Here is a 68972-nt window from a genome sequence, read left to right on the forward strand (position 1 = left end):
TCAGTTGCAATTTCCTTCTCCAGGGAATCTTTCTGACCCAGAGATCAAACTAAGGTCTCTGGCATTCCAGGTGGATTCCAGAGCCACCAGGAAATCTAGGAATAACAAAGCCAATCTTAAAGATAATAAAGAAGTACAGAAGTTGAAAGACTTAAACTAATATTAGTAAGACATATTAAAGGTACAATCATTAAAGCAGTTAGTATTGGCAAACTTGTAGACAAATAGACCAATGGAACACAATGAAGAGTTTAGAAACAGATCCACACCTATATAGTCCGATGGTATAATGTGGTAACCAATAAATTTAATTAGGAAATTTTTACCCCTGTGGGAAAAAATTAACTTTGACTCCCACCTCACTAATATATAAATTAATCCTAGATAGATCATTAATCCAAATGTAAAGGACAATGGAAATATGCCTTCAAAATTCTAAAGGAAAGTCATTTGCCACCTAGCATTCTATACCCTGCAAAATTATCAGTCAAGTATGAGGATAAATTAAACATATTTTCAATATTCAAACTTTCAGAAATTATATCCATTTTGCCCACCTTTTCAAGAACTTATTGAAAGATATGCTCCAAGAAACAAGAGAATAAAACAAGAAAGAGGAATTCAAGGGCTTTGGGAAATGAGGGAATTAGATGTAGGAAAGAAGCAAAGTGTTCTGACAAAATGTGGTCCCTGGAGAGGGAATGGCAAATCACTTCAGCATGCTTGCCTTGAGAACCCCATGAACAGGATGAAAAAGCAAAAAGATATAAAAACACTGAAAGATGAACCCTCCAGGTCAGTAGGTGGCCAATACACAACTGAGGAAGAGTGGAGAAATAGCCAGAAGGATTGAAGAGGCTGAGCCAAAGCAGAAACAATGCCCAGCTGTGGATGTATCTGGTGGTGAAAGTAAAGTGTGATACTGTAAAGAGCAATATTGCATAGGAACCTGGAATGTTAGGTCCCTGAATCAAAGTAAATTGAAAGTACTCAAACAGGAGATGGCAAGAGTAAGCATCAACATTTTAGGAGTCAGTGAACTAAAATGGACAGGAAGGGGCAAATTTAATTCAGATGACCATTATATCCACTACTGTGGGCAAAAATCCCTTAGAAGAAATGCAGTAGCCCTCATAGTCAACAACAAAGTCTGAAATGCAGTACTTGGGTGCAGTCTCAAAAATTACAAAATGATCTCTGTTTGTTTTCAAGGCAAACCATTCAGTATCACAGTCATCCAAGTCCATGCCCCAACCACTAAGGCCAAAGAAGCTGAACAGCTCTATGAAGACCTACAAGACCTTCTAGAACTAACACCCCAAAACGATGTCCTTTTCATCACAGGCGACTGGAATGCAAAAGTAAGAAGTCAAGAGATACCTGGAGTCACAGGCAAGTTTGGCCTTGGAGTACAAAATGAAGCAGAACAACGGCTAACAGAGTTTTGCCAAGAGAACGCGCTGGTCGTAGCAAACACCCTCTTCCACCAGCACAAGAGATGCCTCTACACAGGGACATCACCAGGTGATCAGTACCAGAATCAGATTGATTGTATTCTTTGCAGCCTAAGATGGAGAAGCTCTATATAGCAAAAAAAAAAGACCGGCAGCTGACTGTGGCTCAGATTATGAACTCCTTATTGCAAAATTCAGACTTAAATTGAAGTACTTAGGAAAAACAACTAGGCCATTCAGGTATGACCTAAATCAAATCCCTTATGATTATACAGTAGAAGTGCAAATAGATTCAAGGGATTAGATTTGATAGACAAGAGTGCCTGAAGAACTATGGATGGAACTTCTTAACATTGTACAGGAGGCAGTGATCAAAAGCATCCCCAAGAAAAACAAATCCAAAAAGTAAAATGGTTGTTTGAGGAGGACTTACAAAGAGCTGAGAAAAGAAGAGAAGCAAAAGACAAAGGAGAAAAAGAAATAATATCCATCTGAACACAGAGTTCCAGAGAATAGCAAAGAGAGGTAAGAAAAGCTTCTTAAGTGAACAATGCAAAAAAATAGAGGAAAACAATAGAATGGGGAAGAGTAGAGATTTCTTCCAGAAAATTTGAGATATCAAGGGAATATTTCATTCAATAGGGCACAATAAAGGACAGAAATGGTAAGGATCTAATAGAAGCAGAAGTGATTAAGAAGTGGCAAGAATACACTGAAGAAATATATAAGAAAGGTCTTAATGACTGGATAACCACTGGTCACTCACGCAGAGCCAGACATTCTGGAGTGTTAAGTCAAGTAGGTCTTAGGAAGCATCACTACAAACAAAGCTAGTGGAAGTGATGGAATTCCAGCTGAGCTATTTCAAATCTTGAAAGATGATGCTGTTAACGTGCTGCACTCAATATGCCAGCAATTTTGGAAAACTCATCAGTGGCCACAGGACTGGAACAGGTCAGTTTTCACTCCAATCACAAAGAAGAGCAATGCTAAAGAATGTTCAAACTACCACACAATTGCACTTATTTCACATGCCAGCAAAGTAATACTCAAAATGCTTCAAGCTAGGCTTCAACAGTATGTGAACTGAGAACTTCTAGATGTACAAACTGGATTTAGAAAAGGCAGAGGAATCAGCGATCAAATTGCCAACATCCATTGGATCATAGAAAAAGCAAGAGAATTCCAGAAAAACACCTACTTCTGCTTCATTGACTATGCTAAAGCCTTTTACTGTATAGATCCCAACAAACTGTGGAAAATTCTGAAAGAGATGGGAATACCAGACCACCTTACCTGCCTCCTGAGAAATCTGTATGCAAGTCAAGAAGCAACAGTTAGAACCAGACATGGAACAATGGACTGATTCAAAATTGGGAAAGGGGTTCATTAAGGCTATATATCATCACCCTGCTTATTTAACTTATATGCAGAATACATCATGTGAAATGCCAGGATGAATGAAGCACAAGCTGGAATCTAGCTTGCCAGAAGAAATATCAATAACCTCAGATATACAGATGACACCACCCTTATGGCAGAAAGCGAAGAGGAAATAAAGAGCCTCTTGATGAAGGTGAAAGAGGAGGGTGAAAAAGCTGGCTTAAAACTCAACATTCAAAAAACTAAGATCATGGCATCCGGTCCCATCACTTTATCGCAAATAGATGGGGAAACAATGGAAACACCGACAGACTTTCTTTTCTTGGGCTCCAAAGTCGCTGTGGATGGTGAAATTAAAAGACACTTGCTCCTTGGAAGAAAAGCTATGACAAACCTAGACAGTGTATTAAAAGCAGAGACATCACTTTGCCAACAAAGGACCATATAATCAAAGCTATGGTTTTTCCAATAGTCATGTGTGGATGTGAGAGTTGGACAATAAAAAAGGCCACACACTGAAAAACTGATGCCTTCGAACTGTGGTGCTGGAGAAGACTCCTGAGAGTCCCTTGGACATCAAACCAGCCAATTCTAAAGGAAAACAATCCTGAATAGTCATTGGAAGGAAGGACTGATGCTGAAACTGAAGCTCCAATACTTTGGCCACCTGATGCAAAGAGTTGACTCATTGGAAAAGATCCTGAGGCTGGGAAAGATTGAAGGCAGGAGGAGAAGGGGACAACAGAGGATGAGATGGTTGGATGGCATCACTGACTTAATGGACACGAGTTTGAGCAAGCTCTGGAAGTTTGTGAAGGACAGGGAACCCTGCAGTCCATGGGGTCACAAAGAGTCAGACACGACTAAGCGACTGAATGACGATAAAGGTGGATGGTGAAAAGCGATTCCAGAGTAAGAGCTGTTCACTGGGGCTAGAACACAATTACTCAGGGTTAGGGTAAGTGAAAGGTCTGCAGAAGAGATTGCGTCAAGAAGCAGAAACTGACATAATATCTGATGTGCCTGATTGTCTTGACAGGGAATTTGGACAATGGGTTGAAATAGTGATCGTTACCTAGAAAAGTAAATGAGCCTCAGCAACAACAGAATAAGATTAACTCCAGGAGAACAAAAAGAAAAGACCATAGCACATTACACACCTCAGACACCAATAACAGGTGCATAATCAAAATAGGGTAAACACTGAGCTGAAATTAACATTTAACCTACTGAGGGATTAGTGGGACTGAAAGTGTGACAGAATGACAGAGCTGAGGAGTTGAAAAGAATTAAATCCTCATCTTCCATATGAGGAAGTCAAAAGAGAATACCCAAAACTGAAAAATCAAGAACTGGCAACAAAATTTGTTATTTAGAGATACGGAGAATCTCTCAAAAATATCAGCTGATTGAGTTGAAAATCATTGGCTCTGGGGTGCAGGAAATTAAGTATGAGAGATACAGGACTGCTGCTTTTCTTTACACTCCTTGTAAATTTTTTGCCTCTTAAATCATGTACATAGACATCTTTGTTAAAAGTTAAAACTGCATCTAAAAAACTCTATGTGAACAGCAAAAGAAAAAGAAATCTTCTAGAAGAAAGCAATGGAGAATAACAAAAGAAAATAAGTTTGTGACCTTGAAATTAGGCAAAGAATTTTTATTTTATTTGCGTTTTTGGTTGTGCCGGATCTTTATTGCTGCACAGGCTTTCTCTACTTGTGGCAAGCAGGGGCTACTCTTCCTTGTGGTGCACAGGCTTCTCTGTACAGTGGCTTCTCTTGTTGCAGAGCACAGGCTCCAGGTGCACAGGCTCAGTAGTTGCGGCTCATGGGCTCCAGAGCATGGGCTCGGTGATTGTGACAGGCTTAGTGGCTCCACTGCGTGTCAGATCTTCCTGTCCAGGGATCAAACCAATGTCCTCTGCATTGGCAGGCGATTCCTATCCACAGTACCACCGGGGAAGTCCCGGGGCAAAGAGTTCTTAAACAACACACTCACATAACTAGCCATAGGAAACGATTAATAAATTGTACTTCAGTAAAATTAAAGACTTTACTTATCGAAAGATAGCACTGAGTGAAAAGGAAAGCCACAGAGGGAAAAATATCTTCAATGCATGTACCTGACTGAGGTCTTATATCCAGAATATACTAAAATTATCCTACAAAATAAGAGAAAAAGACAATCCAATTTTTAAAATATGTATAAACACTTCCCATGCTTTTCATAAAAGAAAATATACAAATATAAAATAAGTGCATGAAAAAAAGTATTCAACATAGTTAGAGAAATTTAAATGAATACCACAATGATATAACACTACACATTCACCAGAATGACTAAAATTAAAAAGACTGACAATACTAACTGTTGACAATGATGTGGCCACTGGAACTCTCATACTGTAAATTTGTACAATCACTTACTATTAAAGCTAAACATATGCACTCACTATAATCTATCTAACTTGAGTTCCACTCTTGAGTACATATTCAGCAGAAGTGTACATCTATATGCATCGAAAGCGCATTGTAAGAGCTCCCACTTGCAGAATCTGGACTATTTGAGCACCAAAATAGATAATGATCTTAATATTGATTATAAAGAAAGAAAATCAAAGTTTTTCCATCGAGTAGAATGACAAAAGGAATGATAGAATTAGTTCATCAACATTTGGCAACTGTCATAATACGAGATATTTCATCCAAGCAATATTGATGGATGCTGAAATTCATAGGCCCAAGTTGCATGAAGGATAGGACTTTACACTGTACTTTACAAAGTACCTTCCATCAAAAACATTAATTACAATGGGAAAAGAAGTACCTTTACAGTAGATAAATGTGGTAGACACTATCTTAACTAAAAGATCAAAATTAACAAAATCGGTAATGGGACAAATCAAAATTGTGCATTACCTGGTAAGATACAGTGAGAATATAGCATCTCGTCTGTAATTTTCCTGTCCAAAATGCATACCTTGAATTTAATCGTGAGGAAACATCAGACAAACCCAAATTGAGAGATACTCTACAAAATCACTGGCCCATACACTTCAAAATTTACAAAGTCAAGATCGCCAAGGAAGGACTATTTTCAATATGGTCTCCTTCCAAATTGAACGAGACTAATGAGGCATGGCAACACTTGACACTAAACCGGGCTTTTTTGCTACAACTAACTTTATTAGAACAAATGATGAAACATGAATAAATTATAGTAATACATCTGCAATTTTTATGGTGCCTTTGTGATTTCAAGATCTTTCTGTGTTGTTGGGTGTTGTCATTATAGACATGCCTGAACCGGCCAAGTCTGCTCCTGCCCCTAAAAAGGGCTCTAAAAAAGCTGTGACCAAGGCCCAGAAGAAGGACGGCAAGAAGCGCAAGCGCAGCCGCAAGGAGAGCTACTCCGTGTACATGTACAAGGAGCTGAAGCAAGTCCATCTGGACACCGGCCTCTCGTCCAAAGCCATGGGAATCATGAACTCTTTCATCAATGACATTTTCGAGCGCATCGGTGGCGAGGCATCGCGCCTGGCGCATTACAACAAGTGCTCGACTATCACCTCCAGGGAGATCCAGACTGCCCTGCGCTTGCTGCTACCTGGGGAGCTGGCCAAGCACGCCGTGTCCGAGGGCACTAAGGCTGTCACCAAGTATACCAGCTCCAAGTAAATATAATATGCCTAGCTGCTGTTAACGGAGAAGGCAATGGCACCCCACTCCAGTACTCTTGCCTGGAAAATCCCATGGACGGAGGACCTGGTGGGCTGTAGTGCATGGGGTCGCTGAGAGTCAGACACGACTGAGCGACTTCACTTTCACTTTGTGATTATTTAGGAGAATGTCATTGTAGGATTTAAACTAAAGTTTTCATGGATGGTGGGGACATCGTGTCAGCAATTTACCCTCAAATGCTTCAGGAAAAGAAAATTTCTTTGCACTGTTCTTGGAACTTTTCCATAAATTTGAAATAATTTCCAAATAAGAAGAAAAAACAGTGACAAAAAGCTTATCAATATTATGTGTATGGAAAGAGTATGTGTGTGTCTATACGCTACTAGCTAAGGGGTGGAATTTTTGGACATCCATTGTTTCTGCCTTGCCTAGCATTCATTCCTCCTCCCTTCAGAAACAGCATCCAGATTTTATTTTCGGGAACTGCCCCTTCCCAACTCTTGGTTTATGTCTCACTGGTGTGGGCATGTGCCCAGGTCAACAAGCACATTTCATCTTCTTGGCCACAGTCATTGCTTTAGGGAAAGACTCAAGTTAGTTTAATATGGGTCAACACTGTGATTTTTTTTTTTCTGAAACTATTGTGAAAGAGGTTCTGTTTTTCTCTTGGGGTTGCTTAGCTTTTAGAAAATAAACCTGGAACTGCCTGAGACTCCACTACATGGAGCCAGACTGTCCAGAGGGGGGAGAATCCATTTCAAAGAAAAGCAAAAGTAAGAGACAGAGAAACTGAGTCTTTTTAATAACATTTTAGCCCACAGATTCAGCTGTACTTTGGCTTTTTGGTTAAATAACCCAAATATATTTAATTTTCTGCATAAGCCACTTTGAGTTTGGTTGTTGGCACTTGCAACTGAAAGATTCATGACTAATGTTAGGAAATTCCTAATTCAGCTGGATGGGAGTTTGTGGGGGCGGGGCGGGGAGGGGAAGAGAGTTGTAGCTGATAGTCAGACATGGCAGGGCCTCTGGGTGTCAGGATTCAGTAGGAATCTTGGTGCCCTCAGGGAAACTTGAAGATACTTTTGGAAAAGTGGCGCGAGCAGGTGGCATGGACACAATGACCAAGCGGTAGTCACTAGGCTTATCCCCAATCAACCCCACCTCATAAAAGCTTGCTCCCCACTCAGAGCCCAGTAGTCACACCCTTGGCACAGCCCTAACCAGAAACATCTGCAGGCCCAGAAATGCCTGTATCCCCACCTCCGATGCCATGGTCACTGCACCTTGCATTTCTTCACACTGCCTCTGTTTATAAAGCACCCTGCCTCCAGTTTGTGCAACTGAGTATCAGGACAACTCTATGAGGTAGGCAGGACTGAGATTATTCCCATTTCACAGATATGGAAAGTAAGGCTCAGAAAGGGAAAGCAACCCTCCCAAAGTCACACTATTCAGTGGTAGAGCCACTAGGGGACAGGGTTCCTCTCTCCAGGTCCAGATCTCTCTGAGCTCTGAAATTTCTGAGAAGGGCCTAAGGGATTGGAGGGTGTGGTGGAAGACAGAATCTCTCCCTTTGGATTTTGGGACTGCCCTTGAGTGAATGAGGAGGTGGTCTGGCTTTCAGGGGCACATGAGCGCTCAGGAGAGGAGAGTGGGATGGGAAGTCTGTCAGGGGTCAGGATGCTGGTTGGGACAGGGTAGGGGGGCTTTACAGAGAACACTCAATCCCCAGGGAAGATCCAAAGACAGCCTGATGTCATGCTTTGGATGGGGCTCCAGGGACTCAGGAATAGAGGGCCCCTCCCACACATAAGGAGTTTGCTGTTGAGTGGAAGAGCCTTACAAAGGAAACAGTAGACTAACAACATGAATACAGTTAATAGTAATCACATGAATACCTAATATTCCTTATTCCAGGGACAGCTTTAAAGTCTCACGAAAAAATCTGTCATTAGCCCCATTTTAGAACTGAGGGAACTGAAGCACAGAGAAGGAAAGTAAGTTGCCCAGGGTCACCCAGCTGGGAAAAGGAGCCGTTAGGATTTGAACTGGAAGTCGGAGCCCAGAGCCCAAACTCTCAAGAGCTCCTCTTACTTGTAGCATATTCACTGAGCACTCATTCTGGGCCAGGCCCTGTGCTGGGAGCCAGGACCAAGATGACAGGCCAAGGCGCCCTTGCAGGGTGCAATGGGAGAGTACGACCAGCCGGGCTGGACTTGGGCTCCGGTAGGGGAAGTGTGGGTCCCCTGATGGGGGAACTCGAGGTTCCCAAGGTGAGTCTTGTCAGGATGAGGAATCCTGACACAAAAGGGAAGAGTAGACGGAAAATGGTGGAGAGGAGGATGCTCTAGACAGAAGAGGGGCGCTGGCACCAAGACCTCTAAGTGCCTCAGCGCCCCCAAAGCCCTGTAATGGCAGCAGGGTGACGGAGGCTCCAGTAGGGGTTGGGGAGGGGGGCGACTTGGAGGGCGGTGGGCGCTGGTTTCAGAAATGTGCTCGAGAGAAAGGGGGCCTGGGGTCCGGCAGGGAAAGTCCGGGATTGTAGAGGTTCCGAGGAAAATCAGCCTGTGGAAGTGACAGAGGACAGTGACCGGCCGGGCAAGTGGCAGAGGTGTGTGTGTCTGAGCGACTGGGGACATCCTCTCAGGACGGTCACACTCCGGAAGAGTTGGGGGCGGGGGTGGGAGCTGGGGCGGGGCTGGCTGGGCTGGATTCGGGCGAAGCCCCACCCACCGGCCTGGGTCCCAGGAAGGCGGCTTGGGGCTCGGGTCCTGCCCAGGCGAGGGGGCACTGCGCCGGAGGCAAAGCCAGGTGAAAGGCGCCGACACGGTGTGGAAGGCCACTCTGGCCTCTAGGGGAAGCAGTTGGACGTGGCAGGGAGAAGAGTAGGGAGGGAGGCTCTGCAGAGCTGGCGAGGCAGGCGAAGAGAGAGCAGCTCCGATGCGGGCTGTGGACAGAGATTTTAGGGCGGGGAGAACTCCGAGCCCAATGCGTTGGCAGTTTGCAATGGGGGTTAAAAGCCCCGGGGCTGTCGGATTTTAGTTTGAAGCCGATGTTGCCACTTCCTAGCAATGCATCAGAAGGCAAGTTACTGCAGCTCTCCCAAACTCAGTTTTCTCATCTGTACAGTGGAGTTAATACATGTCATATGGTGTGTTTCACCTGGCCCCTGTGAAGGTTGAGGCAATGTGAGAGTAGGGGCCTGGTATTCACTAAGTTCCGAGTAAACTGTAGCCATTATTATTCTGTAGTGTAGGTTATTTGGCAGACATTTAATTGTTCGGGAAAGAGCCTTTCTGGGGACATAAAAAGACTTGGGTTCTGGTCCCAGACCCTCCCTCACAAGCTGGCGGCTTTGGAGAGAAATTCCCTGGGCTTCTAGATCCTGTCCCTACACTGGGAACACGAATACCTCCCACACCGGACTTAGGACTTAGCGTGGAGCAGACAGAACAGAGTGTGAGCAGGAGCTTGTGACCCACTGGGAGAGGCTGTGCTGGAGGGTCAGTTTAGCTGGCACATGGGCCTGCACTGGGCAGGCAGGGCTGCCAGATCTTAGCCTCCCGCCCCCCACCATGGATTCCCTTTAGGGATTTCTTTATCTGCTGTGGAATGCAGCCATGTTAGGCAGTAGGGAAAAATGTTTCTCACACTCTTAGTATCAGCAATCCCTTAATGGGTGTGGAGCTCATACACCAACCACCAAGTTTAAGCAAATGTTAAAAGTACACTGAATTTCTAAAGTAATAAAAAAATGTAACTTTGCAAAAGTAACGTGAAGGATAGATGTTTCATATCAGTGAGACATGACACTGTCCGAAACGTCCACCAGTGTGTCTATGCTCTGTGTGACAATAAGGACTCGTGAGTTTTCACATCCTGTCAGTTTCCTTTCTTACTCCTCATTTGTACTAAATTAGAAAATCCTAAACCACAATTATAGGTCATTAGAAATGGCAGCAAATGTTTGGTGGATGTCAGATGGTTGTGGATTCAGACCAAACAAAAATCCAGAAATCACAGAGCTGTTTCTTTCTGAAGAAGAAAGCAGGTCAAGCTTCCAAACATTAGAAGACTGTTTCACCTTGAAAAAGAGAGAGATTGACAAATGGAGCCATGATCCTCTCTTTGGTTGAATTTGACTCTGGAAAGAATTCTTTAAGTTCTGATGTAATATTTAGATGTGGTTTTTAAATAACCTTAATAATATGTCACCAATTCTTTTCTCCTGCTCAGAAACAAAAATCACTGTGTTCAGAAAGAGTTAAACTCTCATAATGGAGCAGTCACACTGCAGTTTGGCTTTAAAAAATTGTTAACTTGATACTCATCAGTAAATATAATAATTTGGTGATGTCTGGGCAGTACAGAGATTGAACATAGTGCCATCTGAGCAGAATACTTAAGATCGTAGTAGTAGTCTTGAGTGGCATTATCAGTGATGTAAAAAATGGTTTTATCTCATCATTCTTTTCAAAACTCCTCCTGGGAACTTTTTCCTTCCACAGCTAGACTATATCAGGGTGGTAGAAAAGTAGGCTCTTGAACTTGCAATCCTTGTGTTTGCATAGGATGCTGAGAAGTATTCTCAGTGAGTGAGACTGGATCATAGCCACAGTTTTCAGTATTTCCCTCAACTCTATATTGGGTAGAACAGAGACCCAGAATAATAGTAACTCCAACAAGACAGCAATTTCTTTCTTTTCCATCTAAAAGTCCAGAGACAAGTGGTCCAGTGCTAGGAAGGTGGTTCTTCTGCATTTGCTTGTCCAGAAACCCAGGCTCTTTCTGTCTTGCCATTCTGCCACACTTAAGTCTTGCCCTCATTCACATGCTCGAAGCTGGCTCACCAGGATGTGAGATTCCAGACAGTAGTTGGAGGAAAGTGGGTGGAAAGGCAAGTCCCTATAAGGACCTGAAAGTCATACTTCAGCTCATACCCTTTTGGCTAGAACATTGTGAAATGACCACATCTAGCTGAAAGGTAGGATGGGAAATGCAGTTTTTATTCTGCATGGTCATGAATCCAGCTAAAATTTGGGAATACAGTTACTATGAGAGAGAAGGGGGAAGCAATACTGGGGGGCAATAGCTGGCATTGCCAAAATGCTGGCGAAAGTTCAGGAAATAGATAGGACTTGGCTTTCAGGCACAACTTCTTTCATCCTTGGAGGAGTGCCCTTCCTGGTGCTCCCTCAGCAGTAATTGCCAAGCAGTGCTGTCAGAGTTTATCATGATTCACAGGACAATCACTTAAGCAAGGAATCTTTTTTCCTGAAGTGTGGGTGTTAAGTGATAAAATTAAAAGTTATCAAATGTTTTTCTCTGATACATCAATATGAACTACACATATGCTAAATGTGCTTGGACTCTGCACATCATTGATTTTTATTAACTTCACACACTAGTCATAGCTCTTTTGAAAAGAGAGATGAAATATAACAGTTTCTTCAAGTCATTTGATTATGCTACTTGAGACCAGTTCTGAGACCTCAAACAGCTTGCTGAGATGCCAAAATGTTCACTACCTGTGATAGTTCAAACCTAAACTTAGAAGAGCAAAAATTTACAATTTTAATGAAGAGTATAACATAGCGGGATTTATTCAAACCAAACTATTTTCTCATAATGCGTGCCATTGATACTGTGTGATGCCCAACACTGCTATTTGTTGGAGGAAGTTTGTCAAAAGCTGGTTCTGCAGTGCTGTCTGAGAAAAATGTGGCATTAATAACACAGCTGTTTTACAAGCTTCTTGATAGTGTTACTTGTATCTGTGTTTTACTAAAAGGAATGCAATTTTAAATGCTGCCTACGTAGTTTTGTTTTTCTTCCTGCCTTTAGTGGGGGGAAAAAGCTATCAATTTTGTCCTGGAAAGCTTATTTTACACTTGTTCTGGAAAAAAAAGAAGAAGAAAACGGCTCTAATGGTTTACCAGAAAGGTCACTGTGCTTTGTTTGAAAATGATGTGAAAGCCTTGATGGCTTTATGCCACTATTTGACAAAGTTTCATAACACACAACACGCTGGGGATTAGGATGGGACACGTAGCCAATCCAGTGAAGTCCAGTGTCAGTATTCAACATCATACTCACTATTTACACTTTTCTTTCTTAGCTGCTTATGCAAAATCATCATACATGTCCAAGTTCTTACAGATTTACATTTTTTTTTGAACCAGAATTTGGTTCACTATTTACTTTTATAACACTGTTCTCAGTTGTAGTATTCGGGTAACTATTTTCATCACTGTTCTTCAGCTTTAATAAGCCACTTTTGAACCATTGACTTCTCTTTTTTTCCCCTTTCCTTTTTATTTTTTAAATTATGAAAGTATGATAACACATTTTTAAAAGACTTGGAAAATAGTGAACAAAGTTACCTGTAGTTCCACTGAACCATTGACTTCTTATTTGAGTTGAGGACACTATACATCACAAATTCATAACCAAAAACCCATAAAGGATCCTAAAAATATATCACCTGAGACAAACTGCCAAGATTGATCAAGCAAATTCAAACCTTATATCATGCACAATGCTGAAGAATGTGACAGTTAAGAACATAATGGGATTGCAGTGAAAAATCTTAATCAATTTTGCATTTCAAATTTATGAGTAAAATAATTCCATCCTTTCTTCCTTGGGAACCTCCAACACCTATGAACAACTGATAAAGAAAACCCAGGTTATATCCTCAGGGAACCCCAATCTTGAGGGAGAAACATGGTCCCTGTCCTCAGGGAGCCGTAAGTCCGAACAAGGAGATATACATCAGAGACACTCTGATGGGAGGGACAGCTTTCTGCCCCAGGATGAAGGGGAGGCAGGTCTCCTCTCTGACATGCAGATATGATATCGAGACTGGTCTTTGGACAGTGGACAGGAAGAGCCTGGGAGGAAGGCTTGAGGAGAAGACTACTGTGGTCTTTTTCAGAGAGAAGGCCAGTAGGAAGAGTCCTGGGACAGAGCTGATGGGTCCCCCAGAAGTGGGCCCAGCTGAGACATAGATGTCCACTCTGATGGTGGGTGCCCAAGTCCCCCATCCATTGTCTCCACAGTGCCTGAGAGCAGCTGACAAGCAGTGAAGGGAGAGGGAGAGACAGGAGACAGAAGGATAGAGAGAGACAGATATGGAGAAAATCAGCCAGAGATGCCAGGAGAAGATCTGAGCTAGAGAGTACAGAATAGATAGAAGCAGAAGACCAAAGTGGAGCAGAAACAGAGCAGTGTCCCTACCCTCAGCCCTGCCCCCCACACTCAACCCAGCCTCTGCCCCCACACCGGTTCTGGCCTACTCCATTGGCATCTCCCTACCTCTGAGCTCCCATCCAGGCTTTGGCACCACCTCAGTATTTTTCCTCACAAGATGTCAGATGCAAACCAGAACCAAGATCCACATGTCCTAGCTCACTGGGGAGGGTGCTCTCTGGGAAGAAAGGTGAGTGAGAGTGGACATAGCCCCTATCTACCACATAGCACTGAACAGGGGCAGGCAGGGGGTGATAAAAAAAAAAAGCCTGATTCAGCTGTTGGAGCACTTGGGTTCCCTCTCAGCTCTAGGAGGGGGTTTGGGGCGATGCCTTGATCCTTCTGGGTCTCAGCTCTCCCATCTGTAAAACAGAGATATTAAGATTGACCTCCCAGAGCTGCCTTGAGGATTAGATTGGATGACCCCTGCAGTGCGGTCACCGCTCAACAGTTCCCCCCAGAGGGAGGGAGATGGCACTGATAGGGTACATTCCAGCTGTGATGGTCCAGTGGTCCACTTCCAGCCATGGGATGCTATGATCTTTAGTCTACATGTACACAGATGGAGTGTGTGTGTTTGTGAAAAAAAAAAACTCTTCACACTGGGGAGAGTACCCCTTGGCATCCACTATGGGTCTCTTGGACCTGTGGAGAATAGTGGTTAAGTTTGTGAGCTCTGGAGCCAGGCTGCCTGAGTCTGAATCCCAGCTCAGCCACTTTCAAGCTTTGTGGCTTCAGGCAACTGACTCAGCCTCTCTGTGCTTCTCTTTCTTCTTCTGAAATTGGAGGCAATAATTGTACCCACCTGGGAGGGTTTTATGAGGAGAATGCTAGTTCAAATATGTGCTTATGGCATGGCCTGGTACAGAGTAGGGCTGGGTCTGAGGGGTGTGCTCTGCCTCACAATTCCCACGCCTCTTCTGGCCAACAGATAGCTCATCCCCTGGAACAGCCCTTTCTGAGCTCTGACCAGTCTCCCTCAGGCAGGAGTTCCTAGAAGGGTGCAGCCTGGGGCAACCGGGCCAGTGCAAGCTGCAAAAATAATCACCCTTCCAGGGACACTCCAGGATGGACAGACGCTTTTGAAAGTGAATGTTAATAAAGCTCAGCTGGGGACGGGGTTGGGGTGGGGAGGGGAAGGAGCCACTCTCTGCTTCGCTCCTCCTCTAACCGCCCCCCCATCCTCCTTTCCACAGAACCTCAGAACACTCAGAACAGCCGAGGGACCTGAGAGGTGGTGAGAGTGCTCTTTGGCAGGGTCGGAGGTCTGAGGTTCAACTCTCACATCCCACTGCTCCTTCTTGCCCTTGCCCTGCCAATGACCTCAGGAGCAGAGAATGTAAAGGGGTGGGAAGGCGGGGGCAGTGTGATGGGAGTGAGGGAAGAAAGTGGCTGTCCTAGAAGATGCAGGGGTCTGCAGCACCCAAGTGAATAGGGGGCCAGGCTCGTGCAGAAGGGAGAATGCCTGAGTTGTGAGTGGGTGTGTGTGAGAGAGAGAATGTGAGTCAGGGGTACAGGTGAGTGCGTGTATCAGTGCCTGAGTGACTGGGAAGAGAGAGAATCAGAGACCAACTTCACCAGCAGGGACTTTTCTGGTCCAGACTCCTATTTTACAAATTGGGAAACTGAGGCTCAGGAGTGGAAAGCGGGGGGCGGGGAATGGCCCTGAGTCACTAGGCAAGTCAGGCCCTAGACCCTGGTCTCCTGACAACGAATCCAGTGCTGACAGTGGGATGAGGGAAGGTGGGGGCAACAGAGTGGTTGGAGAGGAGGGAACTGCAACTTATCTAACGCCAGCCCTTCCCCACTGCCCCGCCCCCGCCCCCCCCCCCACCCCAGCTCCTCTCCATCCCCAGGCTGGAGAGGAAGAGGTGGCAGGACAGGGCTGCGCAGAAGGAGGAGAAGAGGAGGGGCCAGAGGCAGCCTCTCAGGGTGCAGGGGCGCTGTGGGAGGGGTCCAGGCACCAGCCTCCTCCTTTCCTGCAGACGTGGACTCCCCAGCTCATTTGAGACGTGTCATCCTTGCAGCAGCGGTCTCTCTCTCCGCTCTCTGGCCAGACCCAGCCTCGAATGCGGGGAGGGCCCTTCAGAAAGAGGCATGGGCGGGTTCCCAGCTTGGCAAAGCTGAGCCCAGAAACGGAGGAGGGGAGCAGCCTAAGCCCAACGAAGTGCAGTCCTTCCCCTACCTGACCCTCCCCAGCTTCCCCACCTGGGAAACAAGAGAAAGGACAAAGACATTCTATCTGTCATGTGTGAGGTGGGGTCTGGGGGAGTCATTTAAGCCCCTCCTCACAGCACTAGGGGTTCAGGGCCTCACTCCCCCTCCTCCAGAGCCCCTGGCCTGGGAGGGGCTCCCTCTGCCCTTCATTTGGGGGAGGAGGGGAAAGAGGGTCGACAGCCCGGAGGAAACGACAGCCAGGGCAGACATTCCCGATGATGACTCACAGGCCCGGAACGCCTTGAGGAGAGGCGGCAGTAGTGGGACAGGCTCCTGTTCAGCTGGGGCAGCCAGAGAGGACCCAGGACCCAGGAGGGCAGGGAGGCCAGGGGAAGACAGAAGGTCAAGAGGCAGAGCCCAGGGACTTTCCCGGTGGTCCAGTGGTTAAGACTCCGCACTTCCAATGCAAGGGTATGGGTTCCATCTCTGGTCAGGGAACTAAGATCCCACATGCTACGTGGCAAGGCCAAAGTATTTAAAAAAAACAAACTTATTTAAAAAGGAGAAACTTGAAAAAAGAAAATGCAGAACCCAAGGGAAGCTGCAGCCTGGAGCCAGGATCGAAGAAAAGGTCACTGAGAGGGGCCTGAGGGAGGGGAGACAATGTGCCATCCCACTGCCCACAAGCAGGAGCGAGGAAGGCTGCATAGAACAGAGCACAATGCCCACCACCCCCGGCCTTCAGGAAACTCCTCTTCCTTGAGAAGAGGGAGACGTCCTACTCTGTCCTGTCCTGGGATCTGAGGATGACACCTCCTGTCCTAAGGAAGCCCGGGGATGGCTTCAGTGACATCCCTTGGTTCTTGCCCACTCCAACTCGCTTCTCTGTCGTGCTCCCCTCCATTTACTGGCCGCATGTTTGGGGAGGGGAAACTGAGGCCCAGAGTGGTCTGGGGCACATGGAATACAACAGCTCCCCCAATTCTGCCTGACCTGGCAGAGTTCCAGGCTTTCGTATCCCTTCTGCTGTGTCCTGCTTTTTCTCTCCCCAGAAGAAGAGGCAGCTAAAGCCTTCAGTCTACGTGGCAGGCAGAGGGGGGGCCTGCAAGGGGGGGGAGCTGGGAATGAGGTCAGCGGGTTGGATGGGCCAGGCCGTAGCTGTGAAGGCATCTGGGCTGCAGCAGTCTGGAAGGTAGGGGCCTCTGGGCCGGGCCACTCCCAGCCCAACCCGCCATCTACCCGCCCACCATGGCCTCTTTCCCGTCTCCTGCTCCTCCCCTCTCTGCAGCCCACACTCCGCCCAGGCCAGATGGTTCACATCAAACTTCTTCCATGTGGCAGTTCCACCCTGCCCACCAGGCTCCCTTCCCCCTCTGGCCACACGACTCAGTGGAGAGTTGGGGAGCAACTCTCATACCCTGCACCCCCAGATCTGGGCAGGTATTATGCAGGATCCCTGTAACATGTTGACCCTCCCTCAACCCCAGTTGCTTCTCTGGCCCCTCCAGCTCCTTAGCATCCCTCCACCCCCACCAAGTATCTTGAAGTACAACAGAGATCCTTCCTCTAATCCTGAATCTCAGCTGTGTGACTTTAAGCAGGTCACTTCTCTTCTCTAGGTCTTGGTTTTCTCCTCTGTGCAAAAAAGGAGGACAGGGCAGAAGTTATCTTCCAGCTGAACGTCTATTGTTCTGTGGTATTTCCACATTGAAACAAGATTCTGAATCTAGTAGAAGTTGAACACCAACTTTGGAGGGGTCATCTGGTCTACCTCTTTGCCTGCCCCCAAGCCCTATTTTCCTGTTGACCCAAGATCCACAGATCCCACCAACTTACTTTGCACCTCTTCCTCCTTTCAAGGGTGCCAGTCTTCTAACCTGAGTTTTCCTACTATCAAGGTATAAGTTCTCTGGACAAGTCTTTGGCAAAAGGCTTATCAACATACCTTACTCAAGAGCAGTCACTGGCTCTCTGTGGCCACCAAATTGACTATGAATCTCTCTCCTTGAATTCCAAGGCTCTAGAAGTTGGCCCCAGCCTATCTTTCCAGCCTTTTCTTTCACATTTCCTCTGCCCAAGGCACTCTCTCTCTCTGTGTATGTGTGTGTGTGTTTGTGTGTGTGTGTGTGTGTGTGTGAGGTTTCCCAGGTTTAGCGATGCCTTTCCTCCCATTCCTCAAAATCACACAGCCAATGCTGCCTTGGGTAAGAAACATTTTGGGGATTTATTTTGTTCCCCTTCCTGACCCTGCATTCTCTGAAGGCAGATGTCATTGCCTCCAGAACTCTCTCCAATGCAAGGCTGGCACCAGGAGGTCTGTAGTAACCATCCACTGAATGGAATTGACTAGAGTGTCTGCAGTAAGCACTGATCTCAGAATCTTCGTCCCTAAACTTGGTCCCTGCCCAGCCTCCTCTCTTCCAGGGTACCATACCATTTGGTCTCTCTGGTCATCCCTGTTCTTCACCACCACACTCCCTCATCCAATCCAATCCCAATTTCTCTAAATTCTGCCTCCCAAAGTCCTCTTGAATCCATTCCCTTCTCTGTCTCCATCCACTTCCACCTGATCCAGACTCTCATCAGCTCTCACTTAGGCACCTCCAGCAGCCACTTTCTACCACAATCATCCTTCATGTTCCCTTGAGTAACCATGGTGATCTTTGACAAATGTAGACCTAATTGTGACCTTTGTTGTTTCAGACCCTCTCCTGGGGTCCAAAGCTGTAAGAACAAGACTGAAACTGCTGACGTGGCTTCTTTGGCCTGCTTCTATTTCCTGTGCTCCAGACACACTGCCCTTCACTGGATTCTGTTAGCATCTAGAACTTGCCATGCTCCCTCCTGCCTGGGATTCCTGCCACTCAGAGCTCTGTGTTCATTTCCTTCCTAACGTTTACAGTTGTAACTACAAGCTGATTTATGTGATTTCATTCATGTCTGTCTCTACCAGATGTAAGCTCCATGAGGACAGGCACTGAGTGCCCAGTGCCCAGCAAAGTGCCTGGCATAGAAGGATGTTGAATGAATGATTCTAGATCCTTCCTGTGTCCACACCAGACTCTAACAAAGGGTTGCTCTGCCCACTGATGACACAGTCGAGCAGACTACCCCTGCTCGCTGGAACTCCAGAATTCACCCCCTGCTCACTTTCCCACCCAGGGAACTCCAGAATTACAAGTGTGCCAGGAAGAAGAACTGGTGGTTGATGTCACAAAGAAAGACACCAGTTATCTGTGGCTGAGGATTTCTTGTGGGAAGATGACAGTGGGGGTGACAGAAAGAAATCAGGATCTGGACAGGTGCTCTTGGCTCACACAGGCTGCCCCTTCACTCTTCCCCCCACTCTTCCCACAAATCCCAGCTTCAAAGAAACCTTTGCATCCAACCTCTAAACACTTCAACTAGACATCTGGTTGTGATGCAAGTCTTAACCTCCCTTGATCCTCTCTCTCCTAGACTGCTGAAGCTCTCTCCTTTGGTGGAGTACACGCATGCGGGAGACAGCCACCACCCCCTCAGGAAGGGGTGGAGCACCAGAGATGCTGGAAGAGAATATGAGAGAAAAAGAGAGAGAGAAGGAATGTGTGGATGGAGGGGTGGGCCAGTGGGATGGAAGCAGAGGAGAGAAAGAAAAGGAAAGAAAAGAACTAAGAAAAGGAAAACAAATACATGAAAAGGGAAAAGGTTAAGGGTAGGGGAAGATAAAAGAATAGAAAATGGAAAAGAAGTGAGGATAAAACAAGGGCAGAATTGAACCAAGCCAGGAAGGAGGAACTAGCAATTCATTTGATTGACTCACTCAACCCTTAACAAGAATTAACTCTGCCTTCAGATGCTGCGAATGGGGCCAGTGATCTGATGATGACCTTGACAGGCCCCTGCCTGGGGAGCTTACACTTCAGGAGGAAAGGTGGGCTTTGGCCCCTCAGTTGTAATCACCAGAGTGGACACTAGGAGTGTGGCCCTTAATCCTGACAACATCCCCATCTAGGACATTATTCTCAATTGGGACCTGGCCAGCACCTGGTAGGGCTGGAGTGGGTCTGTGGAGTCCTGCTGCTGCTGCTTCTGCTGCTAAGTCGCTTCAGTCGTGTCCAACTCTGTGAGACCCCATGGACGGCAGCCTACCAGGCTCCTCCATCCATGGGATTTTCCAGGCAAGAGTACTGGAGTGGGGTGCCATTGCCTTCTCCGCTGGGGAGTCCTAAAGTCATCTAAAGGACCATGCCCCAGCCCTTCTCTCCCAGCTTGTCCCAGCTCCTTCCCTGGTTCCTGCCCCAAAGTCCCCTTCTTTGACTGGGGTTGGGGGTTCCCAGAGAATGTGACAGGATCTGCAGGACTAGAAACCAAGCCTTCTCTTTAAGATTGTGGACCAAGGGCTCGCTCTAGAAGAAAGTGAAATGAAGGCAAGAACTGGACGTGGATATTTGAGAAGAGGACGATCGAAAAAGTCACCCTGAAAAAGAGCGCCAGAGAAGGAAGGACAGAGAAAGAAGCAGAGTTCCACAAGAAAGAAGGGGAAGGCTGGGGACAAAAAGATAGACAGGAGTGGGGTGGAGGTGTAAGAAAAAGAAAAAGAGAAGGAGGGTAGGTGGGAGGATGAAGCATTTACATGCTCTCCTCCCCTTAAGAGCTAGACTCCTCCTCTGAGTTGTCTGCACTCTGACCCCATTTCCTGGCCTCCCACTCACTCCTCAGCCCACTCCAGTCTGGCTTCTTCACCCATCACTCCACCCAAACAGCTCACACTTTGGGCACCAATCACTGCTATGCTGCTTAATCCAGTGACCATTTTACTCCCTATCATACTAATTCTCTCTGCAACATATAACTCTCCTAGAACAATCTTCCCCCTGCATACATGACACCCTTGATCTTCCTTCTCGCCCTCTTACTTCTCCTACTTCTGTTGTGTCTCCCGTGCATGCCCCTCCTCCCCTTCCCGACCCTTAACCCTGAGAATCTTCAAGGCTCCATCCAAGCCCTTCATCTCTCCTCCTTCCATACTTTCTCTGGAAACAACTCCTTCCACATCATCACCCAGTGGAGGCGGGAGTCCCACATTTGTCTCTCCTCTGGATTCCAGACTCAGATACTGAAGTTCCCTCCATGCAGCTGACTGAATGTCTCATAGGTACCTAACACTCAACATGAACAAACGTAATCCATCATCTTCCCTCTAAACCTAGAAAAGATGAAGAGATGAAAGGAAATCTCGGACCAAGGCACTTGGGTTGAGGCTGAGGCATGGAAAGAGCGGAGCTGTGCCTGGTTGCTAAGGACCAAAGGAACCAGACAGTATGATGCTGAAGAAAGGGAGGAAGAGAGACTCCTCCACTCCTGGGATCTGTTCCCAGACTCTGACTGCAGGGATCCTCAACAGGAACCCTGCTGGGAACATGATGGGAATCCATGGTGGGAACACACAGAGCCCAGGGTCTTCCCTGCAGCCTCACTCTAAGACCTCTTCCCTTCCTCTATCCTCAACCCCTTCGCCAGGGACCCTCTCTTCATCACCAGTCTGGGGCAGAAGAGCATTCTGGAAGGTCAGATCAGGGGGAGGAGGGCAACAAAACCTCAGCAGGGCACCAGGTAGCTGGAAAGGGCTGACCAACCTGCCCACCAGGTGCGCCAGCACCCGGGCTGCTTTTGCTCTTTTACCCCCACCAGCAGTGCAGAGCAGGGCTTGAGGGGCTCCTCGGGAGGAGGGGGTGTGGGGAGCGCAAGCACAGTGAGGAAGGGCACTTGAGGAAATTTGGAAAGGGAGCGAACTCAGAGCTCAGCACTTTCTTCCTTCTGTTTTTCTTCTTGAGGAATTTTTTTCCCTGACTGCTGATGACTTTACCATTTCTAAGGGGTCGGGGGGAGGAGATTTTGGCTTTTGCTCCCCCCCCAACTCCAAATGCCAGACAAAGTCTTACATTCCACAAGAAGCCAGAGCTTCAGAGTTTCCTAAAGATGAGGTGGCGTCTCCTCCCCTCTCCGGCCTCAGCTCCCTCCCTCTTTCCTCCCCCACCAAGTCTCAAGCCCTCAGTTCTGGCCAAGGAGGCCCAGGCAGGCTGGGAGGAGACCCCAAGCACATTCTTCCTCTCATTGTCATGCTGCAGAAATTAGAGACACATCTTCGGGTTGGGCGTCCGCCAAGCGTTTCAAGTTGAAAAGTGGCAGAGGAGGCCCTGGGCCTCAGCGCTCTGCCACGTGTAAAGGATGCTTGGGAAACTTCTGCCTGCAGCCCCTGGGATGGAGCAGAGGCTGTCACACGCCATACTCACAAAACCCACCCCTCAATCCCAAGGTTCCCTAAATATTCTTCAGAACTCCAGGCTCATGATGTAGCAACTCCCAACCCACATCTCTGAGTCTTAATCTCTCCTGTAAGGTGGTCGAGGGCCAGCCTAAACAGGGACCAAGTGGGGAGGGAACTGTAGGTAGGAGTCCTTCTGGCTGCAAAAACTCAGCAAGCAGGGAGGTGGAAGGTCACAGCAACCCTCACTTCTAGCCTGTAACTCTCCGCCCCAAACAACCACTCCAGAGGGGTGACTACTCTGAGGGGCAGGATTCCTTGTTTCTCCTGTTAGGGAGGGGGTGCTCCTTGTCCCTGAGCCATGCTGGAGGGGGCAGGAACTGCCATCTCAGCACCTCAGCCCCCAGCCCTGCCCTGCAGTAGCTGGCACGATGGGGGCAGATCCTGGGCCACAAGTTGCTGCCACATGGTGGGGATAATTGATGAAGGCCCATCCCTCCATTGCTGTCTCCAGCCCTGCCTCTCTGGAAACTCTATATTTTCCCTTTAATTATAGCCCCTGCAGTCTCCCTCTGCTGCCCCACCCGCACCGCTCATCCTGGCTGCCCACGGCCAGCCGGCCAGCCGACGTGGCTCCCTCCCCTTCTGTTCTCTTGGTCTTTTTTTTCCTTTGCCTTCGTTGCACAAAACCAGCTGGGGGAGGGCGTGGAGAGGGGCGGGGAGGGGGGAGGCAATGGAATCTTGGATGGTTTGGGGGAGGCGGGACTCCCCGCTTCCACGTTTGCAGCTCTGGAGTGATGGGGGTGGGGAGCTGCACGGGAGGGATTGGAGTTGACGGGCACTGCAAAGCGACCCTCTTTGACTTCTCTTGGACCCACAGATTTCGGCAGGATCAGGAACCTGGATAGATTGGGGTTGGGGTGGAGTACTGGTGGGAGGTTGGGACATAGAGAAGGCAGGACGCTAGCTTCTGGAGTCATCTCCTAATATAGCCTGTTGTTCTTGGGGTCTCCATCGCTTTTCAGAGTGTAGATGATTCTCTCCTGGTTCCAGGGACAAAGAGTGATGCCCTGGGTTTCCAGGAAAGAGGTGAGGCAGAGAGAAACGTCCTCTAAAATAATGTCACTCACCTGTAATTCCACCTCAGACCTCCAAGGCAAGTCTTCCCCCAGACACCCCAATTCTCTCATATGTCCCCAACGCTGATTCCAGGTACAGACAGAGACAGAGCTTTATGCAGCCTCCAGAAGGAACACCCTCTCTCTTGTCAAGTGCTCTTCAATACAGTTCTCTCCAGTTTGACTGTGCTGGGTAGAAGGGTGTCTAAACAGGCCATGACCATGGCCACGACAGACCCTAACACAAGACCCTTTTCTAAATCACCAGTGACCACGGCCCTTCCGTGCAAACTTACTGCCCCTAGGGAGGCAGTTTTCCACCACCACCCTGCTGCCCCATCACTCAACACCAAAGCTTCCTTCTGGCGAGACCGCATACTCAAATTTTTCACTCAGTGCCTCAGCACCCCTCATCACCCCATCTTTTTCAATCATGCTAGGGTTTAGGGGAGAGTATTTGAGTCTATCCTGGAGCCTCAGGCATGGCAGAATTGACATCCTCAAAACAAAAACCCACCCTAAGGATCTGATTCTTAACGTCTATAAATGAATCTATCTTGTTCCCCAAATATTCCTAAGTTCCATACCCCAGCCACACCAGAAGACACCCCTAAACAGGCACATCTTTTTAAATTCTCTGGTTCTCCTGCTTTAAAGTGGTCCCCAGCTGCCTCTCCATACCCATCCCTGAGCTCTTGCTCTGGATGTCAGGAGGGTGAACAAGCAGGGCGAGCAGGACCCTTTCCCAATCACTCAAAGAGTCCTTCCATCTTTGAAAGCTTCCCTAACCAGCTCCCCAATTCCAGTCCCCTCCCTGAGACTGGGGGTCCAAGAAAGAAAGCCGAAGAGGCGCCCCTACCCACTATTTAGCCGACAGTATGTTGAGGACCTAGCTGCACCCCAGCGGCAGCATCTCTGGCCCAGACTAAACTGGGGGGCTGGGGAGGCAGAGTTGCGAAGGGGGGAGATGTGCGGTGGACTCCCTTTCCTTCCCTCCTCCTCCCCCTCTCGGTTCCGACTCCCAAATTGGGGGCCGGGCCAGGCAACTCTGATTGGCTGGGGGACGGGCAGCCGGCTCCCCCTCTCCCGGGGGCAGGGTTCCTCCCCGCTCTCCATCAGGATGGTATAAAAGGGGCCCGGGCCGGTGGTCGGAGCAGACGGGAGTTTCTCCTCGGGGTCGGAGCAGGAGGCACGCGGAGTGTGAGGCCACGCATGAGCGGACGCTAACCCCCACCCCAGCCGCAAAGAGTCTACATGTCTAGGGTCTAGACATGTTCAGCTTTGTGGACCTCCGGCTCCTGCTCCTCTTAGCGGCCACCGCCCTCCTGACGCACGGCCAAGAGGAGGGCCAGGAAGAAGGCCAAGAAGAAGACAGTAAGTCCCAAACTCTTGGGAGTCTAGGGCTGCTTGCTCTCCTGCCCTGCGCTCGGTCCCGGGGGTCTGCGACTTAAACTGAGACTCGGGATGCTCCGGAGGCTCAGGGATGGAAGGAAGATGGTGAGGGCTCTTCCTCGGTGCCCTCTCTGCGACGGGGTGTTGATGAAGGCCCCCCAGGAGTAAGAGGGGAGGATGCTGCACGGCACGAATTGGCGCAGGAGGAGTTCTGAGCGCGCACTGTGAAGTACAGAGGGAGAAATAGGGTCTGGGCACCGGTTTGGGGGAAAGTACGTCGAAGATGGGATGGAGGCGCTGAGTTGGGAAATTGGAGTCCAAGATGTAACAGTGATCAGGAAGGCTATGGGATGATTCATCAGGAAAGACTGTTTGCCCTCTCTGCGGGCTAGCAGTGTTCCTGGGGCCGCGGAGGTCTTGGACTGAGGGGGGAGGGGGCGCAGAGAGTGGGCGGGTTGAATGATGAGAAACTTTGGCGCGGACTTGGCCACGCAGGGTCTTTGCGCCCTCTGCTGATCTACACTGGGCAGTGCGCGTCCTTATCCAGCGCTTCCCCGCGCAGGAGTTGGAGCGGGAAGACCGGGATTGTTGCTGGGTGTGGACCCCACCTCTAGATCTGGAAAATAAAGCTGGAGATGAGATAGCCCCTGTCTCTAAAAGAAATAGCTAGTTTGGGGAAATTGCTTAGTGTTGCTCTGCCACCTAGTGGCCGTCTGGGTAGAAGATTATGCGGTGGGCGTGGTTAACTAACCACTTACTGTTGCGGACTTTCTGGTTCTTTGACTAAGAAGTGACCCGGAGCACTGGCTGGCTTTGAGAAACGGGGGTTGCCCCTGAGCGGGGCCTTTTGAGATGTCTGGGCGCCGGAGGTTAGGGCGTACCCTATTTTTACCGTACATTTCAGGTCTCTGGGCGGGATCCCACGCCAATCAGCCCCACCCCATCCTCTTAGCCCCGCCCACGCCGTCCCACCTGCCCCGGGAATGGGGCGGAATCTGGGTTGAACCTCCCATCTCTCCTCCCATTTTCCTCTGAGGTCTTCAACCAAGGTCACGCCCCACAAGCCTGCCCTCGGGATGGGGCTCCTCTCTTACCACTCCTCCATCCCCCAGCCCCACCCCCACCCAATGGCTTTTTATTTCACTTGGCTTCAGCGCCAATGGGCTGAGGTTACAGTTGGAAGCGACCCTGGCCTAAAGCTTTGTTTAAATTCCTGAGAACTGGAAAGAGTTATAGCTGTCCTGGCCAGGCGCCTCGGCCCTGTCACTGGCTCTGATGAGGAGCAGATGAGCGTTTAAGGATTTGGGGGAAGGAAAAACAAAAGGACAAAAAATGGAAAGGCGGGAAATGGAAAATCTAAATGTGCCTCTAAGACCGAAGGGAAGGGACGATGGGGTTGGTATGCCTGGAGACCCGAGGTGGGGGACTCGCGCGCCGCTGACAGCCCCCCATCTCCCCGTCTTGCCCCAGTCCCACCAGTCACCTGCGTACAGAACGGCCTCAGGTACCATGACCGAGACGTGTGGAAACCCGTGCCCTGCCAGATCTGTGTCTGCGACAACGGCAACGTGCTGTGCGATGACGTGATCTGCGACGAACTTAAGGACTGTCCTAACGCCAAAGTCCCCACGGACGAATGCTGCCCCGTCTGCCCCGAAGGCCAGGGTATAGCTCGGGGCCTGGGCCGGGGCGGGCGGGGGCTGAGGGATATAAGGGGGGACGCTCCTTAGCCCCTATCAGGGGAGGCCTCTGTCTCTGGGAGCACGTGGAGCAAACCTTGCCTCTAAGTCACGTCTCTCCCCACCCCCCCAGAATCACCCACGGACCAAGAAACCACCGGAGTCGAGGTAATCCTCTGCCCCTTTGCCGTCGACTCTCGCCACACCCCACCCCCCAGGACTCTTGACGGTTCTTCTCTAACCCCGTTGCTTTTGTTTCTTCTCCTGCAACCCCATAGGGACCGAAAGGAGACACTGGCCCCCGAGGCCCAAGGGTAAGCGGCGCCCTCTCGCGGCTGTCGGGGGAGGTAAGTGGGCGTGGCTCCCGGCCTGCGCTCACCGGGCCTGCCCTTTCCCGCCTCAGGGACCCGCCGGCCCCCCCGGCCGAGATGGCATCCCTGGACAACCTGGACTTCCCGGACCCCCTGGACCCCCCGGACCTCCCGGACCCCCTGGCCTCGGAGGAGTAAGTGGAGAGTCGAGGCTTCTGTGGAAGGCCTTAGGAGCCAGCCCTGCGCCCCCACCCCCCACTCCCGCTCCCGCCGGTGTTTTCCTTTGCTGGGTTTTATTTTGTTTTGGCAGATGGCATACTTTGTATTTTGAAATAATTTCAAACTTATAGGGGAAAACGGGGAGAAGAGTTGCAAGAATAATGCAAAGAACTTTCATATATCGTTCACAATCTGTCACATTTGCTTTATCAGTTTCTATGTATACGTAACATTATCGGGGTGGGAGGGGGAGGGTTTCTCTGAACCGTCTGAGAGTAATTTGCTGGTATTGTGTCCCTTTGCTCCTAAATACTTTAGTGTGTATTTTCTAAGAGCTAGAACATTCTTTTACATGAGCATTACATAATGAGTACATTTTAGAAATTTAACGTTGACATGATACTATTATCTAATATGCAGTCCATATTCAAACTTCATCAATGTTCTCCATAATGTTCTTTACACCATTTTTTCCTCCCTGATTCAAGATCCAATCAGGGTTATGAATTACATTTAATTATCATGTCTCTTTAGTTTCCTTTCACCTGGAACATTCCTTAGACTTCCCTTTTCTTTCATGACACTGAACTGTTTTTTTGCAAAAGCCAGTTGTTTTGTAGACTGTCTCTTAAATTGGGTTTGTTGGATGTGTCTTCCTGATTAGATTCCAATGATACGTTTTGGGCAAGACTGTTCCACGGGTCGTGTTGTTGTGGTGCACAGAGAATGTGATATCATTGTGTCCCATTACTGGTGATATCTTCTGCCTTTCAACTCCCTGCCCTGACCTGTTTTCTCATGCACTCTCTCTTCTAGAACTTTGCTCCCCAGTTGTCTTACGGCTATGATGAGAAATCAACAGGAATTTCCGTGCCTGGTCCCATGGTGAGTCATCAGCAGACAACATAGAGGACAGAAAAAGAGCAGACGGGCCAGTGAAGGCACATAGGGTGGCATAGATAACTTGGGAGGTCAAGATGACCTTTGGGACTTCAGAATCCAGACAGAACATGAGGCAGCTGGGTGGGCCGAACAGGAACCATGGGAGATAAACTTTACTACCGAGGCTTCACTATGGCCTCTTTTTCTTTTCCTTCCATAGGGTCCTTCTGGTCCTCGTGGTCTCCCTGGCCCCCCTGGCGCACCTGTGAGTATCCGGGATGTCTACACTCCTTTGGGCTTTAGAGGGAGGATTGGCATGAGGGCAAGGAAAGTACTCAGAGATCTCTTGGTGAGATGGGGACATGTTGGCAAGGACCTGCCCTTCTAACCCTACCCCTCTCTCCTTGTTCTCTAGGGTCCCCAAGGTTTCCAAGGCCCCCCTGGTGAGCCTGGCGAGCCAGGAGCCTCAGTAAGTGGCCCCTGATTTGCATTCTCTATGCAAATATACACCCTCTCTACAAATATATGGATTCTCCTATTGAAGGACCACCATCTGGAGTCTTTGTTACTTCCTTCTTCCAATCCTAGCCTTCCCCTTCTTTTCTCCTTATCCTGGTCATTCTAACATCCTCTCTTCCTGTCACCTCTAGGGTCCCATGGGTCCCCGTGGTCCCCCTGGCCCCCCTGGCAAGAACGGAGATGATGTAAGTAGCCCTGGTGAGGAGATACCCTCTGACCCCCACCGCCTCTCCATGGGTAGGCTCCTGCAATCTCTACCCTAGTGCCTCCACCACCTTTGGGAGTGACACCCAGAGAAAGAAGGACATGTTCTCCCGACGTATGGGACTGCCCTTGAATAGGGAGCTTCCTGGGATGTTTCCCCATCTTCCTAACAGACGTGGCTGTCCCTCCCCTCACCTCAGTCACCTTAAGCAGTCTCCAACTCTATCCTTGACATGAATGGCTTCCCTGGGTGTAACCTCAGGTTTTCACTCCACGTAGTGAGATTAAGATGCTGGTGACAGAAATAAATAGAAATTCTTTGGAGGGAGGCAAAATTCACCAAGCGAGTGTTTCACAGTACATTTAAACTGAGATAGGATTTGAGGTCCCGAAGCCTGACCCTCAACAATCCCAAGGAGACCCAAGCCTCCCATACGTTTCCAACTCTGGGGGCATGGGCATGATGGCCTTTTCTTTTTCTCTCAGGGCGAAGCTGGAAAGCCTGGTCGTCCTGGTGAGCGCGGGCCTCCCGGACCTCAGGTGAGCAGGATGGTGTGGCTGCCTCCAGCCTTTGCTGCACTGGGGCTTCCTTTGGGAGCTGTGTCCACAGTGGAGTCTTCTAATGGCCCTGCCTTTGTCTTTTTCTTTTCTCTCCAGGGTGCTCGGGGATTGCCTGGAACAGCTGGCCTCCCTGGAATGAAGGGACACAGAGTGAGTCTCCTTTGTATCATCTAAGTTCCCAAAGTCCCAGTGTCATATTCTAGTCCTTTCCCCAGAGGATCCTGGCATGCATCATGCTGGGTGGTAGCTACATAAGAAGTTCCAAGGGACAGAGAGTAAATTTCCAAGAGAACTTCCCTTCGTTGGGAAAGAAATCCCAATAAAGGGAGGGAGGGAGATCTTGGGTCAGTTGGGGTTTAGTCTAGCTTAAACACAGGGGGATAGATGTGATACCTCCTGAGGCTCCTTCTCTGGGCTGGGCGGGTGTCAGGGTGGTCCACAGTCTCCACAGGGTCTCATGTTGGCCCTTCCTCCTATCTTAGGGTTTCAGTGGTTTGGATGGTGCCAAGGGAGATGCTGGTCCTGCTGGCCCCAAGGTAAGATGCTGTGTGACGGTCATGGTCATTCCCCTCCTCCACAGTCCCACCTAGAACAGATTCCTCACTCCATTCTCTGCTCTGTAGGGCGAGCCTGGTAGCCCCGGTGAAAATGGAGCTCCTGGTCAGATGGTGAGTGTGTCCAGTTCTGGAAGGAAGGGAGGGAGCAGGGTGTAGGAGCAAGATGGGGGCTTGGGGAGAAGGGGGTGTTCTCCATCTCATTTGGCTCCTCTTGGTTTTGTTCTCAGGGCCCCCGTGGTCTGCCTGGTGAGAGAGGTCGCCCTGGAGCCCCTGGCCCTGCTGTAAGTACTGGCCCTTTGGGGAACCCAGAGCTCTGGAAAGCGTTCCTTAGGAGCTAAAGGGACTGACCAGCGCTCAGTGAATGTAACTGGGACTTCTGCTCTTCTGCAGGGTGCTCGAGGAAATGATGGTGCGACTGGTGCTGCTGGGCCCCCTGTGAGTACCGCCTCTAGACTCCAGTGCCTGGGACTGGGGAGGCGTCTCAGTGTCAGCTCTTGTGGCTGACATCAGGGCCAGGTCTCAACCCCAGGACCTCTTCTGTCCCAGGCTGTGACTTGCGGCTGCCATCTTCCTTCTTGCTGACATTGCCCTTTTATTCACAGGGTCCCACTGGCCCCGCTGGTCCTCCTGGTTTCCCTGGTGCTGTGGGTGCTAAGGTGAGACCCCCACCCTCCAATGAGCAGAGCTCCCATGGGCCAAGGGGTGGGCATTTCTTTGCTCCCGAAACCTGAAGGACCCAGAATCAAGAGAGAAGCTGAGTCCCCAGCATCTTTGTCTTGGGGGGTCTTTTCTCTGGTCTTAAGAGTCATGACTCTTGGTCTCCTGTCCTGGCCCTTCACCCCTTGCCATCTGGAGGTGAGGTTGGGTTCCCAGGGTGACTTCTGGCATATCCTTTCTTCCAATCCAGGGTGAAGGTGGTCCCCAAGGACCCCGAGGTTCTGAAGGTCCCCAGGGTGTACGTGGTGAGCCTGGCCCCCCTGGCCCTGCTGGTGCTGCTGGCCCTGCTGTAAGTATCACTTCCTCAGTGCTCCCATGCTCCTCCCTAACTCAGAGTCCTTGCCTTTCACTCACCCACCTCTCTCTGTGGCACAGGGCAACCCTGGTGCTGATGGACAGCCTGGTGCTAAAGGAGCCAATGTAAGTATCCTGCAGGTCTCAGAGCCGCCCCCGGTACCCGCCTTCCACCTGCCTTTGCCCTCCAGTCCTGGGCTCAATTTGTTTGGCCTCCCTCAGGGCGCTCCTGGTATTGCTGGTGCTCCTGGCTTCCCTGGTGCCCGAGGCCCCTCTGGACCCCAGGGCCCCAGCGGCCCCCCTGGCCCCAAGGGTAACAGCGTAAGTACCGCTGTCTCTCTTCTGTCCCGCCTCCTATGCTGATCTGAGGCCCTTGTCTGGGAAGCGTGATGGGCCAGGCCAACTGAGCACTGTGCCCATTCTCCACTCATCTTCTCCCCCCTACTCAGGGTGAACCTGGTGCTCCTGGCAGCAAAGGAGACACTGGCGCCAAGGGAGAACCCGTAAGTCCTTTCGCAGCTCCATCTGTCTACCCCAGAAGCCCCTGGGGGTGGTCCAGGGAGGAAAGGGAACCCCCAGTGCTGGAGACCCAGCCTCAAGACAACTCTGAAACTGGCACCAGGACAGCCCCTCACTGTAGGCTGCCCCCTCCTCTCTGCCCTCTCCAGGGTCCCACTGGTATTCAAGGCCCCCCTGGCCCCGCTGGGGAAGAAGGAAAGCGAGGAGCCCGAGGTGAACCTGGACCTGCTGGCCTGCCTGGACCCCCTGGCGAGCGTGTAAGTGCCCCCTTCTTCACCCCAGTGCCAACCTGGTGCCCACGTGTCTGAGCTCACTGACCTCCTCTCCTCCCCCAGGGTGGACCTGGAAGCCGTGGTTTCCCTGGCGCCGACGGTGTTGCTGGTCCCAAGGTAAACCTCTCATCATGACTGGGAGGCTGACCCTGCTGCTCCCTGGACATTCCCTGTCTCCCGGATGTAGTCGGCCTCCTCCCAGCCCCACCGCCCAGTCTTTTAGTGCCCACACTGGGGCTGCCGACCTCGTCACGCTCAGCTCACCTTGACCGTCCCACCACCACCAGTGCCCCTCACAGCACCCAGCCCCATGGCCCAGGAGGAGGAAGACGGCAGCCCATGATGAAGTGGCCCAGACTTGAGACCCTAATTGTTGCTGTGACTCTCCCAACCAGGGTCCTGCTGGTGAACGCGGTGCTCCTGGCCCTGCTGGCCCCAAAGGTTCTCCTGGTGAAGCTGGTCGCCCCGGTGAAGCTGGTCTGCCCGGTGCCAAGGTGAGAGTCCAGCATTCTGCCCAGCGAATTTATTGTTCTCTGTTAGTGGCCCAGGACCCTGCTCATCCTGTGTGGGCTCTGGAGCAGGATCACAGATCTGCCTTCTGGAATGTCCTCCACCCGGCCTACACCTTCCTACCGCCCCTCTCCCACCACCTGTATCCTCCACTCCACTCACACCTGTCTGCCTCCCCCTTAGGGTCTGACTGGAAGCCCTGGCAGCCCGGGTCCTGATGGCAAAACTGGCCCCCCTGTAAGTATCCCTCCTCCAGCCCCCTGTCTGCCTCCTGACCTCTCACCCTCTGTCCTCACCTCTGCTCATGTCCCTTCCATCCTCAGGGTCCCGCCGGTCAAGATGGCCGCCCTGGACCTCCAGGCCCTCCCGGTGCCCGTGGTCAGGCTGGCGTGATGGGTTTCCCTGGACCTAAAGGTGCTGCTGTAAGTATTCAGGGAGTGTGTTACAAGGACATACGCACTTGAGGTGAGGGTAAGCGTGGGGGGAAGAGTCCAGGGTCTGGGCCCAGCTCTGCCACTGACTTGCTATGTGGCCTCAGGCCACTTACTGCCCCGCTCTGGGCCTCAGTTTCCCTATTCCATAGAATGAGAGACCTCTCCTTGGCTTCACTACCATTGCTCTATCCCTGGAAATAAGTATTATTGCCCCCTCCTCACCCCACACACACTTGGGGATAGGATGGGCCTTTTACATGATAGTCATCCCCAAATCTTGGTGAGTTCTTTGAGGCTCAAAAGGAGATTTCAAAGGAATAAAAGCCCTTCAGAGCTCAGGTGTCTGAAGGCATACGATGGGGAGAAGAAAGGGAAGTGGGTGAGAGAGGAGCCTAAGGGGCAGGTCGTCTGGGAGGACAGGGCTCAGGGAGAGGCCAAAAGATGGAGCAGTCGAAGCCAACAGAGGCCTTCCTCAGGGGCCAGAGCTGATAGATGAAAAAGCTCCTTAAAAATTCCACTCAAAGTAAACAGGAGGGACCCAGGAGGCCTGGTTGCCCACTTCAACTGCCTCAACCCTACCTCTCTTTCCCCAGGGAGAGCCTGGAAAAGCTGGAGAGCGAGGTGTTCCTGGACCCCCTGGCGCTGTTGTAAGTATCTCCTTTTGTTCCCCGTCCCTTTCCCGCCCATGTCCCATCCCTATATCCTGCAGAAGGGATATGAGGCTCCAGCCCATCCCTAGGGCATCAGGACCCCCAGCTCCAGGCCCCTTACCTGTGCTGTCTTCCTCAGCTGCCCACCCACCTCACCACTCTAACCCCTTTTTTACTCTTTCCCCAGGGTCCTGCTGGCAAAGACGGAGAAGCTGGAGCTCAGGGACCCCCAGGACCTGCTGTGAGTGTCCCTGACAGGGAGGCCTAGGGAGGGGGGCGCTGTGGGCCAGCCCCCTGCCCCCTTCTCCTGGGCCTTCTCATGACCACAGTATTCCCTCCATGCAGGGCCCCGCTGGTGAGAGAGGCGAACAAGGCCCTGCTGGCTCCCCTGGATTCCAGGTGAGGTCTCACGCTGTCAGGGTATTGGGAGAAGGGTGTGAGGAACACTTCTTCCAGATTCTAAGCGCATTCTTCCCTCCCCCATTTCCCACCTACAGGGTCTCCCCGGCCCTGCTGGTCCTCCTGGTGAAGCAGGCAAACCTGGTGAACAGGTAAGGTGTACCAGCTGGCTGAAGAGATGGGGAGTGCAGGCAATACCGAGGGAGAGTCCAGCCCTCCTAGCTAAGCACATAGCCACCAGCTAAAGGGAGTAAGGTTAGACTTGAGGAAGGGCTTCCCATCGTGAAGGGCGCCACACAGAGGGGAGCACAGAGCTGCACCCCTGCATGCTAGGATCAGGAGGGAGCTGTATGGCTGTGGGTCTGGATGACTTCTTTTTAGAGCTACTGGAATACTCTGGCTTTCCCTCAACCTCAAGTTCAGGAAAGGTGATGCATCCTGAGGAAGGATAATCCCAGTTCAGTGCTCAGAAGGGATTGGTCTCTAATCACAGACTCTAAGGGCTAGCTCCCAGGCGGGCAAGAATGTTTTCTAGTGGGGAGGGCCAAGGTGGGTTTTGCTCACTGTCTCTCCCTTGCTCCCCCTCAGGGTGTTCCTGGAGATCTTGGTGCCCCCGGCCCCTCTGGAGCAAGAGTAAGTAGAGCCTCTTCCTGCATCACAGAGATGCCCTGAACCTGGGCCTGTTTCTGGAGCCACCATCACACACCCTGTCCTTCCCTTCCAGGGCGAGAGAGGTTTCCCCGGCGAGCGTGGTGTGCAAGGGCCGCCCGGTCCTGCAGGTCCCCGTGGGGCCAATGGTGCCCCTGGCAACGATGGTGCTAAGGTAAGGGCAGCACGGGGACTGGGTCTCACCCTTCAGTGGTGGGGGCTGCCTGGCTGGGACCAAAGCCAGCTAGATGTTGGGGAGGGGTGGAGGGACAAGACTAGGGTAGGGTCCGTGTGCAGCCTGAAGTTCTGGGCTGTGAGCCCTAGTGCCTGTCTTTGGCCTCAGGACCAAGCCTGGGAGGAACTAAGAGGAGGCTCAAAGTTGTGACCTAGACCTAGTTCTGAGATCCCAAGTCTCACTCCAGCCTTATTGGTTGTCACATAGGGTGATGCTGGTGCCCCTGGAGCCCCCGGTAGCCAGGGTGCCCCTGGCCTTCAAGGAATGCCTGGTGAACGAGGTGCAGCTGGTCTTCCAGGCCCTAAGGGTGACAGAGTAAGTTGAACTCCCCCTCCCTCGAGCCTTGTGTAGTTCCCATCTCTCTCTGCTTTGAATCCCTCAGCATCTTTCTTTCTGCTCCCTGGGGTGTTTTCCTCTTCTTAATCCTCCTTCTCTGGCCTCTTGGTTATCACCTACCTATAGTTCAGGCCCTTCCCTTCCCATGTGTTACCATGGCGACAAGCAGTAGTGGGTGCCTCCTAGACTAGGGATCCCTTATCTGGGAGCTTCTTAGCCTAAAGTGTTAGTCGCTCAGTCGTGTCCAACTCTGTCCAACCCCTGGACTGTAGCTCACCAGGGTCCTCTATCCATGGGATTTCCCAGGCAAGAATACTGGAGTGGGTTGCCATTTCCTTCTCCAGGGGATCTTTCTGACCCAGGGATGGAACCCAGGTCTTTCCTGGGAATCCCCACAAAGGCGTCTTTCCCCTGAAAGATCTTGTGTTCTTTGCACATGTGGGGGCAGGGCAAACATAAGCTGGGGAGGGGTCCCAGACACAAGCAGGATGCTGAAGGTCACCTCCTTGCCCCACGCCAGAAGTCTCAGGCTTTCCTGTGTCTTTAGGGGGATGCTGGTCCCAAAGGTGCTGATGGTGCTCCTGGCAAAGATGGCGTCCGTGGTCTGACTGGTCCCATCGGTCCTCCTGGCCCCGCTGGTGCCCCTGGTGACAAGGTGAGATGGCCCACTTCTCACCTTCTTCCCTAACACAGAGCTTCCCTCGTGAGCCTGGGCACGGCTCTGCTGCAGAGGCAGCTCTTGCCACTCCAACCTGGCCACCCAACGGTGGGGTGACCAGGAGAGATGAGGACTCTCCTGGGGTCATCGGGCAGGAGTATTCAGTGTGGCACCCTGATCCTGAGCCTCTTGTCCCTTCCTTTCAGGGTGAAGCTGGTCCTAGTGGCCCAGCCGGTCCCACTGGAGCTCGTGGTGCCCCCGTAAGTACAGAAGACCTGGTTAAGGGCCCGCACCTGGCCCTTCTCTCCATGCTGCCCCCAGCCCTCTTCCTGTCCCTTCTCACCTTAGCTCCCGCTTGCTCTGGTCCCTGGGCAGTGCTCCTCAGGCCCTCTTCCCCACCCTCCTGTCCATCCCCACCTGCCTTCCCCCGAATCAGGGCCTCTCTCCACTCGCCTCCTTTTTTTCTAGGGTGACCGTGGTGAGCCTGGTCCCCCCGGCCCTGCTGGCTTCGCTGGCCCCCCTGTGAGTACCAAGATCCTGTTTATCCTCCATCCCCGACTAGGACCTGGGGCCTTGGGTGATTGGATGAGGACAGAGGCGTTGGCCGGGTTTAGAGGCAGGTGGAGGGGAGATTGCCTCCCATTGAAAGCGTCTTCTTGCCTGGAGTTCCGGTGCCCTCTAGGCTGACTTCCTGGGTGAGCACAGACCTCTCCTCCACTCACCATGCTCCGTCCTCCCCCAGGGTGCTGATGGCCAACCTGGTGCTAAAGGCGAACCTGGTGATGCTGGTGCTAAAGGTGACGCTGGTCCCCCCGGCCCTGCTGGGCCCGCTGGACCCCCCGGCCCCATTGTGAGTATCTCACTGTTTAGGCCCAAGCTGCCAGCAGGCTGGACCCGGGATCGGCCCAGCCTTGATGCCTCTGTGTTCTCCTCCAGGGTAACGTTGGTGCTCCCGGACCCAAAGGTGCTCGTGGCAGCGCTGGTCCCCCTGTGAGTACCCACTCTGCCTCTCCACTGAAGCTTCCCCCAGGCAGCATTCGGAGGTGGGGCAGCTGGGCCAGGTGAGGGGCTGTTCTCCCTCTGATCGCTTCTTTGTCCTCTTCTCCAGGGTGCTACTGGTTTCCCAGGTGCTGCTGGCCGAGTCGGTCCCCCCGGCCCCTCTGTAAGTGTCCGTGTGGAGACTCCACTGGTCTGGGAAGGTGTGGGACATAGGCTGTCAAGAGTGTGGTGGGCCTGACTGAGGCCTCAGGAATGCCCCAGAATCTGCTGGACTCTGACAGTCGCAATTCTCCCCATCCAGGGAAATGCTGGACCCCCTGGCCCTCCTGGCCCTGCTGGCAAAGAAGGCAGCAAAGGCCCCCGCGGTGAGACTGGCCCCGCTGGGCGTCCCGGTGAAGTCGGTCCCCCTGGTCCCCCTGGCCCCGCTGGTGAGAAAGGAGCCCCTGGTGCTGACGGACCTGCTGTAAGTGCCCCCTCCAGAGGGGTCCAGAGTCGGGGGGCGTCGTCCCTGGCCACTGGGAGTCATCTCACCCCCGTCTGCCCCCACCACAGGGAGCTCCTGGCACTCCTGGACCTCAAGGTATTGCTGGACAGCGTGGTGTGGTCGGCCTGCCTGGTCAGAGAGGAGAAAGAGGCTTCCCTGGTCTTCCTGGCCCCTCTGTGAGTGCCCCCTCACCTTGGGGCAGGACCATTGCAGGACTTGGAGGGTGCAGGATGGGGGTGGTAGGGTCAGCAAGGACAAATGTGGGGGACCATCAGGCCCTCTCCCACCCCATCTCTGGCCTGACTCTTTCTTCTCCCTCAGGGTGAACCCGGCAAACAAGGTCCTTCTGGAGCAAGTGGTGAACGTGGCCCCCCTGGTCCCATGGGCCCCCCTGGATTGGCTGGACCCCCTGGCGAGTCTGGACGTGAGGTGCGTGGTTGCCAGCCCCACGCCAGCGCCCTCACTGTGGCCATTTGGGCCTTGGCCTGAGGCTCCCTTTCCTTGGCTGATGTTCACCTCCCCGCCCCCCACAGGGAGCTCCTGGTGCTGAAGGATCCCCTGGACGAGATGGTTCTCCTGGCGCCAAGGTGAGACGGCTGCACCCAGGACCACAGCCCCACAGCCGCTCCCACCGGGCCGCTTCAGCCGGGCCTCACCGGGTTTCCCTTTCTCCTCTCAGGGTGACCGTGGTGAGACCGGCCCTGCTGGACCTCCTGGTGCTCCTGGCGCTCCCGGTGCCCCCGGCCCTGTCGGACCTGCCGGCAAGAGCGGTGATCGTGGTGAGACCGTAAGTCGCTGGGCCTGGCTTGCTGCTTCTGCTCAGGCCAGGGACTCTCCAGACCTGCTGGGGGATCTGCAGGTGGACACTTGACTTCACCTAGGCAGGGGAAGAGAGGAGGACTTGCAAGCTGTCTGGCCCTTGGTCTCCCTGAAAAAACTGAGCCATAGGAGTTTGGATTTTTTGAACCTGAACCGCCCCCCCAACCACCATTCTCTTTGCTTGGCCCTGCTGTAAACTTTTCTCAGCTCCAAACTCAGTTTGGAATGTTTATTAGGGGAAAAAAAAAAATGGAGCCACAGCACAGCCTCAAGGCCCCTCCCCAGCCAGTACCCCGTTTCCCCCAAGGAAGGGGGTTTGTTCCCAAGTGCTCGACTCAGCTTACACAAAGCCTGAGTCTGCTTGAAGATTCACCTGGAGTCAGGAGGGATGGATATGGTAGGAACAGATGTGAAGGGATTTAGCCAAGGGGAGATTTCAACTGTAGCTCAAGCTGTTCCAGCCCTGAGCCGGGCTCCTCCGACCAGGATCTAATGCTCTCTCTGCTCTCCCTAGGGTCCTGCTGGTCCTGCTGGTCCCATTGGCCCCGTTGGTGCCCGTGGCCCCGCTGTAAGTGCCCTGCTCTGGCCCTTACATCATCCTCAGAACCCTTGTCCAGGTGGGGACTGTACCCCCCTCAGTGCTAACAGAACTTTCACCTGACGGCCTGTCCTCCTCGCTCTTCTAGGGACCCCAAGGCCCCCGTGGTGACAAGGGTGAGACAGGCGAACAGGGCGACAGAGGCATTAAGGGTCACCGTGGCTTCTCTGGTCTCCAGGGTCCCCCCGGCCCTCCCGTGAGTATGCTCAGCCCCTCCCCAGCCCCTAGCTGACACTGCATCTTCTTTCGTCATCTCCCCAAGCCCTGCTGTGTGACGGGGAGGACACTTTTCCTTAGTTTCCCTTTTTGGACAGTCCTTCTCGCTAGTGGGAACTGGGGTCTGAAGACCAGTGGGCATTTCCAAGTAGTTTCCAGGAGGGTGAAGTGCACAAAGCGGGATCGTGGGAGGGGGCTCAGCCTATGGACACCCTGGGGCTAGGCTTCCAGCGTGACGCAGTTGGTGGCAGGGCGCTGTTGCTGGCCGCCTCTGACCTACGCTTGGCCTGAACTGCCTTCCCATCGCTCCTGCAGGGCTCTCCTGGTGAGCAAGGTCCTTCCGGAGCCTCTGGTCCTGCTGGTCCCCGCGTGAGTCATCTTCTGTTTGTCTGCTCTTCCTGGGCCCCTCGCTTCTCTGGAGAAGGGTCTGGAGCAGGGGAGGAAAGAAAGGAATGGGGTCTGTGGACAACCTTACGCGGCCTTTGGCCTCTCCCTCTCCACTTCCTCCCACAAAGTTTCCGTGGGAATAAGCCGTAAGAAGGCTGGGGAGTCTGAGCCAAGCAAAGTGGGAGATGGGCTTCTCTGCCAGAGCTGGGGTGGACCCCTGCTTTCCGGAAGGGTTTCTCCAACCAGCTTCCTCCCTGCAGGGTCCCCCTGGCTCTGCTGGTTCTCCCGGCAAAGATGGACTCAATGGTCTCCCAGGCCCCATCGGTCCCCCTGGGCCTCGAGGTCGCACTGGTGATGCTGGTCCTGCTGTAAGTCCCCCAGCCCTGAAAGCAGCGAGCCCCAGTAATCCCCACTCTCCTCCCTTCCTGCCCATGGCCCCCCAGCCCTGAAAGCAGCGAGCCCCAGTAATCCCCGCTCTCCTCCCTTCCTGCCCATGGCCCCCCAGCCCTGAAAGCAGCGAGCCCCAGTAATCCCCGCTCTCCTCCCTTCCTGCCCATGGCCCCCCAGCCCTGAAAGCAGCGAGCCCCAGTAATCCCCGCTCTCCTCCCTTCCTGCCCATGGCCCCCCAGCCCTGAAAGCAGCGAGCCCCAGTAATCCCCACTCTCCTCCCTTCCTGCCCATGGCCCCCCAGCCCTGAAAGCAGCGAGCCCCAGTAATCCCCGCTCTCCTCCCTTCCTGCCCATGGCCCCCCAGCCCTGAAAGCACCGAGCCCCAGTAATCCCCACTCTCCTCCCTCTCTGCACAGGGTCCTCCCGGCCCTCCTGGACCCCCTGGTCCCCCAGGTCCTCCCAGCGGCGGCTACGACTTGAGCTTCCTGCCCCAGCCACCTCAAGAGAAGGCTCACGATGGTGGCCGCTACTACCGGGCTGATGATGCCAATGTGGTCCGTGACCGTGACCTCGAGGTGGACACCACCCTCAAGAGCCTGAGCCAGCAGATCGAGAACATCCGGAGCCCTGAAGGCAGCCGCAAGAACCCCGCCCGCACCTGCCGTGACCTCAAGATGTGCCACTCTGACTGGAAGAGCGGTGAGGGCCGGCCCAGCTGTGCTTCCCCCTCCTGCCGTGATGGGGCTGAGCCCTGAGGGGCCATCATTCCATACATCCCCTGATGCCATCTTACTTTGCCCCACCCCAGGAGAATACTGGATTGACCCCAACCAAGGCTGCAACCTGGATGCCATTAAGGTCTTCTGCAACATGGAAACCGGTGAGACCTGTGTATACCCCACTCAGCCCAGCGTGGCCCAGAAGAACTGGTATATCAGCAAGAACCCCAAGGAAAAGAGGCACGTCTGGTACGGCGAGAGCATGACCGGCGGATTCCAGGTGCGTGAGCTGGACCTTGTAGCCAGTCTTAACAGACATGGGTCGGCCCAGGGCTCAGAAGAGCCTGAGGGTAGGTCCTGGGTGGACCAGACCTCTGCGAGGTGTGATGGGCTGGGAGACAGGAGACTGGGGACCTTGATACTGGCTCAGACATAGGGTGCCTGGGGGGCAGGGGTTGCCACCTCTGGAAGTGGGGTTCTCTGGGTTGCCCTCGGAGGATTCCAGAGAGGGAGGCCAGGACTGGGGGCTCAAACACAGCCATTCACTCCTGGCTCTGCCACTCCCACAGTTCGAGTATGGCGGCCAGGGGTCCGATCCTGCCGATGTGGCCATCCAGCTGACTTTCCTGCGCCTGATGTCCACCGAGGCCTCCCAGAACATCACCTACCACTGCAAGAACAGCGTGGCCTACATGGACCAGCAGACTGGCAACCTCAAGAAGGCCCTGCTCCTCCAGGGCTCCAACGAGATCGAGATCCGGGCCGAGGGCAACAGCCGCTTCACCTACAGCGTCACCTACGATGGCTGCACGGTGAGTCCAGCAGGGCCCCTGTGCTGGCCTTTGGCTCTCCCGGCAGGCCCGGTCCCCCCACCCCCTCGCTGCCACTTGGTGACGCCCCTCTCCCACTGTCTCCCCTTCACCCCAGAGTCACACCGGAGCCTGGGGCAAGACAGTGATCGAATACAAAACCACCAAGACCTCCCGCTTGCCCATCATCGATGTGGCCCCCTTGGACGTTGGCGCCCCAGACCAGGAATTCGGCTTCGACGTTGGCCCTGCCTGCTTCCTGTAAACTCCTTCCACCCCAACCTGGCTCCCTCCCACCCAACCCACTTGCCCCTGACTCTGGAAACAGACAAACAACCCAAACTGAAACCCCCGAAAAGCCAAAAAATGGGAGACAATTTCACATGGACTTTGGAAAATATTTTTTTCCTTTGCATTCATCTCTCAAACTTAGTTTTTATCTTTGACCAACTGAACATGACCAAAAACCAAAAGTGCATTCAACCTTACCAAAAAAAAAAAAAGAATAAATAAATAACTTTTTAAAAAAAGGAAGCTTGGTCCACTTGCTTGAAGACCCACGTGGGGGTAAGTCCTTTTCTGCCCATTGGGCTTATGACACCCCAGCACTGCCCTTTCTGCTCCTTTCTCCATGCCTTCTTAGGGCCTCCCCTCCACTGGTCCCCAAATCTAAGTCTCCCCAAAAGACACAGGAAACAATGCATTGTCTGCCCAGCAACCAAAGGCAATGCTGAAACACCCAAGTGGCCCCCACACTCCCAGCCCACTTCCTTCACCCAGAACCTCCAAACCCTGGGGGACCTGGAGTCCTCAGACTGCCAAAGAAGCTTTACCATCTGGCATCCCTGTGGCCCCGGCAACATTCCCTCTTTGTTTTTTGAGGGGAGCATGCCAGGGGGACCACTGGCCCTTCAACACCAGGTTTGGAGGAAAGTCAGGAGGGGCCAAGACAGAGCAGAAACATCGGATTTGGGAAACGCGACATCCCCCCTGCTCGACCTGGCTGGGTGGGAGAGACTGCTCTGCTCCTTGCGTAACTGTATTGCTGAAAGACTACCTCGTTCTTGCCTTTGTGTGTCACCGAGGCAACTGCGTGGGGGCGGGAGGGGGGCAGTGTGGAAGGGGGTCCTCGTTTTATATCAAAGGTGCTACATCTCTGTGATGGGGTGGGGTGGGGAGGGAATCTCTGGTGCTATGGAAGTGGAAACACACCCCCCCCTCAGGCCAGCAAATGTTCCTTTTTGTTCAAAGTCTTTTTTTATTCTTTGTTTTTTTTCCTTGTGGATGGGGACTCATGTGAATTTTCTAAAGGTGCTATTTAATGTGGGAGAGAGTGCCGCCTCCAGCGTCACTCACTCTCCACCCTCTCTTCATGCCCCTGGGCGCCTCTCGCCTCCTCAGGCCTCTTGCCTCTGTCTCCCCACCTCTCTCTCCCTCCTCTGAAACCCTCTCCCCTTCTGGAGCTGCATCCCATTTTCACGGCCTTTCTCTCAATCTGTCCTGCATCCTCTCTCACTGGGTTTCAGAGCACAATTTCCCAAAGCACAAAGCAGTTTTTCCCCCTAAGGGTGGGAGGAAGCGAGAGACTCTGTACCTATTTTGTATGTGTATAATAATTTGAGATGTTTTTAATTATTTTGATTGCTGGAATAAAGCATGTGGAAATGACCCAAATCTATCTGCAGTGGCCTCCTAATTTCCTTCCTAGGAGCTGGGGGAGGGGAGACCTGGGGAGGGAGGTGGGTGGGCTCTTCTCCTTCCGTGTCTGCCCCTTCCCTGCCCCTCCTCCTCTAGCACCCTAGACGGCCCCTCTCCCTCCCTCTTGCCTTTCCTAGGCCTGTACCCTTTCTGTTTTCTCCTGCCATCTTCCTTGTGTGTCTCCCATACCCGCTTGTCCCTTTCAGTGCCAGACAGGCAACTCTTTTGTGCAGCCACACGCAAACACCTCCGTGCAGCCCTGCTCTGACCAAACCTCAGGCCCATGCCCATGCTCATCAGTGTCATTAACTCTTTCTGCCCCCTTCCATTGCTGGGGGCATCCTGCAGGGTTGGGGGCTTTGGTAGCACTTCCTCAGCAGGGAGGTGGCCACTGGGAGGTCCATGGTCGTGGGAGGGAGGTGGGGCAGGGAGGAGAAACTGGGAGTCTTTCTGGACAAATGCAGAGAGTCACCTGGCCTCTTCTCCCTCCTTGCTCGCTCTGAGCTCCTCCAAGGGGACATCCAGCAGTACTGAATGAGAAGGGGTTGCTGAGGCTGCCCTCAGGGCCAGAGGAGACCTAAAGGAAGGAGTGCCTCCCGCTCCTTCTTCTGGGCTCCCCAGGAGGAAAAGGGAGAACCCTGGGCCTTGGAGAGCTGCAGTCCAGGTCCTTTCCCGGTGCTACCAGAAGGCAATAGGCCTTCCTGACCAGTGGGCATGTCCTAGATCTCCCTTAGCCTTCTAAGTCCCTAGAACTTGGCCCCTGGCCTGGGGAGTTCATTTTGACCAGCCCCTGCCTCCTGCCCGTTCTTCTCATTTTTAAAAATTCTTGCTTCCTCTTCCTCCTTCTTTTCCCCTCCTTCCCCTTTCCCTCACCCTCCGCCTGCCCCTCCTGCTGGCCTGAGAGCCTGAGGCCCCCACAGGGAAGGTATCTGGCCAGATCCCCAATCTCAGGGAAGAGGGACAGCAGTGTGCAGTTTGTGGGGACATAGCAGATCCAGGGAGTTAGAACTCTGAAGCAGACCGGGCGCCCAGAGACCTAGAGATGGGGAGAAGTTTAAAGCTACCCTATCCCACAAACACCCCTACCCTGCCCCGTGCAAGGTCTTAGGGCATAAACCTTTGGGCAGGAAAGGCCCACATCCCTCCTTCAGGTCCACAGAGACGTGGACAAGTCCTCAGAGTCCATTGTCCGCCTTGGCTGTCATTAATAGTCATGGTGGTTAACTATGGCCTTTAATAATTCATCATTAGCACTTCTCTCACCTTCAGGATAGTGGAGTACTAGAATTAGCCTCAAGAGGACAAAAGATTGCGGCTTTGAACAAAAGTTTATTCAATATGCAAATTATCTCAAGTTACCAGATGATCCTCTGATCAATCCAGTGCATAACTGGTGATGCAGGCCTGACACCAGCCTCAGCAGCCCATCCACCTGGACCTCCTGCTCCTTGGCGCCGTTGGCCATCTTGGTCCCATCTCCATCTGCCCCCACAGGGGATCCAGAATCAACCCAAACCTGGCATCCAAGGCTTTACCTGATCACTACCCACCTGTTCATTCTCACTGTCTCCTCCCCTGCTCACACTTGTCACACCAGCAGTTGCACCACACTTCTTAACTTCCAAATCTTTCTTATATTTCAAATGTCTTGTTGTCCCCTCATTCTCCTGCCCAACTCAAGCAGAGTTTGACTTGAGTTTCCAAAGCCCTCCACGTCTGCAGAATTCAGCTCAGCCTTAGAGCAGACGTTTTGGCCACCGTTGTACGGTGCTGTTCTCACCCTGTTATTCTCTCCAGGTCAAGTGGAGCTGGCCGAGGCAGGCTGGAGGCCAGGTACTGCAATGCTGGGCACAGGTCTGGGCATAGATGCCAGGGAGGCTAAAGAAAGAGAAGGTGAGGTCAAGAGGTGGCCCTTTTAGGAGCGCGGGTGGCGTGTGGGCATCACTGCCAATAAGAGTGAGCAAGTGTGAGAGGAAGACCACATGCAGATCCACGTGCGATCAACTAGCAGTGAGAGGTTCTAGGCCTGGGCTTGCTGCCGTGAGAAACACGTTCTCTGTCTACCAATATGGTAGCCGCTAGCCACTGTGTGGAGCACTTCACAAGAGGACGTGTGCCGAAGGACTCCACTTCTCATTTTACTGTATTTAACTTTAATAGCTACCTATGGCTTGCGGCTACTGAGCTGAGCAACACAGTTCTACGGAAGCAGGGGGACTATGCCTCTCACTACATGTGCGCAGATCTACACGTGGGTACGTGTGTGTGCTTGCAGTCTGCATATGCATGCATGAGGGCATGCGAGGTGACACCCGCCGCTGGTCAGGGCTGTGGTGGTGACAGAGCCCCTCTGTGAAGTCCTGCCTGTGTCACGTGCGTTACAGCCAGACTGTGGTTCCAGTGTGTATGCCGGGCAGGAGGGGAGGGGGATAAAGGGGCCATTGTATTACATTCCAAATTCAAGCCCTCCTCTCTGCTGACATCACAGCTGCCTAAATACAGCTGTTCAGAGCCGCTCCCCGAGACCCACTGCCCGCACACGTGGAGGCACCTCGGCCCTTTCTGCCTGCTGCTCCATGGACTCACTTTTGCTTTTCGGTAAGGGAATGGGTCATGTTCCTGCAACTGATTTTTCAATCAAGTCTAGACCAAAGATTCTAGAAAGAGGAGGCTACCTTTGGATTTTTCACTTTTTGCTTTCTCTCAGAATCCTGGGGCCTTTTTGTGGCTTGAACCCATCTCCTGGCAGGACTTTCTATAACTAAAATGTGGCAGATTTTCCCTCTTTTTCTTTCCGGCTTTTTAACACTGAGTTCCCCAGGTGCCTCTAAGACAGAGCTGGGTGATGTTGAGAGGGGCTTCCCGGCTGAGCATGGGACCCTCAGGCCAGGCACCCACAGGGCCACGTGGAGCTGATTGCGGGGCTTCTGGAGCAAGTATGGGGCTCTGAAAGCAAGACCCACAGGAGGAGAGGGAGTGAGGTGGGCTCCCGCAGTCATCCCTGGGTGAATGAGAAAGTACGCACTCAGCTAGAACCAAATGCTTCGATGTTCAAAGGGATCCTGCACCAGTGTGGGTGTGTGAGGGACAGCGGGGGTGGGGGGGTTCTGCATACATGGGGCACGTGTGCATGGACATGATTGAGGCATAGGAGAGTTTGTCTGTGTAATGAGGATGACAGGGAGATGATAGAGCAGGGAGAAGTATGGGGGGAGTGAGAAGAAGCTGGGGGCAGGGAGGCCACCATCCTGAAGTCCAGGGCTGCTGAGGATCAGCAGCTGTGTCTCTGCATCCCCTTCCAGGTGTGAGAGCTGAGAGATGTCTGTGGACCAGGAGGCAAAACCCTGGAAGAAGGAAGGCTTTTGTCTTGGAGGATGATCTGGCCCTTACACTCACGGAGAATCCAGTGCTTTGCAGGGGATGTGCATGGCAAGGCCTGGAGGGAGGTGAGTCCGGGCCACGAGGGTGATGGAGAGACTGGGATTTTCTCTGCATAAGACAGCAGTGGAGGAAAGTAAGATAGGGTAGGGTGGAGACCAGAGCACATTTTAGAACAAGAACGCCACCACATATTCAATGCTAGGTGACTTCACTGCTGTGAGGCAAACCGCTCCCTCTCCTCAAGGCTTCCGAAAACTGATGCACACAGAGGCCTGGAGGGAGCAGGTGTTCTGGAAAGTGGCTGAGTTCTGGTTTGGGTTTGGGTCAATCTGGACTTGAGATACAGGTAGGACCGTGAAACCAGCACTGCCCAGTACAAGTAAAAAGTGAGCCACACGTGTACTTTTTCATTTCCTAGCAGCCGTATTAAACATATAAAAAGAAACAGAATGTTAATTTTAATAAGATATTTTATTTAACCCAGGATATCCCAAATATTATCATTTCAGGAGTCCATCTGCAGCATATCTCAGTTTGGAAGCCACATTTCAAGTGTTCGGGGGCCACAGGTGGCCAGCAGCTGCCTTAGCAGACAGAGCGGGATTGGACGGACAGCAGGTCAGAGCCTAGGAGCAGGTGAATTTCAGGCTCCTTCCCAATTCACTGCTTGAACTCTTAGTAGAATGGAAATTGAGCCTTTTCGGTTCTTAGGGGACAAGGAGACCTCACAGACCTCTGGTTCTGGGGTGATCATGTGAGTACTTGTTTGTAATAAAGTTTTCATTCTTGGGAGCTGCCAGATGTCAGGCACTTGCCTAGTTCTCCCAAACTCTCACAAAAGCCCCCAGGACAGTTATGATTAATGTCTGTGAGTAAATTGAACCGTGATTGGAACCCTGCTCACTCTGGCTCCAAATCGCAGCAGATACACCAAGGGAGTCGCTATAAAATGGGCATAGATGTGAGCATGCATGTGTACATATGAACATGTCTCCAGAATAAGGAAGAAGTGTGCACGCAGGGGCTGAGGCCAGCTTAGGGGTTCCTGGGCCCTCACGGCTGGCAGAGGGTCCTCTCACCAGTTTGAGAGGTGGTGAGGAACCATCTAGAGTCAGGTCATACGTGAGAGCTGTGTTTGGGATGAAGATGGAGACATGGGGTCCTGCGGGCAGTGTGGGTATGACGCTGGAGGAGATGAGGGAGGGAGTGAGATGGAATCTCAGGGAGGAGCAGTTATTTGTCCTTGGTGGGGAGGGCCTAAGGTGTGACTGCCAGGTGGAATCTTGCCCCTCCAAGCATATGTAAAGGGGTGCTGAGTGCCAGGGCAGTGGGGCTTACGTGCGTCTGCGTCCAGGCACAGCTCGCTGTCCTCCGCAGTCACGCTATCCCCCGCTCCGTCGTGTCTGGGCCACTTCCTCCTCGGCCAGCAGCCAGGCTCCCGTGTGCTCCTGATGGCTGAGCTGGGAGGGAGGCACTACCCAGATCCCAAGGCAGAGGGAAGTATGGGGCTGGTCTCAGACTCTCCCATCTGGGCGGAACAGGAAAAGTGCGTGGGTCCAGGGTGAGAGGGCGGCCTCCTCCTCATGGGGGTGGAGAGCTGACAGGGAGCAGGGAAGAACCATCCCAAACCGCAGGCTCCAATCTGAGCAGATTCTGTGCAGCTCCAGGTTTCAGCCAGATGAGGGGCCCCGGGGAAAGGAGGAACTTGTGAATGAAAAGTCAGAGTCCATGTGATTGGGGGTTGTTACCTAAAAAGCCCTTGAGTTTATTGAGCACATATATTCAGGAGGCTTGGGGCCTCTTCCTGCCTCCACGGATGCTTCTGGGATTAACTAACCAATGGGTGTAGGGTGGCCAGCAGGGAAGGGGGGTACCCACAAGATAATGGTAAAAGCTCTAGCAGTAGCCTTGCTCACCTCACCCTCTTTGCCCAGAGAGGAGGAGCAACCTACTCAAGAACTCTGAGCGGCTGGACCTGGTGGCTTCCCTTCACACATTCTTTCACTTGACTTTCCTGAGCGCCCGCTGTGTGCAGGCGCTGCCCCTGGGGGAGCACAGAATCTTGCCCTCCTGAAGTTTACCCCAAGGCCAAAGCTGACCCCAAGAAGGTGCTCATACAGGGCACATCCTATGGACCTGGAGCCAGGAGTGGAGCGAGCTCTCTGAGCAGGGGAAAGGGCTCTCTAGAGACCTGTCATTTGCACAGAGGCCAAAATGAGTGCACTAAGGGGAAGGTCTGCGGACACAGGAGACTGGGGCTCCCAACAGAGGGAAGAACAGGGGCGAGGGCACCGAAACAGGGGTGTGTTAGGAGGCAGCGTGGCTGGAGCGGGCAAGCATGGGGAGCTAGCATGATATGGTCAGAGGCATACATGGGGTCTCTAAGCCTGGCCAAGACGTTGGGTTTTCCCCTTGCTGTCACGAGAAGGCAATGGAGAGTTGACAGCAAAGGGGCAAAACTCCTTGATTTTTCCTTTTAAAGAACTGGCCTGACTGGTACTGGAGGTAAGACAAAAGGGGCAGGGAGGCTACAGGGAGGCTGCTGAGGGGGTCCAGGAGCCAGATCCTGGAGCTGGCCTGGGAAAGTCATCGTGGAAGCTGTGAGAAGTGAATGAACTCAGGATATTTTTTTAAGGTGGGGATTCTGGAAAGTGAGAGAAAGGAGAGGGGAGTCCAGGAGCAACTTGGGGCCCCCATGACCCCTTTGCCTGTACATTTCTGAAAAGTGGGACGCGGTGTTCAGAAACTCAGCCCTCCTCAGTGGCCCTGGGGCACCGTTATTACATCGGGGGCTGCCTCAGCTGGTTCAGCTTCCCCTCAGCCCCAGGCTGGGCTCTCGCCTCCAGGTGAGAGGAAAATCCGGTGCGCCCCCCCCACCTGCCCCCTACACACCACACACACACATATAACATATATACACACATACATACAATACACACACACACACACACACACAGAGAAGGGGTGATTGAGCATCAGCTCCAGGATAGTAGATGGGGCCCAGGCCTAGTGTGAGGACCTCAGAAAGGGGTATAGAGGTCTCAGAGTGGCAGAGCTTCCCGTTGTCTGGACTGTCTCGGAGGTGCCCCCAAGGTCAGGGGCCTGAGCCAAAGGACCTTCCCCCCCCTTCCCCCTCTTTAACTGGGTCCCCTCCGGGGCTGTCTCTGGCCTGCTCTCCCAAGGGGAGACTGGCTGTGGCTCTGGTGGCAGGGCAGGAGAGGACCTGGCCTGCTTCGCTTACAGCCACCTGGGAAGAACAAGCTGCGGCTGCTTCCTGGTCAGCCATGCTCTCCAGGGCTCACATGGGGACCAAGCTACACTGGTGACATCAAGCTCAACAAGGGCTCCAGGCTGTGCAGTGTCCTGTGGACCTCGACTCTGTCCCTGAGGAGCCCACCGAGAGGGGTCACTAATTCCGGGCATTAAGAGTCCTGCACCCTAACCCCCTTTCCATATCTAGGTTATGACTTACAAAGGGGCCTCCCTCCAGGGGATCTGAATGGGTGAGAGCCCAGATCTCCTGCTTCCAGAACCTCGCAGCCCTCCAAAAGGCAGGGTAGAGGTGAACACAACAGATCTGAATCCAAGCTCCACCAGTTGCCTGCTCTGCGACCTTGGGTAAGTCACTCTCTCTCTCTCCTTGTCTGTTAAATGGGGATAATGATCCAATTGTCCCTCACTATTGGGTTCATGTGAGGATCAATATTAAGGCTGCATATGCAGGTCCTTCCCTCTTACTTACAGAGAATTTGAGAAATGTAAAAATGCGAAGAGTCCTGAAGTCAGGCGGCAGCCCCAGGTTACCTCTGAGGGCATCCACAAGGCAGAAAGGGAAGCAGAAGCAGTGAGGACTGGGAAGGAGGCTTCGGAGACAAAAGCACAGCAATCGACGAGCAGAGCGGCAGGTATTTATTCTGGGGGTTCTGATCCCAGACACCCTCGCCCCACGCCATCCTCCAAGCTTGGGGTCCAGAGGGCCAAGAACTGGAGTCGGGAAGAAGGATGTGGTCATGGTCATGGCTGCTCTGTGAGTGGGGAGAGAAGGGAGGCCAAGGCCAGGGCTGGAACGGGAGCAGCAAAGAGAAGAGAGAGTGGGAGTCTGTGAGAACCAGGCCCCAGTTCTCCCGCTTTCCCCACCCTGACCCTTGGACTCTGAATGCTTGGCACTGGGGCCACACCGCTGGCACTGCGAACCACCGTCCCACCGCTACCCTGGGGGGCAGACAGGTTTGTGTGCCCCTTCCCATCCCCCAACGCCCTGAGACAGCCTTGAGATGGAAGCCGCATTATTCCCAGAAAGAGGCTGGCACTGCCCAGCTGGACCCACCTGGGCTGGCCCTCAGTGCTGGTCGAGTATGAGGGGCACCTGAGCGCTGTCCACTTGCGGGGGCAGCCGCTCGCCTGTGTGCACATTGAACATAGGCAGGGTAGAGAGTGGCCTGGGCACCTCTCGGCTAGATGCCATCTGTCGCAGCTCCTCTGTGTTCCCACGAATGGTGCGGTGGTGGACCATCTGGATGCTAGGGGCACAGGAGGGAGACACACACGATGAGGGGAGGAGGATAAACCGGACGTTCTTCCGTGCAAGCTCAGTATCCAGTGACTGAGGCACAGGCTCTGGGTGCAGACATCCTGGGTTCAAACCTGTGTATCCTTTGCGCGTTGCTTAACCCCTCTGTGCTTCAGTTTCCTCAACCGTAAAATGAGGATAATAAAAGAACCTACTTCCTAGGATTGTTATGGAGTTTAAATGAGAAAATACAGGTTGGGCATTCAGAAAATTGCCTGGCCTATGGTAAGAGTTCCTGAGATACTAAGACATGACTAGATGCCCACAGTGGCATGGATTTTCAGAGGCCACTGTTTGCTGGGCTCTATATGGTTTCTATATTCTGATGGTCCCCTGGGTCCCTTCCAGCAGTTTCCGTTTCTAATGCTCTCTCCCTTCCCCATCATCCTCATTTTAGTCTGGCAAACCTACCTCCTCCACCTTTTCCTAGCTTTTGCCCAAGTTCTTTTCCTGGTGGAGTTTGACTGCTTTTGTTTTGGATCCTCAAACCTTGACCCTCTCCCACCCTGCCCCACACTGCCCCCAGCATTGCTTAGCTCAGATGCTAAGTCTTACTTCCTGTCTGTGTCTGAGACCTGGTCTCCTTGAGGCCGGAACCAGGCTCCACCCTCACCGGGCTGGAAACCCTAGGAGGGGCTGAATGAACTGACCGCCACACCCATTAGCAAGGCCCTCCTGAGCTCTAGATCCAGTTTCCTCTAGGAAGGCTGAGCCTCCTTGTCGTCTGACATTCTCACGGGCTTGTTTTCTGCTGTCCGGGAGCAACTTTAATTCATTTTGAGTAGGGTAGCACAGTGGTTACGCATGAGGACTTGCTTTGGGCCTGAATGTGAGTTCCCCTACTTACTGGTTGTGTTACCCTGTGTGAGTTATTTGACGTCTCTGCCACCATTTCCTCAACTGTAATAAAGCTGCTATATGAATTAAATGAATTAATGTAAGAAAAACATTTACATGTATGGGTCAGGATGCAGCCAAAGATAGCTATTATTATAGGGAGTCTTCTGTTGCTATTTTTATCACTGGTATTATTACAGTAGGTCCACTGATGAACTTGGCCTCCAGTAGAAGGACATTTCCAAGCCCTTTGGCATGAACCCACCCACACTTGTGGGCTTTTCACAGACTCCCTGGTTGCCGGGTCAGACAGACAATAAGAACTGCTTTTCTTAAAGGGGTGGGGGCCGCAGGCAGGGTGGAAGCCATCCTTCTTACCGCTGGATTACTGATCAGATCTGGGAGGGGGAAATGTTTCCCATCTATATCCCCAAGTAGTGGACACAGACTCCAGCTGGAGTCTGAGAAAGACTAAAGGAAAGATTTTCTAGCTTCCTGCTGAATGGGCCAGTCTCCTCCCCAGGGAGAATAGAACCAAGCACTTTCTGGCCAGCGGAAGGAGGTGGAGCCACCCTCTGAAGGCGAGGGGAGGGTCAAAATGAGCTATTGAGTCTGGAATTTGGCAAGCAGAGTTGTCCAAAACACAATTTTCCATTCCCAGGCGAAGGGAGGCTGAGACCGGAAGGGAGCAAGAAGAGTGTGGAAGTGGAGGCAGCCAGGCAGGTAATAATCTCGGGTAGGGGAGGCCTCAGCCGATGGCCCCCTCCCCACCCCTAGCCCCACATCTGGGTCTCATTACTCTGGCAACACACACAGGTGGAAAAATGGTCCAGGGACATGTTTTCCAGAGAAGGAGCAGAAGTCAGAGCCATAGCGCCCTCCCCCACAATCTTTCCACATCAGCACTTGGGCAGAAAAATGAACAGGCAGGCATACACACACACACACACACACACACACACACACAGCCCCTTGAGCCCCTGCCTCTGGCACACAGCTCACAGGAGAGGGTCGTTGGGCTGGAGGATGTTCTGACCAATAAAATCTGATGCAGGTAAAAAACAGGCAGCAGATTCACTATTTTGGATGATTTCAATTTCCTCAAACAAGCAAAAAGAAAAATGAATAAAATTGGACTTTGTAGAAATAAATCAACACAAAATCCACACCAGCAAGGACTAATATCACACACACACATGGTACAACTGGTTATTGACTCAAAACTGATGGAGGAAGCATATTTTCCTGACCTCAGCAGAGCTAGAAAACTGACCCAGGAAAGCTAGACATGGTGGAAAGTAACTGGTCAGAAGAGAATATTCTCAATGGCAGAAGATAAAATTGGTCAAATTTGGCACAGGCCAAAAAAAATTGAGGAGGAAAATCCAAAACTTACATAGAAAATCACTGTTCCCAATAGGGGAAAAAAATCTACTAAATAAACATGAAAACAGAAAAGAAGGAAATCCTTATTACTCTTAAAAAAAGTTGATCAAGGAATTAAATTGAGTTAGATAGATCAAGGAATTACATTTCTGTTCACACTGGGAAATTTATTCCCCATAAAAATTCAAAAATGTAGGTATAATACTGATTCTAAAAAGTTTTGTGTTCTTCAACCCAATGAATTCAGATGGTGGGGTCAAAATGGTGGGTTTAAAACTGGGGTCTTGGGGACCCTAAAATCAGCTGGTGAGCAATACACGCCACATGGGTCCATCCGCCTGACTCACTCAGCCACAGCCCTTCTTCCCAGGCTACCTGACATGCCAGATGCCCACACTCTGTGGTATCTCCCCTCTGCCCCACCTAGGGGAAACAGTGGGTCCACTGTGACCTCACCGGATTCTGGTGGCCTCACAATGTCCCCCTGAGGTCACTACAGAGATAAGCTTACCGCCCCCTGCACCTCAGGCACAAGTCTGCCAAGGCCAGCGTAGGTGATCATCCTCGGTCCTCTTTCTGGCCACCCAGGGCAAGGCTTGGGCCAGAGCCCTACAGGAAGCCTCTGAGGGAACCAGGAACTGGGGCGCACCTCCCACACCGAGGAGCAACCCAGGAGAGACTTCTAGCCGTCATCCTGGAGGTCCTTGCACCCAGTTCCCTTCACCCACCCCAGGAAGAGATGCAGAAAGACACTTCGCTGCCACCCCCATCTGGGCCCTTGGCCTCCAACACTGCCCTGGGGGCAGGCCGGCAGGCCAGCTCCTCTGGACTCCCAGGCAAGAGCGAGACTCGGCGCCGCACCAGCCCCAATTCCCGCAGGAAGCCCAGCATATCCAAGGTGATCCTGGGGTTCGTGGCAGACAAGGGGGCAGGCAACCGCGTGTCCCTGGCCGCCCTGAAGAAGGCTGTTGCCACCAGGGGCTACAACATGACCCGCAATGCCTGGCGCTTCAAGCGAGTGCTCCAGGGGCTGGTGGACAAGGGCATGCTCAAGCAGGTGACAGGCAAGGGGGCCACAGGCTCCTTCCTCATGGGCAAGAATCACGCCTCCAAGTTTAAGCTCAAGGCCAAGAGACGGCGGCAGCGGCGCCAGCGCCAGCGTGGGCAGCGCCGGCCTGTGCAGCGCCAGTTGCTCGTGGGCTCCAAACCGGGGCACAAGCGACCCATCAAGGGGGTTCGCAGGGCGGCCAAATGCCGCCGCAGTTAATCAGGAAGGTTGGGCAAGCAGGCAGGGGTGCCAGGCCCACCATAGGCTCAGAGCAGTGAGAATAAAAGGAGCCTAACTTATTTCACACCTGCCTCCTGGAATCTTTGGGGTTCAAGGGAGTGGGAGAGGAAGAGGTCTGGGGGCACACAGGAAAGGTAAGGCCAGGGGTGGGGGAAACCTGGTCAAATGCGGTTAAGATTTGGGAAGGGCTGGAGAAATTGAAAGCATCCAGATATTAGCTAGTCCAACCGCATTATCTTGTAGGTGAAGAAACTGAGCCCATCACAGTACTTATGCAGCAGAGCAGAGCCTGGAACCTAAGTGTCTGAACTCACAGTGACGTGTGTGTGTGTGTGTGTGCTGGTGCACACACTGGAAGCCTTGTAAGTTGCTTCCCAAACCCTTTCTCCGAAGGTGGCAGCAGATCCCTAAAACCTGGCTAGATCCCCTCTCCTGTCCCACATTAGACTCTTCCATAGAGACCAGAAAATGAGAAAGCCAAGCCAGGATAGGTGGGATCCAGCCCCCAGCCAGCCCAGGATTGGAGAGCACAGACTAAGTGTGACCCCATTATCTGGGATTTTTCTGCTGCCCATGGAGGTTGGAGGGTCCAGCTTAATAGTCCAGGGGGGCTCCCACCCAGCCCCCAGACTTCTCCTACTCACTCAGAGGTGGCCAGGTCTCTCTTCAGCCTGTGGAAACACAAGGGAGGGGATTAGCTATTATCCACAAACCTCCTGGTACAGGCCATGCAAGGGGCCCCTGCTCTTTTCCTGGCTGAGGAGTCCACTCTTGGAGGGATCTGGGTCCCCGGGCAGCACAGGTGCCACAAGGAGTCTACAATGTGAACACCGGCCTTGGTGCCCTCCCTGCCCTCTGCCCCCATACTCACCGTCCCTCCCGCCGGCAGCACATAACATAGGCCAGCAGCAGGGTCAGCAGCAGGGCCACCAGAAGGGGCACCAGGAGGGTGACGAGTGCGTCGGTCAGGAAGTCTCGGTTTGTGGCCTCGGTGGGTGGGCAGAAGAACGGGTCGTGCTCCAGGATCCCGTCACCTGGAGCAGGTGCCTCGTCTGCAGGCTCTGGCACTGACTTGTCCACCTGCTCAGGAAGCCGAGGGTTGATCCAGGAGTGGATGGCTAGACACAGAGACCCCCAGGGCACGGAGCAGGAGTTCTACTCCATGAAAATGCAGGGATTCCTCCTGCTTTGCCTCTCCCAGCTCATGTGATCGAGTAGGACAAGCATTGGTCTAGAAACCAGGAACAAAATTCTAGGAGAGGCAGAGCCATACAGTGTTAAAGTCCTCAGGTTTGAATCCTGTTTCAGAAAACTGCGTTGCGATGATTTACCTCTAGGTGCCTCGATTTCCCCATCTGTAAAATTGGGATGCTAATAGTGGTACCTGTCTCCCAGGTGGTTGCAAGGATAAAACACACGGATTGCATAGTGCCTTATCCATAGCAAGTGCTCAAGAATATTGATTACCAGTTTCCGGCTGCGCTATTGGTCAAGCCACAGGAAGGGTTCCTAGCCCTGGGAACAGGATCTCTAGGGACCCTAGACACCTCAGCTCCATATCCCAAAGAGCAGAAGTGAGCATCTTTGGTTTATAACATGGGGGTGAGCTATCTATTCCATGTTGCAAGATAATTTGCTAAGTGACACCTTAGAGGAAAGTAAAGGAAACGGAGCTGTCACACAGAAACCCTAGGTGGAGAAAGAAGTTTGGCACCATTCCTGGGAGTGACTGTTGCAGCTGTTGAGTTGGGCACAGCTGGGGCTCCAGAAGCTGGAGATCCCATTGTCTGGATTATGGACTCTATTGCCCTCTTGTGGGAGAAGGTAAAACATCAGTGGTGTGCGTGCGTGCGTGCGTGCGTGCGTGTGTGTGTGTGTGTGTGTGAGAGAGAGAGAGAGAGAGAGAGAGAGAGAGAGAGGGAGACAGAGGGAGACAGTAGAGATAACTGGAGTAACAGAGAGGGGCTAGGAAGGTGAGGATGGAGGAGACCGTGATGGGGACCCTGTCCCGCCCCCACTCCCAGAGCCCTCCTCACCAAAGACACATTGCACCAGTCAACCCGGAAGTGAGGTGCCAAGGTGTCATAGCAGGACAGTAGTGGAGGCTGGCCCTGGGCACAGCGAGCGTGGCTGTCGGGGGACACCACCATCTTCAGGCAGGTGGAGAAGGGTGAAGCAGAGCCCACCTTGATGTATACCCTGGGCCCAGATAGAAACCACTGTTAGATGACTGAGGGTGCCACTGAGCACTGGAGATTTGGGGGTCATGGCCACCCTGAGATCTGGGGTTGTGGTGAGAGTATACAGAGCACCCCAGTCTTCTGGGGACCTTGTCCTCCCGGCGATATCTTTTAATGGATAAATTTTTCGTGTCCTAATGGACACCAGGAAGTGCAAAGTTCAGAGTTACTAGGGGTTGGGCCCTGGAAGGGCAAGGGGAAGATGGAATGACCAGAAGGAAGTGGACAGTGTGACATGATGCTGGGAGGTAAAGATGGGCATGGTGAGCATGAAAGACAATGGATAAAGCCCTACTTGGAAGTTAGGGAGACCCATGTTCTATGCCCACCACCTAGACAAAAGGCAAGTGGCTCCCTCCTCCAGGAAGCCCTCCTGGGCTGCATACCTACCCTTCCTTGCGGCCCTCAATAGGAAGGGGGACTCGGCCCCCACGGTCCAAGGCAGAGGTGATGTTGACCAGCTGTAGTTCCGCTGGCTCCCAGAGCCCCCCCAAGGCTGTGAGGAAACGGCTGGCAGGTATTGAGGGCAGCACTTCCTCCACATCATGGCTGCGCACCAGGAACTCAGCCTGATATGGCAGCAGGGGGCCTGGGAGGACCAGGTGGGCGCCTCAGACTGTACCCAGCCCCCAGCCCCGAATGGATCCTTCCCAAGCCTCCCCCCGTCTAAGCTCCTCCCCATAACCCTTCAGCTCCCTTCCTTCTGCCTAATACCTTCTTCTGCCTATATCACAGGCCTCAAACACCCTTCCCCGACACCCACAGCCTCAACGACTCGCCTGTCAGCAGAGCAGCCAAGAACACAACTCCGGTGTTTTCAGGGTGTCCTGCCCCCCACTAGTTGCTTCTACAACCCCTTCCAGGGGAGATTCCCCCAAGACTGGCATGGTGGGGTAGGGATGGGACAGGGCTGTGGTACCTTCTGGGTCCCCAATCAACAGCACCAGCATCTGCTGCGTAGTGTTGAAGCTGTCCCGATTGTACGCTGTGACCTGGAGGATGGGGTAGGGGGCTAAGAGGTTGGGTTGGGAGAGAAACGTGGTGCAGCTGGGCCTGGTGAGAGGAGACTGAGGAGCGCACCACATTAGAGGCACGAAATTCATGCAAATGAGTGAACTCCGGGTCCCTGCTGCATGCAACACAGCCAGCTGGGGCCCCTGCTGGTACCTCAATGATCTGGTGTCCACGATCTTCTGGGGTGGCAGTGCCATAGAGGAAGCCAGGCTGGTAGGGGCTGCGCTGGGTATAGCGGAGCCACCGAGGCAGGTCTGGGTGTCCCTGGAGGTGGGCGTGGTAGGTGATAGGGATGGGGGCTGAGACAGCTGGCGGAAGGGAGGAGAGGGGATTGGAGACACGACAGCAGCCTTCCCCAGCCCTGGGGCAGGCACCCCCCAGCCCACCCCAGTGCCCCTCAGGCCCCTCTCACAGAAGACGTGCTCAGGACGCTGCAGGAAGCTTTCGTGGTCCAGGGTGTGTACAAAGACGCGGCCCACAAGTGGGTGCAGGGTGGTCTGCTGGGCCTCGGTGCCCCCCAACCCTTCCAGGAGACCTGTGGGGAAACACGACCCCAAACACAACGGCCCAGTCTCAGTCCCAGCCGGGGAATAAAGTCCCCTTTCCACCCACTCCTTGGTGGCCCTGAGAGACCAGAGAAATGTGTGAGAGGAGAGGGACAGCTTTGCTGGCTCCCAGGAAGGGCGGGTGGGGCCCTGACTGTGCCATACACTATCAGTGATGAGACCCAGACCTTAGTTTGGTTTGGATTCATGGAAGCCCCTCACTCCTCATTTTAGGCCCAGTGAGAGTCACAATGGGCGAGGATTAATGTCTGGCTGAGAAGGGTGTGGGGGGCGTTTGTGTGTAAGGGCACTCAGAAAAGAATTCCAAGCTGACTATCTGGGAGGCTAGAGAGGAAGGGAAGAAGAGAGGGAGAGGGAAGGACCCCTTGGAGGAGGCAGGTAGCCACTCTAGGGCCTCCCTTAAAATGCAGGGGGAACAGGGTCCACACCAGAGACCACTAGGAGCTGAGCAAAGGGAAGCCTGAGCCTGGAGGCGCAGAGAGAGGATCTGCCCCAGCAGCCCTCACACCTTCCCAGGGCCAAATTTAGCCTGGACCCAGAAAGAAGCCAGCCCAGCCAGCTCATTAAGGGCCCCAGCGCTCCGGGCCTGTGTGGTTAAGGCCCAGCCTGACACCCCCTCTCAGAGTTCCCAGCTCCGCCCCCCGACACCTCAACTCCCAGCCCCAGTTTCCTAGAGCCCCACTGACTGTAGAATTTATACCCCAAAGTCCTTCTGGCCCCTGCCTCACCCCAACAACCAACCCCTTCCCTGAGGAACTTCTCACTACCTCAACCTGGGCCTCTCCCCTGAAGAAGACCCCAACTTACCCACAAGGAGAGAGATCCAGATTAGCGCTGCTGCCATGGCTGCCCCAGCCTGGCCCTGCCTGTGAGTGACAGAGACAGGAGCGGGGAGGAGGCAGGGAAAGGCACGGGCAGGTGTCCCAGAGCAGCTGGGCCCGGCTTCAGCCAACAGGGCCCTCCCCATCCCCACCCGGAGCAGGCGCTAAATCTGGGGTGGACCCGGTCTTCACATGACAAGATCCCTCCAATCATCCCCTTCCAGAGCCCAGAGTGTGTTTTCTAGATCACCAACCTAACTGCCTTGATTCCCCTCTTAAAACCCTAATGACTACCGTTGCCCTGAGCTCCCCAGCAGCTGATGGGCTTCAGGCCCTGCCTGTACCTGGCCATGCTATCTAGAATCCTTGCCTGTCTTCACTACCCCCCACCACACACACACACACACACACACACACACACACACATACAACCACAGGCTTCCGCCCCACCTCACTCTGTCTATACCCCTCTGTGTAAACTGTTCCTTCTGCCTGAGTTCCCTTTCTGCCCTCATCCTACCAGCAAACTTCCACTTACTTTTCAAGACGCAGCACAGGCACCCCCTCCTCTCTGAAGCCTTTCTGTCCTCCATCCTGCCCCAGGCTGAGCGGGGCTCCCTTTGTCCCTGTGCACAACCCAACCACACAGCATTGTGGGTGGAATGGGATCTTATGATCTTTGCATCCCTGGACATGTGTGAGGTTTCTTTCTGGCCCTTGAGACAGAGGGGGTTGCCACCGAACCCGAAAGCAGATGCCCCAGGCAAGGACATCTGGGATCTTCCCTGGGTTAGCCTGAGGGGGAGGGTGTGGGCCTGCAGACTGGGGTGACCCATGGGCAGCTTAACCCAGTCCTGGTCCCGTCCATCTCTCCCACATGACCGTTCCCCTGTCCCAGGATAGCCACAGATTCCAAAATGAGCGTCCACTCAGGCTGTCAGACCGGGCAGGGTACGTTTCAGAGTCACTCTGGCACCTCTCTGCCTTCTCAGAGATGAAGGGCAAGAGAAAGAAAAGAAGCAGAAGAAAGTCAGAGAGCTCTGGGGGAGCAGGCAGAGGTGCCAGAACCTGGCCAGTTGCCCGGGCCTCAGCCCCTCAGTGGCAACATGTGATTCCCTCCCTTCCTGGCTGCAGCTTCTCCTACTATTTTTAGAGCCACCCAATTGTCTTAAGTTGTCCCAGCCCTCAGTTTTCTTAAGGTGGCATTGCCCGAACCCAGTGCCACCAGGCTAACTGAGGCCAGCCTTTCTTATTGATCCTTCTCTCTTTTCCAAAACCAGGGGAACCAGGGACTGGGCCAGGAGCCAGCTGAAAGTGCCCTGAAAGTCTCCACTGGCCCACAGAGGACTTCCCCACCTCAGGGCTGTCCAGATTGCAATCTGCTGCTATAATATTCAGCACCTCTGTCCTTTGAGGCCTAGGGGTAGTGAGGATGATCACAAGATCTTTAAAACTATTTTGGAAAATTTTAAATAAAACTAAAGTATCCAGAATAATATAATGAACCTCCTTATATCTATCACCAAGCTTCAACCATGGTCAACCCATGGCCGATCTCATTTCATGTATATACTTCCCAATTAATTTCCTCTGTCAATTTTTCAAGAGGAATTTTTGAAAGATTATGACTTTTTAAAAACATAGCCATGCATCCACTTCAAGATGGCAGAGTAGAAGGATGTGCGCTCATCTCCTCCTGCAAGAGCACCAAAATTGCAATTAGCTGTTGAACAACCATTGACAGGAGGACGCTGGGACCCAAAAGAAGATAACTCACATGCAAAGACAAAGAAGAAGCCACGGCAAGATGGTAGGAAGGGCACGATCACGATCAAATCAAATCCCATACCCGCCAGGTGGGTGACCCACAGATTGGAGAACAATAATACCAAAGAAGTTCCTGCAATACTGGGAAGGTTCTGAACCCCACGTCAGGCTTCCCAGCCTGGGGATCCGACAAAGGGACTGGGAATCCCCAGGGAATCTGGCCTTGAGGGCCAGTGGGATTCGATTACAGGCCTTCCAGAGGACTGAGGGAAACAGAGACTCCAGTCTTGGAGGCACAAACCAAATTTTGCACGCACCAAGACCCAGAGGAGAGGAGCAGCGACCCCACAAGAGACGGAAGGAAAACTAGCTGCTGGTGTTGGAGGGCCTCCTGTGGAGGCGTGGGCTGGCAGGGGCTCGCCACAGGGACGGGGGCACTGGACGGTCCCTCTTGGCGTAAACCCTCCTGGGTTTGCCATTAACCCTACCATAGAGCCCACAGACCGGAGAGCTAGGTCACCTCAGGCCAAGCAACTACCAGGGAGGGATTGCAACCCTACCCATCAGCAGATAATTGGATTAAAGCTTTACTGGGCAAGGCCCTGCCCACCAGAGCAGTTTTTCCCACTGCTAGTCCCTCCCATCAGGAAGCTTATACAAGCCTCAGCCTCATCCATGAGAGGGCAGACAGAAGAAACAAGAAGAAGCACAGTCTCACCGCAGCTAAAACAAACCATGTTATAGAAAGTTAACCTCAATTAAAAAGAAGAAAGTTATGTCCTAGATGAAGGGACAAGATAAATTCCAGAAAAACAACTGAATGAAGTGGAGATAGGCAACCTTCCAGAAAAACAATCCAGACTAAATAAAGATAAAGGAGATGATCGAGGATCTCGGGAAAAAATGGAAGCAAAGATTGAGAAGATGCCAGAAATGTTTACCAAAGACCTAGAAGGATGAAAGAACAAACAAGCAGAGATGAATAATACACTGGAAGGAATCAATAGCAGAATAACTGAAGCAGAAGAACAAATAAATGACCTGGAGGGCAGAATGGTGGAAATCACTGCCAAAGGACAGAATATAGAAAAAAGAATGAAAAGAAATGATGACAGCCTAAGAGACCTCTGGGACAACATTAAACGCATTCACATTATAGGGATCATAGAAAGAGAAGAGAGAAAGAAAGGACCTGAGAAAATATTTGAAGAGATAATAGCTGAAAACTTCCCAAGCAGGGGAAAGGAAATAGTCAACCAAGTCCAGGAAGCACAGAGAGTCTCAGGAAGGATAAACCCAAGGAGGAACACATCAAGACACATAGTAATCAAACTGACAAAAATTAAAGACAGATAAAATATTAAAAGCAACAAAGGAAAAATGACAAATAACATACAAGGGAACTCCCATCAGTCTATCAGCTGATTTCTCTACAGAAACTCTACAAGCCTACAAACTCTACAAACTCTACAAACTCTACAAACTCTACAAGAAGGGAATGGCATGACATGTTTAAAGTGACGAAAGGGAAGAAACCAAGCAAGAATACTCTAACTAGCAAGACTCTCCTTCAGATTTGATGGAGAAATCAAAAGCTTTCCAGAAGAGCAAAAGTTAAGAGAATTCAGCACCACAAAATCAGCTTTACAACAAATGCTAAAGTAACTTCTCTAGGCAGGAAACAAGAGTAGGAAAAGACCTACAGAAAATAACCCCAAAACAATTAAGAAAATGGTAATAGGATCATACATATCCTATTATGTAAATAGATTAAATGTAAATAGATTAAACACACCAACTAAAAGGCATAGACTGGCTGGGTGGATGAAAACGTGTGTATGCATGTACTTCCAAGTCCTAAGTCGCTTCAGTTGCATCCGACTCTTTGAGACCCTCTGTCCTGTAGCCCAGGATAGGCTCCTCTGTCCATGGGACTCTCCAGGCAGGAATACTGGAGTGGGTTGCCATGCCCTTCTCCAGGGGAATCATCCTGACCCAGGGATCGAAACTGTGTCTCCCGTAGTTCCTGCCTTGCAGGCAGAACCCAGCCAAAACCCTGCTTGGGACTTGAACCCACGTGGCTGGGACTCAAACCCAGCCAAAACCCATGGAACTTGGTTTCAGGACCTAATGAAGCTGGGGTTCTTGATGAGTCATCACAGAAAGAATTCAGTGAGAGACAAAGTGACAGGTAAGAAGTGGATTTATTCAGATACAGAGAGAAGCACACTCCAGAGACAGAGTGGGGGCCATCACAAGTGTTGTAGAAAAGCTTTTATATATATATATATATATATATATATATATATATATGTATAATACATGTATTTTAGATAACTTATTAATTTTTGCCTAGCTAAAAAAATTATGACATTTTGATTCCACTTGACCTAGTATGAATAGAATGCTAGATTTCTAATTAAAAAATAGATATGCAACTAGCAACAGAGATTTACTGTATAGCACAGGGAACTATAGTCAATATCTTATAATAACCTATGATGGAAAAGAATTTCAAAAATAATATAAATTTTATAACTGTACAATAATATAATTTTATAACTGTATAATAACTATATAACTGTATAATATAAATTGTATAACTGAATCACCTTGCTGAGCACCTGAAACGCTGTAAGTCAACTATACTTCAATAAAATGTATATATTTTAAAAAATAACTGCAATGAATATACCTAATCACACATTTTACATAAGGTTAATTCCTTAATATCAGATCTATAGAGTTCAAATTTCCAATTTTTCATACATGTCTTTTCTTTTTACAATGTATTTGTTTGAATCAGGATCCAAATAAGATGTATACATTGCATCTATACATATACATTGATAAGCTTCTTTGAAATCTCTTTATCTATGGGTTCCCCCTTCAACTACCATTTTTTTTCTCTCTCTCTGGCTTCCCTTGGGGTAACCAGGTCATTTGTTGTGTAGCCTGGATTTTGCTGATTGCAACTCTACTGTGTTCTTTAACATATTCCCCTGACTACTGTACTTCTTGTAAGTTGTATTTCCTGTATGTTGTTATGTCTCACAAATTGTAGTTGAGATTCCTGATCAGTTGTAGGTTCCACTTTCTCTGGCAAACCATTTCAAAGGTGATCATAGGAGCCCATCTTGAGCTTGTGATTGGTCCTATTCAGCTGCAGCATCCATCTGGGGAAACTGGAAGGTCAGTTCTGCATCTCAGTGTCTCAAAAGTGTCTACAAAAGCCCAGTCCAGAATCCCATGCCTCTACTTTCCTCCTGCTGCGGGGACACTGACTTCAGCTGGTTGATTTTCTGTCCTTGCTGCTTTGCCATCCGCACCTGTTTCCCCAGCTTTCCGCCCTATATTGGCCATTCAGTGTCTCAGTTTAATCCCTTTGGTCCTTTGTCCCTGTCTGTCCCCATCTCCATCAATGTTTGCTGAATAAATGATTAATTGAATATCATCTCCCCAATTCTCTCATTCCACTTCCGTCTCTATGAATCTGTCTCTTGACCTCTGAGCCATATTTTCTTCATCTGCATCTAAAACGGAGGTTTAGATGTCATGAGGGACAAAGGAAAGGGATTATCGTCATTGTGATCCCACTGTCGCATCCGCCTCCTAGACTCCACCCACATCTTTTTCTCCCGCATCCTCTTCTCTGCCCCCAGCAAAACAAAGGGTGCGATCTCTCATTCTACCACGAGAGGGCGCATTCGTCTGTTCCAGCCCGGACCTGCGCCTGCGCAATATTGGGCTGGAGCTGGTTGGCCAGTCGGAATCTCAACAGAGCGCCCCGCCCCGGGCTAGGGATACACGTCAGAGGCGCTTGCTAAGCGCGGCGGCTAGAGGGGACCCACAGCCTGTTGTCCTCCCCTTCCGGGTCCAGAGGATGTTCTCCCCAAACACCAAAACAGTGAGGAGGACCCGAGGGGAGGCAGGGGACTGGACACAATGCCCTCTTTCCTACCTTCCTGATAATCTATATCATTCCTCGGACTTAAAAGGACAATTCCATTTTTACCCACCCCCACGACATTTGGGGGAACCAGCCTGAGGACCTAAGTGTACCCATAATACCCCTCCCCCACTCGGCCTTTTATCTGTAAACTTGTCTTCAAAAGGGTTCCTTGAGCCTCCTGACCGCCCAAAGCTGTCAATCTTGAATCTGAGGAGGCCAGAGGCCACCCCTAGCCAAACATTTTAGCTTACAGAGGAGATAACAGAAGGAGAGGGTCTCCTTGAGGTCCCACAGCACAGTAATCTGCACAGCTAGATCTCTGGACTTGGAGCTGAGTCCTACTCAGACACTCCCTTTCTGTAAAGTGGGAGCAATAAGGATTGATGGGATAATGGAAGTGAAAGTGCTTTATAACCTGTAAAACTCTGGAGGAAGTAAGGGGGCTTTTATTTATTTATAGCTGACAGTGAAGGCAATAGCTGCCCAGGGTCAGCCCACTAGCACAGCCTGAGAGCTGGGAGAGGTCAGATTTAGAAGCCATCTCTTCTAGAGGATTAGGAGATAAACAAAATTTCACTGTCTTGCCAAGGACTTGCCAACACGGGCCCCAGTCGCACCAAAACCAGGACGAAGGTAGCTGAGGTCATCACTGAGAAGTAATAGAAGTGCCAGGGCAACGACTTCCAGTGAAACATATCTCCATCAGGCTGCAGGAGGAGAGAGAGAGAATTACATGCCTGAGGCCTGGGGACCTGGCTCGAGAGATCACTGAAGTATTGTAGATTCTGACACTAAGGAAGTGCTGAAGCTCTTGAACTTCGGCAATCTGTTCAAACTACAGGCCACTCAGCCCACAGTTGGGATGAATTTCACAACACCACATGGAAACTTTTGACTCTTGCTGCTACACTTCAGTATTTTCACCCTAAACCTTGGACAAAAAAAAGAAAAGAAAGTCTCTGACTTTTTTTTTTTTTTTTTTTTGCGGATGGTATGATTATTTATATGGAAAACCCAAGAGATTCCATAGGTATGTTGTCAAGAGTTACTCAGAGAGATCAGCCAGGTTGCTGGACAAAATTTAACATCCAAATTCAAATAAAATACAGAATTCAACAGTGTTTCCATACTTAAGCAATATTTATTATAAACTAATATCTTTTTAGAAAGAAATCATATACAAAATTAAAATTGTACAGAACCCAGAAAAAAAAAACTTAGAAAATATATTAAAAGACATTTATGAAGAAAAACTAGGCTATAAAACCATAAAAACTACCAGCTAGAAAAGGAATAAATTGAGCGATGGAGAGATATATTACGTTTAGGGATGAGAAACTTCAATGTCACAAAGACAGTTCTCTCCATAAAAATCTGCTGATTCAATCCAAGCCCACTAAATATTGCAACAGGGTTTTTCAGAGAGCTAGGCAAACTGATTCTAAAATTCATATGGGAGAGAAGAGGACCAAGAAGAGATTAGACAATTGTGAAATAAAGGCTTATTTGAAAACGATAGTAATTAACACAATGTGGTATTGTTGCTGGGCTAGACAAAGAGATCAATAGAATAGAGTGCCCAGAAACAGATCCAAGCATATGTGGGAATGTGATTTATGATGGCAGTGGCCTTGCAACTTAGCGAGAGTACACATTTCAATAAAAAATGTTGTAACAATTGACTTTTCATCCATAAATATTAATTTCAGATGGATTACAGATCTGAAAGTGAAAGACAAAACTTTAAAATAATTAGAAAATGTAGGAAATCTCAGGGAAGAAAAGTTTTCTTAGATGAGAGACATAATTTATAAAAGATCAATTTCACTACATCACCAAAAAAAAAAGCTTTCTTCTATGAAAATGACATTATAAACAAAAGACAAGCAACAGCCTAGATGATAATATTGGTAGTACAGACAGCAGATAAAAGGTTAGTATCCGGGTATTGGTCTCCTACACATCAATAAAGCAAACACAGAACTTTTGAGTGCCACACCAAATGACATTCTTTTCCTTATTCCTAGAATAGACTCCTGATTCAAAAGTCAAGGGTCTAGGCTTTGGATGAGGCTGGACTTTCCCCATCCCCAACAAGTGAACAGTGATTGGTCTAAGGAGAGCATGCTAATAAAGTTCCTCTGGTCAGTGATTGGTTTAGATATAGACATGTATACAGTTCTGTCCACTGAGACCAGAAGGGCGATCTCTTGTGGGACTCTGGAAAAAAAAAACACTGAGAAGAAAGCATCATTTCTTTTGCTTCTGGACATTGTTGTCTGCATGAGACACCCAGGGAAGAGGCAGCCATCTCGGACCATAACGGGGCCAGTCTAGGAAGCAAGAGAGAACCTCTTCTTTGTTGTCACACTTGAGTCTCTGAATGAACCAAACCTCGGACTCCTTGTTATGTGAGATAATATAACTCCCTTTTTTGCTTCAACCACTTCTAACAGGACTTTCTGTAATTATATCAATAGTTGCACTGGGTAGCAAAGGATGTGGATGTAAGCAATTTGCCTGGAAGAAACCCAGACGGCCAATGAGCATGATAAGATGCTCTGCCTCAGAGGCAAGGAATGCAAATTCAAATGAGATACTACTTCACACCCATCAGATTAGCAAAAATAGAAAGTCTAACAAAAGCAGATGTTGGCAAGGATGTGGTCAAATAGGACATCTTAAACAAATGCTGGTGGCAAGAGCATAAACTGGCTACAGAACAGCTTAGCAGTGCTAGCCTAGGTGACACTGTGCCTGCAGCCCTGGCTTCCTGCTCCGAGGTGTACACTCCAGAGATGGGTTCAGATGAGCACAAGGATGCTCATCACAGCCCTGCTTATAACAGAAAATCAGAAACAACTCAAAAGCCCATCAGTAGAGGAACTGATAAATAAGCTGTGGCTCGTTCATATGATGAAATAGTAAACAGAAGTTAAAATCAATGAACCAAAGCCACATATATCAATGTGGCTCCATTGTGAAAAGCACCTCAAGTGAAAAAAAGACACAAATTATACACACAGCATGATGGTCTTATATACATCTTAATAATACAGAAAGCATTATTATATGCTGCTTTATGAATACTTAACTTTATAGAAAAAACTGAAATTATGGGCTAGACTTAAAAGGGAAGGAAATTCTGACATATGTTACAACGTGGGTGAATCTTGAGGACATTATGCTATTTGAAACCAGTCACAAAAGGACAAATATCATATGATTCCATCTATAATATAGATTATATATGATGTACCTAGAGTAGTCAGTTCAGAGACAGGAAGTAGAATGGTGGTTGCCAGGGACTTGGGGGTGGGGGCCTGGGGAGTTACTGTTTAGTAGATAAGAGTTTCAGTTGGGAAAAGGATAAAGTTCTGGAGATGGAAAATGGTGATGGTTGCCTAACAATGCGAGTGTACGTAATACCTGTGAACAGTACACTTAAAATGGTTAAAATAGTGATTTTTATTTTATGTATATCTGACAATTAAAATGGTAATTTAAAAATTCTGGACCATAAAGGATGCATTCCAAATTTTTGAGAGTGGGTAGGGTTGGCAGTGGGACTAGGGAGCCAGAGAAAGGGGTTTCAGCTAATTCTCATGTTCTGTTTTTTTATTTGAAAGAAACTGCAGCAAAAATGACACAATAATAGCAGGATTTTTTGTTTTGTTTTGTTTCCTTTTGGCCACTTCCTGCGCTATTTTCCCAACCAGTACCCCCTACTTTGGGAGTGCAGTGTCTGAACCACTGGCCCACCAGGGAAGTCTCTGCTGGTACTTATAAATAAATTTTGTTTGTGGACTTCCTGGGGGCTTCCCAGGCAGCACTAGTGGTAAAGAACCCACCTGCCAATGCAAGAGACAAGACAGATACGGGTTTGATCCCTGGGTCAGGAAGATCCCATGGAGAAGGAAATGGCCACCCATTTCAGTATTCTTGCCTGGAGAATCCCCTGGACAGAGGAGCCTGGCAGGCTATGGTCCATGGGGTCGCAAAGAGTTAGACACAACTGAAGTGACTCAGCAGCAGCAGCAGTTGGTGGAGCAGTGGATAAGAATCCGCCTGCCAATGCAGGGGACATGGGTTTGATTCCTGGTCCACGAAGATTCCATATGCTTCAGAGCAACTAAGCCTGAGTGCCACAACTACAGAACCTGCTCTCTAGAGCCCAGGAGCCGCAGCTGCCAGGCCCACGTGCGGCAACTACCGAGGCCCCTGTGCCCAGAGCCTGTCCTCCACGACAAGAGAAGCCCGTGCATCCCAATGAAGAGTAACCCTCTCACCCCCACCCCACTCACCCCAACTAGAGAAACCCCACACGAAAAAGTAACGAAGACCTGCCTCAGCCAATTTTTTTTTTTTAATTGTTTGTTATGTGATTCTTTTTCTTTTTTGGCCCCTAGCAGGGATCGAATCCAGGCCAACAGTAGTTGAAAGCACCACATCCTAACCACTGGACTGCCAGGAAATTCCCTGAACTTTTCTTATTTTGAAAGAAACTTTTCAAACTAAAAGTAAAAACATAGGTGTGTAAATTCTTTTCTCTCTCAGAACAGAGAGTTCTCTAAAGTAGAACTGCCCTGAAGTGGCAAGATTTGCCACCCCAGTCCTCACTGTCAAGGCCACCTGAAGTGCAGGGGGTTTAGCATGGAGCCTTAGAGCTGAGCTGCTCTTGCAGAGGGTATCTGGGCTAGGCACATGCAGCCCACTGAGCCTGGTGGAGCCAGTTGGCAG

The 68972-nt window shown here is 51.3% G+C and overlaps 4 protein-coding genes across 5 annotated transcripts; 3 read left to right on the forward strand and 1 right to left on the reverse strand.

Annotated features, from left to right (window-relative positions):
* The first annotated feature begins 6136 nt into the window (after window positions 1-6136).
* On the forward strand, window positions 6137-6517 carry LOC618012 (histone H2B type 1-C/E/F/G/I). The gene has a single exon (XM_015458816.3). It carries the CDS (start codon window positions 6137-6139, stop codon window positions 6515-6517), a length of 381 nt encoding a protein of 126 aa, XP_015314302.1.
* A 17932-nt stretch (window positions 6518-24449) lies between these two features.
* COL1A1 (collagen type I alpha 1 chain) lies at window positions 24450-41215 on the forward strand. The gene is made up of 51 exons (NM_001034039.2): window positions 24450-24670; window positions 26159-26353; window positions 26501-26535; window positions 26646-26681; window positions 26771-26872; window positions 27714-27782; window positions 28000-28044; window positions 28195-28248; window positions 28430-28483; window positions 28989-29042; window positions 29160-29213; window positions 29546-29599; window positions 29687-29731; window positions 29848-29901; window positions 30011-30055; window positions 30223-30276; window positions 30528-30626; window positions 30713-30757; window positions 30854-30952; window positions 31081-31134; window positions 31300-31407; window positions 31486-31539; window positions 31818-31916; window positions 32116-32169; window positions 32256-32354; window positions 32960-33013; window positions 33204-33257; window positions 33362-33415; window positions 33514-33567; window positions 34004-34048; window positions 34140-34238; window positions 34506-34613; window positions 35182-35289; window positions 35499-35552; window positions 35761-35814; window positions 36035-36142; window positions 36229-36282; window positions 36401-36454; window positions 36593-36754; window positions 36844-36951; window positions 37097-37204; window positions 37309-37362; window positions 37455-37562; window positions 38109-38162; window positions 38281-38388; window positions 38724-38777; window positions 39056-39163; window positions 39601-39883; window positions 39993-40183; window positions 40473-40715; window positions 40831-41215. Exons 1-51 carry the CDS (start codon window positions 24568-24570, stop codon window positions 40975-40977), a joined length of 4392 nt encoding a protein of 1463 aa, NP_001029211.1. The 5' UTR covers window positions 24450-24567; the 3' UTR covers window positions 40978-41215.
* Window positions 41216-49679: 8464 nt separating this feature from the next.
* On the reverse strand, window positions 49680-59272 carry SGCA (sarcoglycan alpha). Of its 2 annotated transcripts, XM_005220623.4 has the most exons (11): window positions 59052-59272; window positions 58500-58558; window positions 57539-57661; window positions 57280-57434; window positions 57032-57104; window positions 56503-56701; window positions 55909-56071; window positions 54744-54952; window positions 54517-54543; window positions 50119-50311; window positions 49680-49852 (listed from the first exon to the last, which is right to left on the reverse strand). In XM_005220623.4, the coding sequence occupies exons 2-10, from the start codon at window positions 58534-58536 to the stop codon at window positions 50131-50133; spliced, it is 1167 nt and encodes a 388-aa protein (XP_005220680.1). In that variant the 5' UTR covers window positions 58537-58558; window positions 59052-59272; the 3' UTR covers window positions 49680-49852; window positions 50119-50130.
* Window positions 52840-53936, forward strand: H1-9 (H1.9 linker histone). Its single transcript, NM_001303409.2, has one exon. The coding sequence runs from the start codon at window positions 53324-53326 to the stop codon at window positions 53849-53851; it is 528 nt and encodes a 175-aa protein (NP_001290338.1). The 5' UTR covers window positions 52840-53323; the 3' UTR covers window positions 53852-53936.
* Window positions 59273-68972: the final 9700 nt, after the last annotated feature.

The sequence above is a fragment of the Bos taurus genome, chromosome 19 (genome assembly GCF_002263795.3).
Source record: "Bos taurus isolate L1 Dominette 01449 registration number 42190680 breed Hereford chromosome 19, ARS-UCD2.0, whole genome shotgun sequence".
Lineage (NCBI taxonomy): Eukaryota > Metazoa > Chordata > Mammalia > Artiodactyla > Bovidae > Bos > Bos taurus.

Bases quoted from the DNA above. Each gene is read 5' to 3' on its own strand.
- H1-9 (NM_001303409.2), top strand. From the start codon at position 53,324: ATGCAGAAAGACACTTCGCTGCCACCCCCATCTGGGCCCTTGGCCTCC.
- LOC618012 (XM_015458816.3), top strand. From the start codon at position 6,137: ATGCCTGAACCGGCCAAGTCTGCTCCTGCCCCTAAAAAGGGCTCTAAA.
- COL1A1 (NM_001034039.2), top strand. From the start codon at position 24,568: ATGTTCAGCTTTGTGGACCTCCGGCTCCTGCTCCTCTTAGCGGCCACC. The intron at 28,484-28,988 runs GTAAGTAGCCCT...TTTTTCTCTCAG, and splicing joins CTGGCAAGAACGGAGATGAT to GGCGAAGCTGGAAAGCCTGG. The intron at 37,563-38,108 runs GTAAGTCGCTGG...TGCTCTCCCTAG, and splicing joins GCGGTGATCGTGGTGAGACC to GGTCCTGCTGGTCCTGCTGG.
- SGCA (XM_005220623.4), bottom strand. From the start codon at position 58,536: ATGGCAGCAGCGCTAATCTGGATCTCTCTCCTTGTGG. The intron at 57,105-57,279 runs GTACCAGCAGGG...CCCATCCTCCAG, and splicing joins GTGGACACCAGATCATTGAG to GTCACAGCGTACAATCGGGA. The intron at 54,544-54,743 runs GTGAGTATGGGG...GTGTTTCCACAG, and splicing joins TGCTGCCGGCGGGAGGGACG to GCTGAAGAGAGACCTGGCCA.